At 47.7% G+C, this 50,790-nt stretch overlaps 1 protein-coding gene across 3 annotated transcripts; it reads left to right on the top strand.

Annotated features, from left to right (window-relative positions):
• The first annotated feature begins 452 nt into the window (after positions 1-452).
• Positions 453-37,718, top strand: BRPF3 (bromodomain and PHD finger containing 3). Of its 3 annotated transcripts, XM_004710735.3 has the most exons (13): positions 455-646; positions 3,572-5,045; positions 8,092-8,248; positions 11,016-11,147; positions 12,973-13,101; positions 13,378-13,690; positions 14,386-14,679; positions 16,837-17,346; positions 20,146-20,239; positions 26,419-26,516; positions 29,463-29,560; positions 34,034-34,188; positions 35,418-37,718. In XM_004710735.3, exons 2-13 carry the CDS (start codon positions 3,598-3,600, stop codon positions 35,599-35,601), a joined length of 3,612 nt encoding a protein of 1,203 aa, XP_004710792.1. In that variant the 5' UTR covers positions 455-646; positions 3,572-3,597; the 3' UTR covers positions 35,602-37,718. The 3 variants fall into 3 exon arrangements, with proteins under 3 accessions (XP_045150679.1, XP_004710792.1, XP_045150680.1); XM_045294744.1 differs by lacking the exon at positions 29,463-29,560 and having other exon boundaries at positions 453-646; positions 35,418-35,506; XM_045294745.1 differs by lacking the exon at positions 16,837-17,346.
• Positions 37,719-50,790: the final 13,072 nt, after the last annotated feature.

Below are 50,790 nucleotides of genomic sequence, written 5' to 3'. Positions count from 1 at the left end.
GCCTCCTGCGCGGCCCTTGGTCCCCTGGGGCCGCTTGATTGACAGATGTATTGCCCAATAGGCGCGCTCATCTCTGCCCCGCTTGTTCGCCGGCGCTCGCTTTCTCCGTCTGCGGCTCGGACTCCGCGTCAGGCTGTCGGTAGTGGCGCGCTCACCCCCACGTCTCTGAGGAGATTCGATTACGCTCTTTTCTCTTGCACTGAGGGGTGGGTGAGGGTGGGTGAGATTCTTCTGGAAGAAGTGCCCCTTTAAAGGGGCAGGAGTCTTGGCTGGAGTCTTATCTAGTCTCCTGAGTATCTTGTGGGGTCCAGGGGGGTCGCTCAATTTGCAGAGACGACTCGTTCCTCACGGACCGGGGTGAGTGGGTGCACAGGTCGGGGGCAGGGGCTGCCGAGAAACCCACTGGGGTGGCTGGAATGTTGTTTCGAGGCTTGGATGTGGGAAGCGTTGTGAGGGGAGAGGAAATCCCGCCAAAACCCTTTCTGGACTGTAAGCGCCCTGAGGGACAAGAGTGCTCATAACAGATTCTTCAGCTGTAGCCCTTCTCCCTGCAGAGTTTGCCCCCCAGCGACTCTAGAGGCTTGGGTTGGAAGAACGAGGTCTCCGTAGATGTTGCTTGGCTGAGTGAGACCTGAGCTGCGAAGAGGTACGAGGCGCAGAGTGACTGGAGTGAATGAAGGCGGGGGGTGGGGGAGACCGCCCGGCTCCCACTATAAACTAGTCACACCTTTGGGCTAGTGGTAGACTAGCACGCCACCTAGGGACTCCTTGCCCCTGGGGAGGGAGCAGTAAAGTAGGTCTGTTGGCCATGGCTGCCCCAGGGACTTGGCTTTTGGGAAGACATCTGGTGATCAAGGACTTCTGGAACCCAGACAGGATTGCTGATAATTCTGTTTCCTTTGGCTCAAGTTGGGCTTGTGTTCCTGCCTGGCACTGTACACCCCCAGCCCCGACTCAGGCACACTCTGGGATTGGAAGGGCTTTTGAATAAGAATGTTGATCGTGGCTTACCAGCAAATAGCAATCCTTAAGAGGTAGGCTTTATTTACCCCCATTTTACTAATGGAGGGGAGAGGCACGAGGAAATGAAATGACTTGTCAAGTCAAATAGGGTCGAGATGAGAACTAAGATCTCTTGTACCAGACCATGGCATCTCCCTGGCGGTGCAGTGGTTACTTGTGATCCGCAAGATTGGCAGTTCGAAACCCACAGTGAGGTCGCTATGAGTCCTTATTGACTTTATGGCAGTAAAACAGGGTTGAGTTGAGCTGATCAGAAGATAATGTTACCACCTAACTGCCCTAACAAAAGCTACTAGCTGCTCCCAGGGTGAAAGATGAGGCTGTTTACAGCCATAAAGATATGCAGCCTCAGAAACAGTATATAGGGTTCCTTGAGTCAGAATTGACTGGCAGTGGGTGGTGTAGGGAGATCCTTTGGGTTAGAGACCTGGTGGCATAATCGTTATTTCATAATAGCTATTTAGACTACTAACTGAAAGGTGTAAATCCACTAACTGCACCAGAGGGAAAAAAGACCTGGTTGGTAATCTATTAAAAAGCCTAGGAAACTTAATAGAAGCCCTGGTGATGTAGTATAATGCATTTGAGCAGCCACCCCAAAGGGGGTAGGGGGGGGACACATTACTTTTCCTGTAAAAGTTTACAGTCCCAGAAACCCCTGTGAGGGGGGGGGCAGATCTGCTTTGCCCTTTTAGGGTCACTGAGTCTGACTTGGTCTTTGAGTTTGGTTTTTGTATTTTTCAGGAAACCCTATGGGCAGTTTGACTTTGTCCAATGGGGGTCACTGCGAGTTGGAATTAACGGCATACAATAAACAGCCTTGAGTGGAGTAAAGCCTTCATTTATAAAATGGAGACACACTAACTATGCTAATTCCAAGGCTGGTTAGGAAAGAACTTTGTATGTATATGCTAAATTGTCACCAAGGTGGTAAATTTTGTTTTTCTCCTTGAAATCTCCTCCCAATTCTTAGCATTCCTAGTCTCCTCCCAGGCCTCAGGGCAATACATCCCTGGAGGTCTTTCCTTGCAGTGAGGGCAGCAGTAAGTGCTTCCTATCACAGCCCCTGTGAGCTCCCACAGCATGGTGTGGGAAACCCGAGGGCTTTCTCTCCTTTACAAGGGTGGACTACTTAAATATTTTTAGAAGGAAGAATTTTTGAAGTTACAAAATGCACTGAGACTCAAATACTGTCCTGATCACCTTGAATCTTGAGCCCAGGAAGCCACTTACAACTTCACAGATGTTCTGAGGTCACTCTTAGAACTTCTATTTAGAAATATATAGCCATTGTATGCTGGGTGCACTTTTTGTAGGGAAAACATTGAAGCCCTATGTGATAGATATCTCAGAGATGCCTTTATTCTTGGGCATGGCCAAGGGAAAGGGTAACTGATAGGCCCGTGAGTGTATCTTCTGATGGGAGCCGTTGTTCATGTACAACATTAGATAGATGCTGTTCTCGTGTTCTTCCTTTCTGAAGCCTTCACCACCCCTCTCTTTCCGTAGTTGGTTATTATACAGCTTTATATATATTGTTTTTAGCTGCCACTGATTCAGACCCTGACTCTTAGGGACTTCCTACATAGTGAGATCGGACTGATAAGGTCCATAGATTTTCTTTGATTTTCAGAATTAGGTTGCCAAGTCTTCCTTCAAAACCCATCTTAGTCTAAAAGTGTCTGAAACCTGTTCAGTATCATAGCCACACGAGACTCCATAGGCAGACAAGTGGTAGGCTGCACTTGACGTGCATTGGCTGAGACTCAAACCCCAGTCTAACAAAGAAGGCGAGGATTCTGCCATTGAACCACCACTGCGCCTCCCCCCTAACACACATCATTAGATCTCTCCCCATCACATTATAGTGATCTGTTTACATCTCTTTCCCTACTATTGGATAGCTGGGAAAGACTAACTGCTTTGTCACTACACCTGGCAGAAATCATGTGTTTGATATCTGTTGTTTAATAAGGAGCCGTGGTGGTATAGTAATTATGCGTTGAGCTGTAATTCACATGGTCATCAGTTAGAAACCACCAACAGCTTACTAGAAAAAAGGTTGGGTTTTCTGCTCCCATAAACAGTCTCAGAAACTCAGCAGGGGGTTGCAGTGAGGATGACAGTGAGTTTGGTTGATATTATTTATTAAATATTAGCACTTTTGAGCCGGGCATCTGGGGTACAGCAGTGAACAAGACAGGCAAATATCTGCTCTCACAGAGCTTATGGGTCTAGTGGAAGGACACAGACAGACAATAAATAGGCAAATTACATAGTACGATAGAACTTTGTGTTACAGGGAAAAATAAAGCAGCATGAATGATGAGTTGCTAGTGAGAGGGAGGGATTGTGATTTTAAAATAGAGTAATCAGAAAAGATGTCACTGAGAAATGATGTCTATGGAAATACTTGAAGCAGGTTATGTACATGTCTGCACCGCAGGTTGTTCCGACCAGGATACAGCCAGTTCTCTTGATGGAAGGGTGAATGGGGTGTGTGTAAGCATAACATCTAGCTCACTGTTTCCTGATCTTTTCCTCTTAGGCCTGTTCCCTCAGTTACCAGGTGCAATGAGGAAACCCCGCAAGAAGTCTCGGCAGAATGCCGAGGGCCGGCGCTCCCCGTCCCCCTACAGCCTTAAGTGCTCACCTACCCGTGAGACCCTGACATATGCCCAGGCCCAACGGATCGTTGAGGTGGACATTGATGGACGCCTACATCGCATCAGCATCTATGACCCACTCAAGATCATCACAGAGGATGAGCTGACTGCTCAGGATATCACTGAATGCAACAGTAATAAGGAAAACAGCGAGCAGCCCCAGTTCCCTGGCAAGTCCAAGAAAGCTTCATCCAAAGGCAAGAAAAAAGAGTCCTGCTCCAAGTATGCATCTGGCACCTCCCTTCACCTCCCACAGCCCAGTTTTCGGGTAGTGGACTCATTCATCCAGCCAGAAGCACCTCCTCTGCCTGCTGCTTACTACCGTTACATTGAGAAGCCTCCTGAAGATCTGGATGCAGAAGTAGAGTATGACATGGATGAGGTAGACCTCGCCTGGCTGGACATGGTGAACGAGAAGCGGCAGATGGATGGGTACACTTTGGTGTCAGCAGACACTTTTGAGCTATTGGTGGACCGTCTTGAGAAGGAGTCGTATTTAGAGAGCCGCAGCATTGGAGCCCAGCAGTCACTCATTGATGAAGATGCCTTCTGCTGCGTATGTCTAGATGATGAATGCCACAATAGCAATGTCATTCTATTCTGTGACATCTGCAATCTGGCTGTACACCAGGAGTGCTATGGAGTTCCCTACATCCCTGAGGGCCAGTGGCTTTGCCGCTGTTGCCTACAGTCTCCCTCCCGGCCTGTGGATTGTGTCCTCTGCCCAAACAAGGGTGGCGCCTTCAAACAGACCAGTGATGGACACTGGGCCCATGTGGTGTGTGCCATCTGGATCCCTGAAGTCTGCTTTGCTAACACCGTGTTCCTGGAGCCCATCGAGGGCATTGACAACATCCCACCTGCCCGCTGGAAACTAACCTGCTATATCTGTAAACAGAAGGGTCTGGGTGCAGCCATCCAGTGTCATAAGGTGAACTGCTACACGGCCTTCCATGTGACGTGTGCTCAGCGGGCTGGGCTTTTCATGAAGATTGAGCCCATGCGAGAGACCAGCCTCAATGGTACCATCTTCACAGTGCGCAAGACGGCTTACTGTGAGGCCCACTCACCACCAGGTGCCACCGCTGCCAGGAGAAAGGGTGACTCCCCTGGAGGCCTTGGTGAAGCTGCAGATGAAGAAGGACTAAAGGAGGGTGGTGGGGAAGATGATGAAAAAGAGATGGAGGAGGGGCAGGAGGAAGGCCAAGGTAGGGTGAGTGGCCCCCAAAAGGGAGGAGTGTCCAAGAAAAACAAGATGAGTTTGAAACAAAAGATCAAGAAAGAACCAGAGGAAGCAGGACGGGACACACTCTCAGCTGCCCCAGTGGTCACTGTACCACAGATCCCCTCTTACAGGTAAACCTGCTCAGAAGGGTTTCCCCAGAACTGATGGCTTCTCTTGCTGGCATTGTCCCTGGCCTAACATCCCCAAGTGTGGTTGGTGGAAATCTTTTCTGTGCTCCCAAATTTGAAATCCTTTAGATGGTGAGCTAGCCTGGTGCAGTTACTGGTTTTGTGCCCTCAGAGTAATATATATCCTTTGAATTAAAGTAAGACAAAACACTTAGGCTGCTCAGAAACCAGAGTTACAGGGTATTTAAGGAAGTATTTTTCAAGAAGGTCACCAATGGCATTTTGGACAGGATAATTGTTCATTCTGTTCATGCACTCTTAGATCTTTAGCACTCCTGATCTAGGCCAGTTGCATCTTCTTCCCCAAGGATTGTCTGTAACAAGCTCAGATGCTTTCCACATATTTCAGAAAACCCTTAGAGGGAAAGAACTCCCAATTTACATCCCCTAAAGGAGTCAGTATCTCTAGTTTAAAAAGATCTGGCTTGGGTATGCTGAGAGACACTTTGGTAGCATAGTGGCTATTCATTGGGCTAAGATACACAAGGTCAGCAGTTTAAAACCACCTTTTTACTTCCATTCTATAAAGAGTTACAGTCTTGGAAACTCACAGGGTCAATTAGTTTTACCCTGTCCTATAGAGTTGCTATGAGTTGGCATCAACTTGATGGCAATGAATTTGGGTTTTTTGTTTTTGGATTGGGTATGATGAACATTTTGTGGGTGGGGAGAGCTTAAAATTTTTAATTATCTTTTTTTTTTTTGAGATGCTTGAAGATCACTTCTTAGTCATGTAAGCCACCTAGGCCCCTATCTGTAGAGAAACCACTATACGGGGGTTAAAAGCCATAAGGAAGTAAGGAGCTATTGGAAGAAGTGTATGAGAAGCAAGAGAGAGGGAAGATTTCCCAGTGGAGGCTCATCTTAAGGGTGACACTCATAAAAAGGTATACAGTCTTAGAGCAGGAAAGAATCTTGGAGAATATTCATCTAATGTAGTCCTTGCACCTTCTCCCACACCCCCAGATGAAGAAACCGCGGCCACAGGAGGTAAAGTTGCTCACTCCTTTATTCATTCAATGAGATGTTTATTGAGCACTTGCTATATGCTAAGTCCTGTTCTAAAGGCTGAGGCCAGCTAGAAAGCAACAGACCCTGGACTACTCTGGAACTCACGATGCTGAGTTCTGTTCCTGCTGTTCTCTCTCTGTTGAGAGTGGTAGGGAGAAAGGAGAACTGGAATGGGGAATGAGTTGTGTGAGGCAAATAGGCAACCAGACTTGCTTGGTTGGGGAAAAAAGGCACAAGAGTGGAGACGATCCATGAAACAAGTTAAAATTTTGGGACTTGAAATTTATATCCTAGTCGCAGAGTTTATTCTAGGCTACCCTATTTCCTGAGGGTGGGGTTGGGTGTGGGGTGGCCATGCTTAACTAAGATGGTTATGCCCAAGGGCTAGATTTTTTATTTGTTGTGGAGGGTCTTCCAGATACTTGTCACAAGGGGCAGCATATTATGCTGGCTACAAATCATGCAGGCCTGGGGTTTGAACCCCACTGCTTCTATTCATTAATTAATTATAAACCTTAGGTAACTTACTTACCCTTTAAGTTTAGTTGTAAACTGAGCCTACCTACATAGGGTCGTTGTAAGAAATAAATGAGATAATACAAGTAAAGCACTTAGCACAGTGCCTGGCAAATAGTAAGTGCTCAATAAATGGTGGCTACTGCTGCTGCTGCTATTTTATTATTCTTCTCCCTACCTGCACAAATGCTGTTGGCGCCCTCCATGGGCAAGAGGTTGTAGAAGGAGGTGGCTGCCTGCATCTGGACAGGTGTGCTTGGCATGGATGTTGGTGGGGGAATCTATCCTTTGGGGAAAGGCCTAGACGTGGGCCTTGATTTTGTAAGCTTGGCTTTGGGGCAAGAATGTCTGCCTATGGAGAGGAATAGTTAGCCCATCATGCTCATCTTTCTTAGACTAGGGGAGCAACAGTTAGCCCGTCATGCTCATCTTTCTTAGACTAGGGGAGCAACAGTTAGCCCAACATGCTCATCTTTCTTAGACTAGGGGAGCAACAGTTAGCCCAACATGCTCATCTTTCTTGGGCTTCACCTTGGTTGGCCGTGCTCATCCTCCTTTCAGTGGAATGAGATGAGAAAAGGTAGAGGGACTTTCGTAGGAGCAACGAAGCATCATTTACCCTGTAACTAACCATTTTGGGGAACACAGCATGATAGAGAAACCCTGGATTCAAAGTGTAACCACTCCACCATTGTATGAGCTACATTAGTTAATTTTGATCGTTTTTTTCCAGCCTGTTCCTCAGCTAGCTTTCCATCTTTTGTTTGCTTGGGAATAATGTTACTCACCTTACAATATTAATATGAAGCATAGATATAGTACGTTTTCATTAATTCCCTTCCTACTCCTCTGCTTCTCGTAGTGTTACAACCCTGATAGGGATTCTCTTTGAGGGTCCTGTAATGAGCCATGTTTTCTGATTCTTTTATATCTTCTCATCCAGAGCTTTTCTCATTTGCTTCAGTCATAACTAAACTGATGAGATTTGGGAAAAGAGGCTAGGCAACAGTATCCTATTGCACGCCTACTAACTTTCCTTCCAGTTATGGACTACCTACTGGTCTGGCACCCTCAGCCAGAGGGGGCAGGACACATTGTCCATAGCTTACTCAAGTACCTGTTCCCTTTGACTGCCTTTTTCAAGAGGAGAGTCTGGAGCACTAGACTTGGGACTAAGGAGCCAGGGACCACAGGAAACAGAGATTCTGGGAGACATGCTCCTTTGGAGGATTAGGACTGCAAGGCACAGAAGGTAGAAACGCAAGTGAAATAGCTCATGCTGAATCTGAGCTGCTTAACTTCATTGCCCTTTTCTAGCCTTTTCTCTGAGGCGAAACATTTGGCCACTTTCTTTCTTGCTCTGTATGGTTCAGAGATGAACCAGGGTCTGGATAGGATGCATGGGCTCTAATCTGGGCTACTCACTTACCCTCTCTTTCACTTCCCTGTGCCTCTACTCAAGGTTGAACAAGATCTGTAGTGGTCTCTCCTTTCAGAGGAAAAACCAGTTCATGCAGCGGCTTCACAACTACTGGCTATTGAAGAGACAGGCACGGAACGGCATCCCTCTCATCCGGCGCCTGCACTCCCACCTGCAGTCCCAAAGAAATGCCGAGCAGGTAAGTAGAGTGATGGGTGGGAAGTTGGCAGAGACTTAAGAAGAAGAGGAGGTTGGGCTTGCTGGCTTGTCTCCCAGTGCCCTCCAAGGAGCCTTTCTTTGTCTACAAGTCTTGCTCTCTTAAGTGGTCTACCTCAGGAATGGCTTCTAGCACTGTAGATTGCCTCCCCTTCCTGAGGCTGCTGTGGGAGTTTGTTCAGAGACCTTCACATTAGACAGTAGCCAGTCTGGGAGAGGCACGGCTTTGGGGAAAATTGTAGGGAAGATTGGAGGGTGAGCCCAACTTTCCACTATGTTGGAGGAAGTTCACCCTCCAGATGTGGCAGAGAGAATGGATGGGCTGTGGTGAATTAGAAAAAAGGCACCCTTTCATTAAGCCATTGTACTGCCAGAAAATGTTCCCAAGTAAGTATACAGATTTACAGTCTGAGTTGTAGTACACACACTACACAATTGTGATGGGCTTTGGGGGACTTATGAAGGATATATATAACCAGTCCTTAGCAGCTAGAGTTGCTGAATGTTTGGTGTTTTCCAAGATGATTGAGGCCTCCTGAGAGTTGCTGTCTCCATTTCAGAATTGTTAGCATCTTTAGCTCTCTACCTCTTCACTTGCTCCTTCATTTCTGTCTTTAAATCCCCAAACCACTGGTCCAGACTTGATGCAAGCCTTCCCTTAACTCTGACCCCCTTAGACTTGTGTCTGGTTTTGCTTTTGCCTTTGTAACCAATCTTCTGAAATGCCTATCAATGTTTAGCCTCCCCTTGAACCATTTTGTCCTCTTGCTCCCTTGAGCTCAGCTGTAGAACATCACGTGCCTTCTTCCAGCCCAGCAAGTCTTTTCCCAGACTCTCCCCTAATTGGGGAAATTGGGCTGCATTTGATACCATGGATCATGTTGTCTAAGAGTTCTGTGACATCATTTTCTCCTCCAGTAGCATAGTTGTTACAGGTTGGGCTGCTAACTACAGGGCCAGCAATTCAAAACCACCAGCCATTCCATGAGAGAAAGACTAGGTTTTCTATTCCCTTGAAGAGTTATAGTCTTGGACATACGAGGCAGTTCTCTCCTGCCCTATAGGCTTGATAAGAGTCAGAATGGACTTCATGGTGGTGAGTTTACGTCATCGTTTACCATGTGCTGACCCCGCTTCTCACTTCATAATGATTGGTGTTCCCAGTTACTAGGTGACCTGCCCATTTGCTTAGGAAGCTTGTCCATGCTTCATAGTGTGACATAACAGTATGGCAGCAGTTCCAGGTTTTCTGCATTTTCTCACCCTTTTTTTCTGCCTTCAGTCTCTGGGACACGTCACTGAATGTTGTAATGCAAAAAAGTTGGAAACTGAAATCACCATTTTCCTTTCAGTAAACTATTTCACCATTATTGTCATGGAAGCATCTCCCTCCTGAACTCTTAGGTCCTCACCTGGAGAGTTGATTCTTACAACCATGGGCCAGTTAATCTTACCATGTTTTGGGGGAGATTTATTTCCAAACACTTTAAGGAGCCTAGCTTTTTGTGAAACACCCAGTTCTGAGTTTGAATTGACTTGAGGACACCAGGTTGGGTTTGGGGCTCTATTTCCATTCTACAGCTACCTGCTTATGCTGTGCCCTTAGTCCTAGCAGTAGCTTGCTTTCTAGGAGCCCTGGTGGGATTGTGACTACATGTTAGCCTGCTAACTGCAAGTTGAGCACTTCAAAACCACCAGCCAAGTAGAAAGACAAGACTTTCTACTCCCATAAAGAGTTCGTCTCAAAAACACAGCGGCATTTCCACCCTGTCCTCTAGGATCAGTATGAATCGGACTGAGTGAGTTCTGTCTAGGTGTTCCTCAGCCTCTAATGCTCTCTTATCATAGCTGTGCTCACACACCAGTGTCCTCAATGTCACGTCCTTTTCCAGAATATATGTCCCCTGTCCACTGCTAAAGGAGAGGTTGGCCGTTTGAACCAAGCAGTCTGCACCTGTAAGAATTTAGTCTTGGAAACCGGATGGGGCAGTTCTATTCTGTCAGGTAGAGTCACTAAGAGTTGGAATTAACTAGATGGCAATGAGTTGGTTACCCAGGCCTGTCATTTTAGGTTTTTTGTCAGGTGGATCCTGGACCCACCGTCCTTGGCTTCTATGGCCAGGTGGTCCCATTGGTTCTAGGAAAGCCCTTTCTTATTGCTTTACCCCATCCACCTCCCACTATGGAGCCGAAAGAGGATTGCTCTCCCACCCCAGAAAGGCTTTCCTGGTGCAACCCCACCCATTCAGAATCTGTCTCTATGTCCTGTATCAATTTTTGTTATCTTCAGGCTAATATGAAGTCCTTGTGTTTCAAAACCTGGGTCTCCGCCCCTCAGATACACTAACCTTCTCTAGGACAGAAATAAAGTTTGTTGCTGTTTTACCAGTTCTCTCCAACTACTTAGTACAAGTTGAGAGTAAGAGCCTTCTTTTGTTTTCTAGCCAAGTTGTAGCCCTAGAGTGAAAGTCTTCCCTCCCTCGAGGTGTCTATTAGTTTCTTTCTAACATTCTTTGCAGCCCCAAGGGACGCAGCTGCTTTGTGGGGTCCTCTGGGATGGGGGAGTGATGCAGTTTCTGTTCCAGCCACGGTTTCTGTGTGGCAGTAAAGAAACCTGGTTAGAAGGCAGGAGGGAGGAATGGGGTATGGGGAGAGGGCAGAGTCTCCCAGAAGGTGGGCATTCAAGGAATGGGGTAGGGCTCCTCTTACCTGCCAAGGCCCCAGTTGCTCCTTCCCTGGCTGTCCTACAGCGAGAGCAGGACGAGAAGACAAGTGCAGTGAAGGAGGAGTTGAAGTACTGGCAGAAGCTCCGCCATGACTTGGAGCGGGCGCGGCTGCTGATCGAGCTAATTCGGAAGAGGGAGAAGCTGAAGCGTGAGCAGGTAAGGAGGCCCCCACCTCTGCCCCCCTCCCTTACCTCTTACTTTCTCCCTCTGGGGGTGAGCTTGGAGCCCCTCCCAAGTGTCAGCTTTCACTCCCTCTCCTGTGGGCTTCGAAGCTTGCCTACACTATGTTGGGTGTGATGCTGTTGATAGCTCCCACTTTTTGACATTCCGTTTCTGGTGGCCCCACACACATAATACTAATCTCCTGTGCCTGGGTCCTCTCCAGACTTCTTGATTCAGGGTTGAGCCTGGTCTTAAATATTTTGGAAAACTCCTTCTGCTAAGCATCACCTATAGGTGAGCTTCCTAATGTTCTCACTTCTAAAGGGCCTTACACATTTTTATCTTGGGCGATTTAAAATTTCCACCCTCTGTTCTGAAGGCAGGAAATGTTGGGATAGTTTAACATCAGGGCTGGGAGCACCAGGCTGCTGGCTCTGCCTCTTCCTACTTGTGTGACATGGAACAAGTTACAGCATCTTATACCCAGTTTTGTAACCATAAGACAAGGACAACAATAGAGCCCACATTATGGGGTTGTAGGCTTAGATGGCTTCATATACATTGTAGAGCTTAGAGTAATATCTCACACCTGGCAGGGGCCATTTAAAGGTTATCCTCTATTACTATTATTATTATCATTGATATTCTTTGCCTCCTTGAAGTGTCTACCTTGGCACTCTGCTCATGGCAGAGAGTATTAACTGAATTGATGACAAGCCAAAACTGTTTTTTTTTCTGGTCTCGGAATAGCAGCTGTCATTTCCATATTGGGCTGACAGACTGTTTTTTTCTCTTTGTTGTTCAGCCCCAGCACAAGCCCCTTCCCTGGAAGGCCTATAGCCTGAACTTCCACCTCTGCACCCGGGCAGGTCTCCTCATATTTTTTGGTGTGGGGTGGCCATGGAGGACTTCTTAGGACCTTCATTACAAGTCGAACAAACTCAGTCATCCCAGGTCTAGCCTTGCAGCTGAGCCTCTCTCCTGGCCTCTGGTTCAGAGCACTGAGGAGAAGGCCAAGATCTCCAGAAGTAGGCAGGCCTATTTTGATGTAACCTGGGCCCAGTTCATGGCTTCCCAACCCCAGCCAGTTCACCGTGAGGCACATGGAAAACTACCTGTTCAGCATGCTAATGTAAACCAATGAGGCTGCGTGCTATCTGAGGTGGTAAGCCTAGAAGCTCTAGTCACCCATGCCGGGCCAGCCACCCCAAAGGCTGATTGGATCACTATTTCATTGCACGGAGTGGGAAGTTCTGGGACACAATTTGTCACCACTGGGCTCTTTGGAGCCAGTCATACCTGGGTTTTCAAATTGTGGCTCTGTTCTAGTTGAACGAATGACCTTGAGTTAGTGACTCCTCATAATCTCTAGTCCCTATTGTAAAACAGATAAGAGTTTCTCCTTCAAGGTCATTGTGATGAGTAACCGGAGTAATATAAGTAGGGAGGCAGTAGGGCCTAGTAGTTCACAGCACACACTGAACCCTAACTCTACCTTAGTGGCTGTGTGACCTTGGGCACTTCACTTAAGTCTCTTTATGCCTTGAGTTTTGTTTTTGTTTTTTTTCCCTTCTGTGCAATATTTTACCTCTGCCTCATAGTTGAGGATCAAATTAGTTTGTTATGCATAAAGTGCTGAGAATATAACTGTCAGTACTGTAAATGTGCTAATAAAAGTTGTGGTGTGGTGCTTGATACATAATAAACATTCACAAAATTGTAGCTGTTGGTATTGCTTCACATGTCCTGACCAGACTTAATTGGTAGGTGAGAGCCAAAGGGCTATCTTGACCTTTCCCCACTGCTGCTTCTCCCACAGGTTAAGGTCCAGCAGGCCGCCATGGAGCTGGAACTGATGCCCTTCAATGTTCTGCTGAGGACAACGTTGGACCTGCTGCAGGAAAAGGATCCAGCTCATATCTTCGCTGAACCGGTCAACCTGAGTGAGGCAAGTTCCTCCTCATTTCCTGAGCAGGAAATAGGTTCTGAGTAGACCAGGAGGTGGTTAGGCCACAGAGTGTACACACTTGGGGGGAAGGTTAGGACACCCATGATGAGGGGTTAGAACCCTAGGGAACAGGCTAGGGTGGGCCAGGACCCTGGGACTGTGAGTAAGCCTGATATGATTAAACCAGAAAATGGGGAGGCCAAGAGTGCCGGTGAAGGGTGCGTCCTGTTTGGCTAGTAAATGGTTGTTGTAATTGTACAGGTTTTATATGTTTAGGTTCCAGATTACCTGGAATTCATATCCAAGCCAATGGATTTTTCTACTATGAGGCGGAAGCTGGAATCCCATCTGTATCGCACCTTGGAGGAGTTTGAGGAGGACTTTAACCTTATAGTTACCAACTGCATGAAGTATAATGCTAAAGACACAATTTTCCACCGAGCAGCTGTCCGCCTGCGGGATCTAGGAGGGGCCATCCTGCGGCATGCCCGGAGGCAGGCAGAGAACATCGGCTATGACCCCGAAAGGGGCACCCATCTGCCTGAGTCACCCAAATTGGAGGACTTTTACCGCTTCTCCTGGGAAGACGGTGAGAAGCCCAGAAGGGTGGGGTGTGGGGGGAGGACCAAGAGGAGGCACAGAGGCCAGAGAACCAGGGAGCAGGGTGGGCCTTGGGGCATTGGGCAGACTCCAGGAACAAAGCTGAGCGTATGCCTGCTTGTGGCTGAAGTAGTTCCAGGAGTTAAAGCTTAACTAATGAACTTCACAGGTGTTGAGTAGTAGGAAACGGAGATCAGGTGCTAGTCTGGTTGTAAAGCCTCCACTGGGGTCTTCTTCTCAACCCCTGTGTGGAGTTGGAGCCCAGGGTTGGGGGAGTGCTTTGCTATGCTGGTGTGTCTGGCTTATTCAGAAGAGTGCAGGTCAAGTATCAGAAGCATGGAATTGCCTCTGAGCCCTGTGACTTGCCACTCGCTGCTTCTCGATGGCGGCAGCGCAACAGCCACTCAGGCCAGGGGATTGCCAAGCCACCTCGGGTCTGCTCCGTGGAGCCCGTAACTGTGTCTGTGAACTGCTTCTTGCAGATGGTTCCCACATTCTAACCTTGTCCCCGTGGCTACTCTCTGGGGAGTGGGGTTACCCGTGCCAATGCTAAACAGTGACACTTGAAAGCCACTGGCCCCAGCATTCCTGGAGAATATGTTGCATCTGGAGGACTCGACCCTTCCCTTTGCTCTGGATTGGACAGGTCCTTCAGTCCCTTCTGTCCTCCCTTCTTCCTGGCAGTGGACAACATCCTCATCCCAGAGAACCGGGCCCATTTGTCTTCGGAGGTGCAGCTGAAGGAGCTGCTGGAGAAACTGGACCTGGTGAGCGCCATGCGGTCCAGTGGGGCCCGGACCCGCCGCGTCCGCCTGCTGCACCGGGAAATCAACACCCTCCGACAGAAGTTGGCACAGCCCCCGCCACCAGCAGTGAACAAGACTCTGCTCAACGGAGAGCTGCCAGCAGAGCTCCGGGGAGATGGTGCTGTGCTAGAGCAGACCCTGCGGGAGGAGCCACAAGACAGTGGGGACAGAGGTGAGAGTTATGAGCAGGAAGGAGTGAGGGATTAAGGATCGACTGAAACCCCAGAGTGAGGGCAACTTTTCCCTACTTGATGCTCTGACCTTTGAGGGAAGCACACGTCCTTGGGGGAGGGGAGTCACACTTCTGAATATGCCTAGAGATGATAATTTAAGAGTCTATTGAGGCTAAACACTTGTAGATGCTGGAGAGATGATATTTAAGAGTCTGTTGAGGCTAAACACTTGTAGATGCTGGAGAGATGATATTTAAGAGTCTATTGAGGCTAAACACTTGTAGATGCTGGTTGTGTTGGAGGGGGCAAAGGATGCATCGCGCGGGTGTTTAGTTACTGGGTCGTAGGGAGGCTCCTTGAGCCTTTGGTGCTGGGGGCCAGCAGCTGTTTGTAATTCAGTAAAGCATTGTTTCAATATTTTCGACACCTGGTGGTCTAGTGGGCCACGCACTGAGCTGCAAACCACAACTGCACAAACCTGCCAGTTCCTTGGGAGGAAGATGAGGATTTAAAGCAGGGGTCCTCAAAAGTTTTTAAACAGGGCCAGTTCACTGTCCCTCAGACCCGTTGGAGGGCCGGACTATAGTTTAAAAAAAAACAAAAAACTGAACAAATTCCTATACACACTGAACATATCTTATTTTGAAGTAAAAAAACAAATGGGGCAAAAACACCCAGCGGGCTGGATAAATGTCCTAGGCGGGCCGCAGTTTGAGGACCCCTGAGTGAAGTGTTGGAAACTCAAAGGGGCAGTTCTGCTCTGTCCCATACATTGAGTTGGAATCAACTCATTGGTAGTGAGTTTGGATTTGTTTGCCTTTTTTCCTTGTATGGCTATAGTATACATAATCAGTTAAAAATAAGCCCATTTTATACCATCATGCAGAGCTTTTTTCAATGGCGGGAGTTGTAATCAGTTAAAAATCAGCCCATTTTATACGATCATATAGAAAGACTCAGAGCAGATTATTGGGGGTTAGGAGTAGAGTTGGGGAGAGGGGTGATCAGGGAAGGGTGGTCTGGGCTCTTGAGCTCCTTTGTTGACCTCAGCTGGCTGGGTATATAGGCCAACCCCAAGCAGAAAGGCCAAACTGCAAAAGACATCTGGGGAATGATTCTGCCAGAGACCCAGGGACCCAAGAGCTGAGCTGCTTCCAATTTTCCCACACTTGGTGCGAGAGGGCCTGCCATCTACCCAAGGATAGGCGTTATCTCCAGAGCAAAGAAGCCCAAAACAAAACAACAAAAAGACCCCCCAAAACCATTAGTTTTGTGTTGGCAGAGAACAGGGAAATGTTTAAGAGGTTGCACTTGGCTTGGAGGGCTTTGTGTCCCTTGTGATTTCCCCCTCGGCTTTCTGTGTGGCAGACACCACCCGTCTCCCATGCCTGGACCCTGGTAATGCAGACAAGGGCCCAGTGGACTAGATGCCACATCACCCATGGAGTTACGTGTTCATTTTCTAGGCCTCACCTCCCAGAGATTCAGGCTGTGGTTTGAACTCTGTGTCTGGAGGTCCCAAGGCAGTGCTAGGCAAGCAGACTTGTCTGGGAGCCACCAACTGAACTTATTTATCTTGTTTTCCACATGTGAACATCTTCTTTCTGCCTTCCCCACATGGTCTCACTTGGATGATACGACAAAATCCATGGACAGGTGAAAAAACTCACATTGCTAACCCCAAATCTGCCAAGTGGAGATGTAGCTAATTAGCATTAAGCAGGTGCCTTAGATAGAGGTGGGAGAGAAAGATCAGGCTGTCTGTCCTTATGGAGGGTCACTGTCAGACTTGACTTGATAGCAGTGGGTTTGGCTTTTCTTGGAGGGAGAGTAATGATTTTCAACCATTATTGTATCAGACTTACCTGATGAGCTTAAACTTTTTTTCTCCCATCAAGATTTGGTTTAAATTTTGTCTGGGGTAAGGCCTTGGCATTAGAGTTTTTTTTTAAAAAAAAGCTTCCTAGATGATTCTGAGAGCCGGGTCTGAGAACTGTCAGTACTCTTTAGTCATATGCACTCTTCCCCACGGGCCCCAAACCTCTAAGATACACCTCAAACCTTACGACAGTCCTTGGTTTCTCAGTGTTGGTGTCTGGTTTGTAGGGGCAGACTCTTTCTAAAATGTTCAAGCAGGCTCTCTTTTTCTCTAACAGATGACGCCAAACTCCCTCCCCCACCAACCCTGGAGCCTACTGGGCCTGCACCATCCTTGTCTGAGCAGGAATCTCCCCCAGAGCCCCCTACTTTGAAACCAATCAATGATAGCAAGCCTCCAAGCCGGTGCCTAAAGCCCAGAAAGGTGGAAGAAGATGAGCTCTTGGAAAAATCACCTCTGCAGCTAGGGAGTGAGCCCTTGCAATGTCTGCTCAGTGACAGTGGTCTCAACAGACTGCCCCTCACAGCCCCCGACACCCCACCTGGTGCCCCCCTCAGTGGCGTGGGCCGCCGCACATCAGTCCTCTTCAAGAAGGCCAAGAATGGGACTAAGCTGCAGAGGAGCCCCGACGATGGGGCCCTGGAGAATGGCGAGGACCATAGTGTTGCTGGCTCTCCTGCCTCTCCAGCCAGCATTGAAGATGAGCGGCACTCCCGGAAGCGGCCTCGGAGCGGTAGTTGTAGTGAGAGTGAAGGGGAAAGGTCCCCTCAACAGGAGGAAGAGACAGGTGATCCTGCTGGCAACTTGGCTCACTGCATCTCATCTGCTTTCCTGCTTTGCCTTGCCACCCAGCACCTTCCCCATCGGCCAGCTCCCTCATGGCCCCCTGGACTCCAGTAATATCGTATCTCACAGCTGGGCTTGGTGCATGAGTAGTGACCTGGGAAACAGGCTTTGAGCAAGTATTTTGTGAACACTAGATGTATCTGGGGCTCTCTCTGGCCCTGTAAAGGATATGGGGGTAAAATGGCCCTTATCTTCTAGTTCACTCATCAAATAATTACTGAGCACCCATCATATTATCAGGGATTATTCTAAGCACCTGGGAGGAAATCAATAAATAAAACGGACAAAAGGTTTTTTATAAAGAAGACAGACCGACAGCAAATGAGTAAATTATCTGATTTTGGAAGCTATGGCAAAAGTCAAGCAGTGATGGTGGATAGGAAATGCTGGGGTGGGAGAAGTTATGGTATTAAAGTGACCAGGGAAACCTAAGGAGGTGACGTGTGAGTAAAGATCCACAGAAATTTTAAGGAGTGAGCAATGTGGGAATATGATGGGAGAAATGTTCCGAAAAGATCTAGCAAGGGCCTGGATGTGGGAAAGTACCTGTCTATCTGGGCAACAGTGAAAGGACCAATGTGGCTGCAGCCATGTGAGTCAGCTGGCCGGAGATGTAGAGAAAGCGCTCAATCTCAAGAGTCCTTACCACATGCCCAGCTGGTCATGGGTCTAAAATAAGTCAAATTCAGATCCAGCTCTAGAATCTGCAGTTCAGTAGGCAGTTTGGATGATCTCCCAAAGATGCAGAGAAATCACTGTGCTGAGCAATATATGGTTGTGTCCATTGACAGCCCTGCTGGGGTGTTCAGGGAATACAGCCTGGCAAAGTGGGGAAAGTTTCATGAGATGGCAGCACATTAGGCCGTCCGTGAGGGTGTAGGGAGAATGGAACAGGTGGGACTGAGAATTATAGCCTGGGTCAGTGTAAAGGAAGAGGAAGAATCTCTGGGGGACGGACTTCTCAGAGCCTCTCGAGCCAACACGGCAGGTACTGTGGGCCTGGATTGAAGAAGCTTGATGCCAGGACAGAGTGGTTTAGTCTTGCTACAACAGGGAAGGCCAGCCTACTTGGGCTGTGGGCTGCTCTTGGCTTTTGCTTTTTGCCAATCTCATGTCCATGTATGTGGTGGCTTTGTTTTGTGAGATAAGCATTTGGCATTTCTCACTTTATCTTCCTGCCTAACACTCTCTGACAGTATCTTCCTTCATTCTGGATCAGGTTTCCCGATATTAGGAGAGTGGGTTAGTCGAGCCAAGAGCTTGAGGCCTGGAGTTAGGCAAAGCTATATTCTAGTCTCAACTGTATCCTGAGGCAATTTAGTTAACTGCCATACTTAATTAATATGGACCTAGATCCCTAGTAATACAATACTTAAGTGCTTAGCTGCTAAGTGCAAGGTCAAAAGGTTGGCAGGTTGACCCAACCAGATATTTCATGTGAGAAAGATGCAGACTTCCATAAAGATTACAGCCTTGGAAACCCTGTGGAGCAGTTCCAACTCTGTCCTTGTAAGGTTGCTATGATCTAGGGCGACTGTTGATGCCTCGCAGGTATCTGAGGGTTAGGAATTCCTTCTATAGAGCACTTGACTTAGACAACAGTAAACCAAACACCAAGTCCATTGCCATTTAATGGTTCCAGCGTACAGCCATAGAAGGTTACAGTTGTCATTGTCATCAGTTCTATTAGACTTAGCTACACAGCATGAAGAACACTGCTAAAAATGTTTACAATTTGGGAAATTGCCCTGGACGTTAGGCCCATGCAATGACTTAAATTGAGGTCAGAGCACTAGAGGCAGAATTAGGCCAGAGTCTAGACATCTTTGCTCAGATACAGGTGTGACTTGTCTCAAGTTTTCTGGCCAAAGTGTCCCTGACCGACGGTTCTTGAGTCAAGTGTCTGACACATCTCCACACTCCCTTAGCTCATCTGTCAGACGTGCAGGACTCTGGAGTGTTGTTAGGATTTGGTTAAGTAGAGAAGATGAAGGTCATGTCCCTGGGCTGGCTGGGCTATCTTCCGAAGGGCTCCCTACTGTAAACAGACCTCTCATTTATACTTAATAGCGTGTTCCCTAAATAAGAAGGTGGTACTTTCATTACCTTCATTAGAAGGGGAAGCCAAGGCTTAAAGAAGTGGGCTCTTGCTTATAGGCTGTTTTACAGCTAGGACTGGGGGGATTGTGAGTCCCCAGTCCAGAATGGTTTATGCTGTGTTCATGCTGCTGCAAGTCTATGCACGCTACGCCCTCCCCCCCCCAACACAAGCAATATCCCTTGTAAGATATCTGAGGGTGTAGTTAGCAGCCCTTATCCTGCCCCAACCTCTCCAGACTCCATCTTAAAAGGAGGAATAAGGTGGAGTCAGCTGCGTGATAGGGTGGGTAGGAGTGTTAATCAGAAGAAGCCAGGTGGGTGGACTCTCAGAAGCAGAGGAAACTCCCTGATAATTGAAGCTTGAAATGAAAAGCAGATCCAGGGCAGGAGCCAAAGCAGGGAGGTCTTGGTATTACCCTTTGCCAAATGACAGTAACCCAAGTTTTCCTTAAAGGGCAACTAAAAGAGTGGGAAGGAAAAGACATTTCCCCATCCAACAGTGTCGTGTTTTGCTGCCACACAAGACTAACTGCCCATGGAAGGAACAGCTGTCCTCTGCACCCCAGCCACTGCCCCGCACTGTAGTAGATGTCAGGAAGGGGGATACTGCACTCAGGCTCACTCTGTGTGTCCTTGGCAGGCGTGACCAATGGCTTTGGAAAGCACACCGAAAGCGGGTCTGACTCGGAATGTAGTTTGGGTCTCAGTGGTGGACTGGCATTTGAAGCCTGCAGGTAAGACTGCTCTCCCCAACAGCCTTCTCAGCAACTCTGCCTTCCCTCCTTTTATACTCTGCAAAAAAGTCAGCCTCTTCCTGCTTTCTCCGTTTTTCATTCCCCACTCCTATTTCCCGAGGCCTCTTGTCTGCATCTCTGGGAGATCTCAGGCCTAGTCGGACTAGGAGCAGAGCGGTAACACATACTGCACAGGGGTTATGTAGCTGAATTTGGGTCCTAGAGGGTGGAAACTGCTGAATTGCCTATCAGGTTAACATTAGAGCCAACTGCCCCACCCACCTTCACCCTTTGATGCATATTACAAGTGGTCACCCACCCTCCACCCCCTGCCTTTTTATTGTGAATTACGTCATGATTTTCCAGAGCAGGTTATCCGTTTCATATTCAACAATTCTAACACATTTTGTTTAAACTTCTCTAATATAGTCTCCTCACTGTACCACCGTCTGCCCTATTTCCTCCTTGTGTTTCCTGTTTCCTTTCCTCCTCCTCTTCTAACCCACTGAGCTCTGGCCTTGGGTGAATGGTGTCCTTTTGCTCTTCAGTGGTTGATGATTCTAACAAGGTGAGTTCAGTTCCGGGCCTGAAGGGTGACTAAGGACCATAGTCTTGGGGGTTCACCAGACGCCAGTAAGCCAGGTCATACTTAGAATTTTGGGTCTTGTTCCACATTTTTCGTTCACGCTTTTTGAGGACCTTTCAGGATCCTTTTCGGAGCAAATGGGGGTAGTCAGACAAAACACTCATCCAGTCGATTTCAAAATCCACGCAGACATCAACGTCAACAACCCGATATAGGGCTTAGGGGAGCAGAGATAGTTACCTTTCTCCCGAGGAGCGACTGGTAGTTTTGAACCACAGACCTTGTGGTTTGTCTCAGTCCATCTAGTTCTTTTGGCATTAGAGTTGTGGGAATTGATCCACTGGACTGACTGTTTCCTTGTCTAAGTCTTCATCATCCCTCTGGGTGGGGAGACACCAGTATCGTTGCACCTTAGGTGGTCACAGGCTTTTTAATACTAGACTTCTTTGTGTCGTACAACTCTCATCATCATCCATCCATCCACGGTGTCAAGCACATTTGTACATTTGTTGCCATCATCATTCTCAAAACATTTCCTTTCTACTTTAGCCCTTGCTATCAGCTCATTTTTCCCCTTCTTCCCCTCTCCCCCTTCCTCATGAACCCTTGATAAGTTATAAATTATGATTATTTTGTCATGTCCTACACTGTCTGATGTCTCCCTTCACCCACTTTTCTGTTGTCTGTCCCCCAGGGAGGAGGTTATATGTAGATCCTTGTAATCGCTTCCCCCTTTCCACCCCACCTTCCCTCCAGTCACAAGCTTTTAAGACCCCACTTTCTCCTCACCTAAATAGGATATGCAACCTCTCCTGAGACTATGGCCCTGGGCCCCCCAGGCCTAGGACTCATTTCCGTCAGGGGTTTGATTATGTCTAAGAAGTTTGTATAACTTTGCCCTCCATGTGCTCCCTCACATTCATGAGTGTATTTTAGTAATGGGAAATATCCCAGTACAAATGGCCTCTGTCAAATCAGACTTCATAGGTGCACTCCCACACCTGTTCAGCTTGCATGTCTACCCAGGTATCTACTTAGCGGCATGATGCAAGATTACGAAATGAACATATAAGAAATTTGTAAATGCCTATTATCCAACAGGTCCCCGAGTCTTGCTGCCCTAGGAAGGGATGGGATTTATTTTCTTTTATGTGAAGGGAGGATTTCTGAGACTAACTTTTCCAAGTTCAAGAGTTGTGGAGGCCCCTGCTCTGCATTCTGTGCCCTTGAAGGCAGCAGGGAGTGTAGGGCTCATGGAAGTGGGAGAAAGGACTTGTCCCAGAGGTTGACCCCAGGGTCTGTTCACATGGGCAGCAGAATGGATCCGGTGTTCAGAGTAAGGAAGGAAAGGTCCCAGGGAGTCCTAAGTTTAGGCTTCCACCTCTTTGTCTGATGTGTTTGCCAGAAAGGATGCCTTTCTAATGCCTTTCTAATCTCCGGGGAGTGTTTTGTCAGGTATCACTCTGGACCAACAGAACCTCCTTCAGTTGCTCCCTCAGGCCTGGACTGGCCCCACTGGTAGGATCCAGCTTTCAGTGGTGGCTGAGGGATTTTCCTCCCTTCTTTTGTCTTGAGAACTATAGGAGTAGTGGATAGGGAAAACACCAGGGCTTTAAACCAGTTTATTCCAGTTTGGTTGCCTGAGAATGCATTTCCACACCAGGTATCCTGAATCAAAATCTACGTTTTAACAAGATCCCTTGATTTGTATGTGTTTATATAATTGTTAAAATGCAGATTTCGATTAGTATATTAAGGAGAGGGGAGGTAAGAGTGCAAATTCTCACTGGGAGGTCTTCATTGGAAGCCCTTAAAATAAAAAATTACCACGCATAGAAGAGACAAAAGATTCCAGAATCTTATGTTTCTTTCTTGGTCCTAAGGAGCCCTGGTGGTGGTGTGGGTTATGTGTTGCCAGCAGCTGTTCACAGGAGAAAGATGAGGCTTTCTGCTCTGGGAAAGATTTTATTTACTTACTTAACATAGTATTTATTTATTAAATCATTTTATTGGGGGCTCTTAACAGCTCTTATCATAACCTATCCATACATCCATTGTGTCAAGCACATTTGTGCAAATGTTGCCCTCATCATATTCAAACCATTTCTTTCTGCTTTAGCCCTTGGTATCAGCTCACCCCCCCCCTCCCTCCAGTAAACTCTTGATAATTAAAGGTGTTTTTTTTTCATGTCTTACACTGCTGCCTACCTTCACCCACTTTTCTGTTGCCCACCCCCTGGGAGGGGGTTCTATATAGATCATTGTGATCAGTTCCCCCTTTCACCCCCCACCTTCTCCCTACTGTCCTGGTACTGCTCCTCTCATTATTGGTCCTGAGGGGTTTATCTATCCTGAATTCCCTGCATGCTCTGATCTAACCAGATTTGTAAGGTAGGATTGGGTTCATGATAGTTGGGGGTTGGGGGGAGTAGGGAGGGAGGTGGGGGGAGGAGCATTAAAGAATTAGAGGAAAGTTGTAAGTTCCAGGAAAGAGTTTATGATAAACCCGAAGGATTAATTCTATTCTGTTCAGTTGCGTAGGGTCACTCTGAATCAGTATTGATTTGATGGCAGTCAATTTTTTAGATCTTGGTCATGGTTTGGGATTCTTCACTCTCTTCCAAGATATGGTGCCTGGAAGCCCGGGTTCATTGAGGAGGTGGCAGGCTGGTGTTTTCAAACTGTCCCTCATTACCCTTGACTAAAGACAGATGAAGTTTTACTCCCACTAAGGATGTTTTTCCTCAGCTATGGGCCATAGGAACCAAGTCAAGGCAGACTGATCAGCCTGCTGATTCAGATGGTGTGATTGCATTTCTGCGGAACTTAAGGTCCAGTGCCACCAAATTCTGCTCTGTAGAGGAATAATGCCTTTGGGAAGCATTTCCTCTTTACCTCACTGGAACTTAAGGGTTTGAAACGGGAGATGATGGGAGGGCTTCCAACAGCAGAGTTTCTGTGCTGTTCTACATTGTAGCAATACTTCAAGAAGGAAGATCTTATGTGTTGATTAGACTGGAATTACAGCATCTGAGTTTGAAAGAACCTTGAAAGATCTCTGGTCACTAAGTTTCTCACATCCTTACTAGTTCATCTCTTCTGACTATTTTCTAAGGTTGGGGCTGAACCCCTCTTTCTGTGGCTCATTAAGCTATTAGTAACTGAGCACACCTGTGTTCACTCATGTGGAGGTTATCTTCCGGAGGGCTGGGGTGGACCATAAACCCGTAGTTGAGGTAATTCTAGATTGGCTAACTTGTTAGGCCTGGGCGACTTGCAGGGGCCAGTTGTACCTTTTGCCCATATAAATGTGGAGTACACAGAACTGGTAGTGTTGGATCCTATTTTATTGAGCTCATCATCCTCAGAGTTCATCATGCCATAGAATAGTATTCGTAAAGTTATTTGCACTACTTAATGTGAGACATTAAAATGTACTGCCCTTCATATAATCAGTACTTTTACTGAGTACACCCGCTTCTCACTAACATGGTTAGGTTCCAAAACCAGATCATTATTTGGAAGTCGGCATTATGCAAAAGTGAAGGATGGGGAAAAAATGTGTTTTTAAATGAAGGATGACTAACTACATCATTATATAACTGCCAAGCCACTGGGAGACATGGCCCAGGTGAGTTGACACGTAACTTGTTAGCCATCATAGCCCGCAATATGCTTATCTTGCACCTCAGCATTCATTATTGTCAGGTGTAGGTGGACTTGGTTTGCGCTCTGCTGGGGGCTTTGTGCGCATTAATTCCAGTTCGTTTTCAGCAGCACACAGAACAAACGCCTGAGGGTGGCTAAATGACTGGCCCCAGGCTTCAGGGAACTTGCAGTGTGTGTTCTTGCTCTCTTGAGAATGTCTCCTGAGAAGCTTTTTCCTAATACAAATACTTGTGCAAGACCTCAGAGAATCAAAACCCATGCATAGATTGTTGGAGGGTGTGTGGGAACTGCATCCAGGATGTGAGCTCTATAGACCTTTGGTTTTTATTATTTCCTCAAACCAGTGCTTTGAAATGTCTATACTGATTCACCACCACCACCACCACCCACCTGAGAATTTGCTTCTGATTTCCTGAATCAGAATCTCCATTTCAGTCAGAATCCACATGTTATGTACATGATCCCCTGTAGCTTCTGATTCAGTCTATCCAGGTTGGAAAGGCAAATTCTCAGTAGAATCAGAATGAATTAGTTCGAAGCCCAAGTCCTAATTTTCTCTCACCAAAGCCAAACTTAATTCACTTCTGTTGAGTGGATTCTGACTCAGATGAGAATTTTTACTCCCGTAGGAGTTACAGTCTCAGAAACTCACAGGAGCAGTTCTACCCTGCCATGAGTGATTGTCACTAACAGGATAAAAGCCCCAACCTGACGATTGGTTACAGAAGGGCTATGGTTCACTTGGCCGTGGCTAAGCGAGGTTTTCTGGCTGTGAGCTTGTTGAGGTTTTGGGTTGAGGAGACAGGAATGCCCTACCCTGTGGCCCTAGTATAGGCCTCTTCCTATCCTAAGAGTTTTTTTAATATTGCTCCTCTTCTGTAGTTCGGTCGGTTTGTCTTTTAAGACTTTCTTTTAGTTGAGCTATTACATAATAAAACAAGGAGCCCCAGTGCGAAACTGTTAATTGTTTGACTGCTAATCAAAAGGTTGGGGGTCAAACCCACCCAATGGCTCCCCTAGAGGAAGGCCTGGCCACCCCGTGGGACAGCTCAACCTAGTCACTGGCATCTCTGAGTCTTAACCAACTTGATGGCACAGAACAGCAAAGTTAAAACGCATTTGGTGGGTGTGCATTAGAGTCGTGGGAAAAGGTATGAAAACACTGGATGGGGCCCCGTTTATATTATACCATTGCTTTGCTATAACACCCCCCCCCCAATTTACTTATATCTTCTAGTCTTTGTTCAGTAAACTAAAGGGCTTCACAACTTGTGAAAATTCATTTTTCCATGAATGTTTTGAAGCCCCCTTATATATTTTTACTTCCCTCCATTATTTATATAAAATTTTTTTTAATTAAAAAAAAGGATAGGATTAACCAATTATAGGGATTTCTCCCTAGCCAAGAGAACAGAGGGGACAGAGCAAACTGTTCTCTGAGCTCACCTTGTCTTCAGGAATTATTTGAAAGTAAGGAGTGGGGTTTTTTTTCTCTTCAATATAAAAATGCCTTTTTAAAATAAGGACATAAGATGTGTCCATTTAAACATTTTTGAAAGAAGCACGTTTTTGGAACTAAAAACTAAACGAGTTTCTCAAGAGTGTGCGCCATGGAGTAAAGAAAGGGCAGGTGTGAGAAGGCCTTTTCTGTTCAGGCTCTGGGAGGATTACAAGTCACTGGCTGCCCTTCTATGGGTAAAGTCCACGGTTCCAGGGCAGAGGGCTGGGGCGCTACTGGGCTCCATTGCTCCATGGGGATGAAGACAGTCCTCAAGAACGTGCTGCACTGGAGTGCGTTTTTGGTGGAAGGTGACAAACCACCTTCTTTGCATGGTTTGACTCCTGTGAATAGTGGAAGAAGAGGAGTGAGTATGTCCTTTGTCAGGATTTGCTGATTTCTGTCCTCTCCTTACTCTGCATGCAGTGGACTGACGGCCCCTAAGCGCAGCCGCGGAAAGCCAGCCCTGTCTCGAATGCCCTTCCTGGACAGTGTGAATGGAGATTCTGACTACAATGACTCAGGTGAGGAACTGGTCCAGGCAGAGCTGAGGTAGAGTGGGCCTAGACTCTGCAGGACACTTCGAACGGGCAGCCAGCCCCTGTGCGCCAAATCCTCGGGCACCAGGCGGGAAGGTGGCCCTTCCACCCAGGTCATTCACGCTTTTTTTTAATTGGTGAATTTGAACAGTTCATGCATACGCTTGATAACAGAAACAGGAAAAGCCCAGAAGGACTTAGTACGAAAAGCAGCAGTCCCTTCCCGAGTAACAGTTTCCCCAGCACCTACTTCTAGCAGTCTCTCTAGTTCTTTTCCAAAGTAATCCATACGGACACAGCCAAAGGTCAGCACTGAGAAGCCTCCTACGTGCAGGATGTTCTAAACCAGGCCTTTTATTCACTTAGTTATGGACAAGGGAGCTTCCAAAAGTCCATGGAAAAATGTATCTCTTTGTTCAATTTTACATGAATTTTTTGAAGCCCCATCATCTTCTTCGAGATCCTCCTGGTTTGATCCCCTCAGAGCTGCCTTCCTGCTTTCTATCAGCTGCCCAAGGTTCCACTGCCAGAGGAGTGCCATTACACATTTAGCCCGCCTGCCAACGAGGGACATTGGGATAGTTGTTGCTTATTTGCTTTCGCAATCTCCAGGGAGCATTCTTGTAGGTAGAGCACTTTTTACACACAGGAACTGTGTCTATGGAAGTGAAATTGCTGTATGGAAGGATGCTTTCGTAATTTGGTCGATACAGCCAAGTCTGCCCTCATGAGGGCATGTCTTGCTGAATCTCCTATATAAACCCTGTAATTTCATGTTATCCAATGCTTTCAGCCCTCTCTTCAAAAGATGTTATATAATCCACTGGTCCAAACAGTGTGAGGGGACGTCACAAAGTTCATGGGGGGAAAATGTGATTAAAAGATAATGACATTTTTCCACAAATTCTTTTGAATCCCCCCTCATAAAATACCTGGGCCAAAGGGGTGGGGGTTGGGGCCAAGAGGAAAGGGCCTGGGTGGTGGTCAGGTGAAGCAGGTGCAGAGAGAGCGATTTTTGAGCTCACTGCCCAGCTTTCTAGGAAGCAAATGCATTCTCTGGATGCCCTGTCTTTGAAGCTGCTGCCAGCATAAAAACCTCGGAGCTGCTCTCCCCTCTCTCTTCCTTTTCCAAGCAACTCTATTTTTTCCTTGCATCAGTTCTGTGTGTGTTAATGGATACATGCCTGTATGTCCCATTACTGTCTGTGACTGTCAGCTCCCAGAAGGCAGGGCTCGTGTAGAGACATCCAGCGTCCAGCCTAAGACCAGGAGCAGACTGACACACAGTTGTGCTTCTGGTGGTGACGTCTTATTCTTAAAGTGTACGAAGATACATGTTTATGATGGAAAATGGTGCCAAAGGACATTGGCCTCACATTCCCACCAGCCTAACCCAGTTGTCTTCATTTCTCTGCTTATTTTAGGACCATTTTTAACCAAACACAGACACCTTTGCTGCTTTCCCCCCACCAATGCTATGCTTTTCTCCCCTTTGACGCATAATCGCTCTACTTCTCATTTATTTGAGCAGTGTATCTCCTGATCAGTTCACTATAGATTACGCAATCATTCTTCAGTTGTTAGGCATTTAGGTTATTTCAAATTTGTGACATAATAGGGTGGTCTATATTTTTGCTCAAAATCATTTATCAAGCTATCTTTCTTAACCTAGCTTAAGAATAAATTCCCGGGGAAGGAACTTACTGGAGCAAATGGTTCACACTTGTTTTTAATGGCTCTTGGCACGTGCCACAAAATCGTATTCTGCAAGGGTTGAACTGGTCTGTAGTTGCATCAGCAATGTGTGATGGCCCCAGCTCCCCCTTCGGAGTTTGTGTTTATCTTTCAGTTACTGTGTTCGACTCAATAGGTACCAAAGAAGGCATCATTATTAGCTTAGTCCTTTTTTTTTCCTTTTAAGTCACAAGGGTGGTTATTTCCTTCAAAACATAATTTCCACACTCTGGGGTTTGGCTTTTTTCCACAGTTGAGTGAGGTCACTTCCTTAGGCAAGGACAGAGTTGTTCCCGGGGATTCAGAAGCTTGTTGGAGTGCGTGAGGTGAGTTCAGGAAGCTGAGGAGATGTAAGGCCTGCCCCAGGCTGAACACCCAGGGCCTGGCAAGAGCAAGGAGGTGGAGGACCTGAAAACCCAAGCCTGCTGAGCCTTCTGCATCCAGAGAACTAAGCAGCTGACCAGGGCGATCCCTTTCTGAAGAGAACTCATTTAGCAGGAACGGACTAGGGATTCCTTTCCAGACATCTTTGTCCAGGGAGCTGCCTCCTTCATGGGGACTCCCTGCTAGAGAGGCCCAGAGAGCAATTCAAGGGGGCTTCCAAGAGTTTGTGGGAAATGGAATTATAGGAGAATAGATTTTTCCAGGAATTCTATGAAGCTCTTTGCCCTGTGGCTTTTTCTGAGCTGGAGCTGGATCATTTCCATTGGGCCCTGGTGCTGAAGGAAAGTTGCCCACCTGACCCAACCCATTAGTCCACAGCCTAGAGCCTCACAGCTTGTTTTTGGTAGGCCCTCCAGTGACCCGTGGTTCTGATACTTTTACATGATTGGGGGGAAGGGAAATCCAGGATAAAAGTATTTCGTAAGGGGTGAAAAAAATGCATGAAATTCAGATTTCAGTGCTTGTAAATATTTATTGAGCCACAGCCTCCTTAATTGTTTTTGGCTTGCCCATGGTTGCTTTCATGCTATTGTAGTAGAGTTGAGACACCCTAAGTAAGGCCCATAGACACTGAAAGACTTCCATCTGGCCCTTTACAGGGAAAGCTTTCTTGGACCCAAGGGAGAGGAAGGGTGGAGGGGATGTTGCTGATTCATTTCTGGGCTGCCCCAGTCAAATGGAGGCCACACTCAGGCCTCTGGGCACCATTCCAAGTCCCCTTGGGCACTGTCTCCTCCCCTCCCCCACCCCCAGGCAGAAGCCTCCTGATGCCCTTTGAAGACCGCGGAGACCTGGAACCCCTGGAGCTGGTGTGGGCCAAGTGCCGAGGCTACCCCTCCTACCCCGCCTTGGTGAGTCTGCCCCAGACACCACCTCCCACCCTAACCTCCCACGGGTGGGTCTGGCCCCTGCCTTGCCTCTGGGGCTTATCTGAGTGGATTAAGCCAACAGTGTGTGGTGAGGGTCAGAATGCCTTCAGCTACAGAAGGGAGGGAAGTCTTATCCCAGCCTGGGTGGGTCAGACCAGCAAGGCTCACAGCTAGGGGCTAAAGCTGTGGACAAGAGACTAGGGTTCTTAGGACTTTAATGGCATATGCTTATTTGATCATGCATGAAAGGTATATGAGATTGTGGTAGAGAATTTAAAAAGCTAATAATGTCAGGAAGGGAGGGGTGGCTCTCAACTCTGGCTACTTAGCATGACACCTACCAGAGTAAGGCCTTCAAATACCAAGGAAGGTTCAGCTACTCCATTTTACAAGGAAGAAAACCAAAAGACTGCTTGCTTACCTGTGGTCCTGTCACTACAAGCACCAGGGAGTAAGTGAAATGCGTGATGTCAAGTGCTATGCTCTGAGCCACTAAGTTCAAGATCATCCACAGCCCCATCTGTGCAGAGATAACTTCCGAAAGGTGCCTTCAGCCTTTTTTACTGCAACCTAAAGCATTTATAGGGCAGACCACACTTCATTCTTAACTTCTGTTTCACTTAACAGCATACTATGAGCATGAGCGTCTTAGGTCATTAAACAGTCTTCATAAGCATCACAGTAACGACTACATTGCGCCCAGTTGTTTGCATGCACCATCATTTAACCTAATTGGCCCTTTAGATCATTTTGAATATTCACTATGACAAACAGCATAAGCATTGGGCTAGCTCTACCTTTGTGCACATACATGTCTACAGTCAGTTCTACAGGGTGCCTTCTTGGGAAGGTGGGTGCAGTATTCTGTGGCCTGGCCAGGCTAGCTTTAGAAAGTTGGTTCTTGTTACATTCTTGCAGGCAGTAGCTAACAGTCCATTTCTTCCACGGCTTTACTACCCTGAATGTAATTTCATAGGGCTCTTTCTGTGCTCACAACACTCTGGAATCCCAAACTTTTACAACATAACAGCAGGCCTAGAGACATCTTTGAACAATGCAAATGCTGAGCTCCCAACCTTAATTCCCACCCACCCCCAACCTCCCCCAGATCCAAAGTCACTGCCATTAAGTCAGTTCTGACTCCTATGAACCTACAGGACAGGGTAGAACTGCCCCATAAGACTGCAGTCTTTACTGAAGCTGACTTTGCCCTGTGGAGTGGCCACCTTGTAGTTTGTAGCTGAATCCTTAGGGACTACACCACCAGGACTCCTTTGGTCCCAAACTCTCTGGGGCCAAATAGAGCCATGAGTACTTTTTAAAAGGCTTCCAAGTGACCTATAGCCAGAGCTGATAGCCACCACGTGGCCCTACCAGCTCTGGAATGCCCATTGTGCTCTGGGCTTCTCCCAGCTCCTTCACATCCATGACACATGATACTGACAGCAATCTTTTAAAATGAAGAGACCAGGGATTCTGATCCTCTTTGGGCAGGGTGAGGAAACCATAACCCCTGGAGCTAGTATTGGGGTCCACATGGCTGTCCGCCTCCCTCATTAGCTGGGCCAGGCAGGGATCCCACATGGTGGTCTCTGCAGCTGACAGGTCTAACCCTGGGGGCTGCCTTCACTCCCTATGCTCGGGGTCTGCCGTAGGTGATACTCTGGCAGCTTAGCTCACTGAAGGAATGCTTAAGGCTACGCAGGTTTGGGGTTTGTTCTTTAAAAACTTCCCCAGAAGGAGGAGTTTAAAAAGCGGGGAGCAGTTTAAAGTTGGTTTCATTTCTAGTCTGAATTATTTTCATAATCATTTATTCAGTATTGAAGAAATTCTACCAATGCCTGAACCTAGGTGTATGCTCTCTGTCTTTTCCTCGTGCATACCTAAATATGTACAAAGGGGCACTGCAGAAGGTTCCTGAGAAAAGTCCTTTCTTTCTACCCCATTTTGCCATTTTTTGAAGCTCTCACTTTCATCAATAGTGAAGACGTAGTTTTTAACATGAAAAAAAAATTTTTTTTGGACTGAAAATAATTTATTCAAATGATAGGTCTTTTGGAAAACTCCATGGGGAGGGCAAGTAATGCAAAACCCCACCATCCTAGTGTGTACTGTAAGCATTGTGTATCGTCTCTTTTTTTTTAATAATAGTGTATCCACATTTATTATATATTGAATTGTATCGCAATCTTTATGTTGCTTCACATCTGTATAACATTCCATTGAATGAGTGGACTGTTATTTGGAACAAAATTGCTACCGTCTTTGAAAGGGAGGGAGGAAAGGTCTCCTCAAAAGGCAGACTTACCTTGCTTTTGTCCTTGGGAGAGACTTTTTTGAGAACTCCTAGCGCCAAGGAAGGAGCCTTGGTGGCATAGAGGATTATGCATTGAGTTGCTAGTTACATGGTCAGCGGTTCAAACCCATCAGTTGCACTGTGGGGAAAAATGACAGGTCTCTTCCCTTAAAGATTTGAGAGTCTCAGAAACCTAAAGAGGCAGTTCTACTCAGATATATAGGGTAACTATGGGTCAGAATCAACTCGTTGGCAGTGAGTTTATTCTGGAAGGAGCCTTGTTGGCTCAGTGGGTAGAGCGCTCATTTGCTAACTCAAAAGTTGGTTCAAAACCACCAAGCTGCTCCATGGGAGAAAGATGTGTTGGTCTGCTTTCCTGAAGATTTCATGCCTTGGGAAGCTCTCTCTATAGGGTCCCAGTGAGGCAAGGTGGGCTTGCAGACTTGTTGGTTGGGTTCTCACCCCCGCAGCACCGGGAGGACTCCTCAGAGTAGTTCCTGTAGTTAGTAGTCCAGGAAGCCCAGGATGTGGTGGTTCTTGATAGCACCTTTAGCTTTAGTCTCAGGAGGGACAAACTAACAGATACACCCATACAACCCAACTCTGGGTTGTCTTGTTGAACCCCCTTCTGAGAATTGCATTTCCACCCTAGATAACCAATTGTATTTTAACAACACCCAGGTGATTCTCATAGCCCCAGGAATATACAAGAATCACCTGGGGATCTTGGGAAACTACAAGTTCTGATTCAGTACATTGGGGGTGGGGGGTGTGTGGAAATGTCAGTTCTTAGCAGGGAGTGGAACTGGAGTGAAGTGGTTTGAAGTCCTGGGCTGGCAGGCTAGACAGCCAGGGGGTGGTTCTCCCTTAAAGTCTTAACGGGAGCACCTGCTTTCAGCTGCTATTAAGAGGACCGTGGGGAAGCTGGTAGACATCCAGAAATGAATACTGAGAGCAGGTTAGTGTGAGCAGAGGCCCCCTGGGGAAGGGCACTGAGATGGCTTTGTCTCGGGAGAGGAGGTGGCTGCTGCCTCGGTACAGCTCAGTTCCAAGTCTCTCTGCTTCTGGGTGCAGGGATCATCAGCACTGTTCTGAAGTGCCTGTGTGGGAGGCAGCACAGGCCGGGGCCTTATCCAAGCCACTGGCTTCCACCTGCCCCATCCTCTTTCTGTGCTTGGCACTTTCTTCTGTCTTCGAATCACTGCCTCACAAACTTCCCAGCACTGGCACGAGGTTGGTAGAATGAGATGATCCTGTGCAATCGGGGCGTTAGCTGGAGACGTGTTGCTGTGCCGGTGCTACTCGGCCTTGGGCCCACCATCCTCTAGTGCAGTGGTTCTCAACCTGTGGGTCGAGAACCCTTGCGCGGGGGGTGTTGAACGACCCTTTCACAGGGGTCACCTGATTCATAACTGTAGCAAAATGACAGTGATGAAGTAGCAACGAAAATAATTTTATGGTTGGGCGTCACCACAGCATGAGGAACTGTATGAAAGGGTCGCTGCATGAGGAAGGTTGACAACCCCTGCTCTAGTGGCTCTTGTTTTCCACTCACCATTCCCCCTCTCTAGCAGCCCTCTGCATCCAGCCTTCTTGCTCTACAGTGAGCCTTCTCTCTGATCCTGGTGGGGCCTTTGGGGTGACACGGAGGTGTCACACATGTATGTGGTTGACACACAGGAAGAATTGTAGTCAGACAGGAATGGGTACTGCCATCCTCATAGCCATGATGCCTGGTGGGCCCAAGCTTGGGCATGAGTTGCGAAGATCCCAAGGGAAATTGACAGGCACAAAAGTGACTTCTACTCTTTTCTCCTAAAGGACATTGGGAGGGAAGGGCTTTTCCCATCTGGCCTAGATATCAGTATCCCGCTCAATTCTGACATCCGCTTCCAGCTAGCTCTGCTTCAGACCTGGGGCCCCTACAGTTCATTAAGCAAGTGCCTAGTTCCTGAAAAGACTGGTCAGCCTCAGATTAGACTAGTGAAAGAGTCAAGAGTTCTGTCTTGGGGTCCTGGAAGTGGTCAGCCTCTCCATTCCATGGTTTGGGGCTTAGCAGAGCCCCTGCAAAGCGTTATCATGGGGTGACTCAGCATCTAGTCCTGGCTAGGGTTCCTTTCCTGCCCTTGCTGAGTGCCTCCATCCTTTCCTCCCTCCAGATCATCGATCCCAAGATGCCCCGGGAGGGCCTCCTGCACAATGGTGTCCCCATCCCAGTACCCCCGCTGGATGTGCTGAAGCTGGGAGAGCAGAGACAGGCAGAGGCTGGAGAGAAGCTCTTCCTTGTCCTCTTCTTTGACAACAAGCGTACCTGGTGAGTGGGCAATGCTACCAGGGAGGGTCTGCACCAGTTATGCCCTGTGGGGCCCAGGCTGGGAGGCTGCTGGATGCTGAGGAGCCGTAAAGGTAAACAGAGGGGCTGTGGCCTGTCCCCGGTCTCCCAAAGTGAAGGGTGAGGCACTTTCTGCATGTAGCCAGTCTACTCCGTAGGTTGTGGTAACTGTCACAAATCAGTATTGTACTGGGGATCCATTGGGGAGAACCCTCGAGTCAGGGCCTCTGGGGGTGGGAGACGCAGAGGAAAGAGTTAAACTGTGATGCGCTTAAAACTGAAGCCACAGCTATTCCTGCAGGAACTCTGGAGCTAGGTGGTCATGTGGATGTGTCTGGAATTGGGGCTGTATCTTTGTGTCCCGTCCCCAATCCCCCATCAACTAATCACTGAATGCCAGCTGCCCTGGGGAGGGGCCAGACAGCTCTTTGGATGGAGGGCGATTCCTAGAAAGACTTCACTGGGAACCTGCCAGCTGGCAGCATGAGTGTCTCAGTCCCAATGGGTTTCTGAACAACTCAGGGAAGGCCCTGCAAGGGCTTCCTTGCCCATGGTTTCCCCACAGCTGGATTTCCTGGGCCCGAGTGCTTCTGCCCAATGAGGAGGTAGGTCTAGCTGGCGAAAATAATGATGCTAATTGTGATGATAATAGCAACAGCCACTTATTGAGTGGCAGTCTCCTTATTCAAATGCTTTATATCCATGATCCCATTTAATCCTTATTTAAATCCTCATTAATTCCCTCACAATCCATTTTGCAAATTAGGAAAATGTGCAGAAAGCCAAGACCTCAGAGTCAGAGCTGGGCTATAAACCAACCTTTGGCTCCAGAGACTGTGCACTGACCCACGTGGTAGATTGCCTGGGGAGTGCTCCCAGCTTCCCTCAGAGCCCTCCAGGCTGGCCCAGCCAGTTCAGAGCATGGGACATAGGCCTCTCCCTGCTCCTGGGCCCTGACTGCCCTCCAGGCCTAGTTAGTGCTGGATGCAGGAAAGGACCTGGATGCGGAGCATGACGCATCACGTCACACCACCACACCACACAACGACTTGTTACACCGACTCTTGGCAGTAGCCTGCCTAGCATGTCCCAGCCAATTCTTCATCACTCTCTCTTCCCTGTGGCCTTGCTGGTCTTAGGCCATTGGGTCTCAAGGAGGCCCTTCATGGGACCTGTTCTGACCCAGGCCTCTTGGTGTGCTTCCATTTCAGGCAGTGGCTCCCAAGAGACAAAGTCCTGCCCCTGGGTGTGGAAGACACCGTGGACAAGCTCAAAATGCTGGAAGGCCGCAAGACCAGCATCCGCAAATCTGTGCAGGTGGCCTACGACCGGGCCATGATCCACCTGAGCCGTGTCCGGGGGCCACACTCTTTCGTCACCTCCAGCTACCTGTGAAGGCAGGGTCTGGCCTGTGGCTGCCAGCCCTGCCTCCGTCCCATGGGGCACAGAGATGTCTTCCTGCCCCAGCCAGATGTTTGGCTGGAAGTTTCCCCCTTTCATGGCAGGCCAGGGGCTGGGATCGTGTTTCCCCAAGAGCCAGGCCCCAGCTTTGACCAACTGCATGGCTCTCCTGGCAGGCCTGCTATGTGCCAAAAACTCCCACAAGGTCCCTTCGGGGATAGTCCACTGAAGAGCCAGCTAGAAGTAGAAATTGCTGAGGAGCCCCGGGCCCAGTGTTCCTGGCCCAGTGTACGAGGGTCCTGTGCTCCTCGAAATGCTGCCTGGCTCCTCCACCCCACTTCCAGTTAACTCCACCTCAGGGTGGCGAGGCTCTGACGTTAATCCCAGAGGTGCTGTGGATACACTAGGGCCCTACTCAGAACCTCACCAAACTCCCCCTTAAACCTACCTTCTCACCCTTTACTGTTCTCATGTTCTGCTCTCAGTCACTCCCCCGCCCCCCTCCCCCCCAATTCCTCCCCATGTTCCTTTCCTTCCTCTTTCGTGCCAAACTGACAGAAACCATCCCAAAGTGATCTTTTTCTTAAATGTCTTTACTGCCTCAGTCTCCTGAGGCCAGCTGCCGAGCTTGGGTGGGTGCCCCCACCTGGCTCCTAACCTTAAGTTCGCATCTGCCACAGACCCACCGCTGTGAGCACCTTCCCCCTCAGACTGCACGCAAGGCCCCTCCTGCTCCTGGCCTTGCTGAAGGGTGGGCTGAGGCTAAGTAGACAGGTTTACCAGGCTAGGCTCTGCTTGTGGTGGTGGGGTGTCCATCTGTCCACTGGATGTTGAGGGCTATCTGAAGTAGAGCTGCTTCGTGCCCTTCAGCTGGGTGTACCCCTGACCATCCTGTCCTTTCCTCTCTGCATGGACTTTTATTGATCTGAATCCACACCCTCAGTATCACTTCGCCACCTGGGGCTGGCCTGGGGCTTCAGTCACCATCGTCCTGTCCTGCCCAGCCTCTGCTGCTCCCACCCTCAAACTCCAGGGAATGCCACATTTGGATTTCAAACCTTCCCTACCGTTTTCCCTTCCCTCTTTCCCTTCAGGGCCCCTCCCTCCCCATACCGGCTCAAAATGGAAGGAAAAAAAAAACTGTGAATGGGGAACGTTGACTGACAAACCACCGCCGCTCTCAGCGCTTCCGTGCTGGGTTGCAGGCCACTGGTCGCCATGTTGCTTTCTAACCTGACCGGGTTTGGTGGTGGTGGTGGTGTTTATCATGAGTTTACATTTTGTTGCAGGGAAGTTTTGGATACAATGAAGTCGCTAGGGCGATCACTGCCATTTTTACACACTCGGCTTTTTAAAGAAATAGAACCAACCACGCGGCAACTTCTTACCCATTTGGGACACGAGCCAGAGTTTAAAAACAAATCCAACAAAACTATCTGTGACTAGAGGATGGGGTTTGGGATTTTGTACAATATTAAAACTGCAATACAGCCCGTGGCTAGGGAAGGCCATGGTGTGTACATAGATCACTGTAAAATACTGTTCTAAGTTATTCCAGCCTGTCGGTGCCATGACTGGAGTCCCCCATTGTGTGGCTGAGTGTTTGGAATGCACACAGTGTCGTTATTTAAAGGAGCCAACATGTCCCCTCTCCCCAGGTAGTTGGTCAGCTGTGGACTTTGTGACCTGTGTCTCAACCTGTGTTTAAACTCTTGGGGTTTTTGCCCTCACTCTGTCTCTCTACACCTTTCTTCCCTGACACACTCGCCCTCTATTCCACCCCCACCCCCAACTCTTGTCTCTGAATCTTCCAGTCTCTGAGTCTCATTTTTTTAAATACTCTTTTAGAACGAGAAACGGCTCAGATCCTGCTTTGGCATGGGGCCTGCGGGTCTCTGCCGCGTCTGCTGTGAAGCACATGATGCTCTATTTATTGTAGAAAGTGACTTTATTTGCTTTCTAGAATTGTTTATAACAGATGGTATAAGAGGTAATAAACAGAAAAAAAAATCTATGCTTGTAAAGAATACAAAAGTTAATTTTACCTACTATAATATGACTGTCTACAACTTATTTTCTCTCTGAGAAATAAATGTTCTAATGGGCAGCAATTGCTGTGGCTGTGCTTGGTGTAATCAGTGGGGGGCTGTCCCACTTTAATTCTTAGCCTATTCCCTCCTCAGAAAGCCTTATTGTCTGGTGCCACAAAGTCTGTCTGACTCATCACAACCCTGTGCACAACAGGGAAATGAGCAGGCCGGGCTGTGAAAAGGGGCTGGCCAGCTTTTGCACGCTGTTAGGTTGAGTAGGGTGAGAAGTCTCTTGGATGCCTAGGAAAGGCATGTAGATGGCTCTGACTTTTGTTTCCCTCCCGAGTACAGGTGGCTCCTTCCCTTCTGGAAGCTGTGGAAGGTCTGGACCAATCCCCACATTCATTTCTCTGGCCACGCTCCTTGGGAGCATCTGTTCTCCATTCGGGTGAAGGAAATGGGATGGCCCCTGGGCACTTCTGGTTCCTGTTGATCATGCTAGCTGAATTCTAGATGCAAGATGCTCCAGCCTCCTCCATCGCTGGGATCTCATTCTGTGGGTGGGTAGCTGGGACAGAGCATGAGCTGCGCTTTGTGAACCGGAGAGGTCCCTGGAGCTTGTCTTGTCTTCATTTTACACCTGAAGAAGCACATCCAGCAGCAGTGGGGCTGGAAAACTGGCCCAAGGCCAGCCAGCTAATCCATGCCCTCAGAATCCCAGAGCAAGGACCTGGCCAAGGCTTGCTTCCTGTGCCCCACAGCATCTCAAGGCTGCAGTTCCCTGTCCAGTGCTATGCTTCCCTCGGTGGCCAGGGCTTCAACCTTTTCAGAAAGGGGCATTACACTTTGAAAGAGGTCCTACCGTTTCTAAGACCAGTTTCTCTGGCAGGTGGGACTTGGACCTGTATTTCGAGAGGAAGGGAGGAGCAGGTGACAGGTCACTGGAGGTGATCACTGATGGCCAACCGGGCAATTGGAAGGATGTCTGAGGAGGCTAAGGTGAAGAATAGACCTGAAGAAAAGCCGCCTACAGGAGAACCCTGGTACTCGACCGCATCAATACTCGACATCATCGGGTTTTGACGTGAAATGTCGAGAAAATTTTGCATTGAAGCACAAACAAAACATCAGAATCCGACCCGACACACGTGGTGTTTGTGAACAGAAGCAATTTGTGCTTTGGTCTTGGCGTTAGTATGCATTGTTTAAACCTTTTGCGGCTGTGTTCCAAGCGTTTTGCTTTAATTTTCTTGGGTTTTGTGGCTTTCTATATACTGTTTCTAGATTAAAAACGGGTCCTTAGAGTTTTCTGAAAAGAATCGAGATAAGGAACTAGTTAACGGTGTCGTTGACACTGTTGATGGTCATTTGGTAAATCCTTTTAGAAAACAGTTCAGGAAATGGCAACAGCAGACCACATAGATTTTTTTAAGAGAAAGCCACCCAGGTCCTCGTGAAAAAAGGCAAAGAAGGGAAATAACTCCTGAAAAGCAGCTACCGGTTCATTTTACGGAAGGGGGAGTCCCCTTCCAAACAGTGGCTCTCTCTCCATCCCTCGTCTCCACATCCGTGTCCACAGACCCAGATCCTCATCAGTCTCAAGGTATGGGCCATACTGTAGTTGTTAAACACTTTTAATGTTGTGTTTCTTATTTAAATTATATTATTTAACTCTGAACTTATTTTCTCTTAATGTTTTGTATGAAAAGGCAAGGTCAGGATAAAAACTTGGTGGCCGAGAACGGATTATTCTGTTTTCAGTTAATTCTTATGGGAAAAATTGATTCGGAACCCGACTGCATCGCATTTCGATGCTCCTTTTAGAACGGATTGGCGTTGAGGGGGCGGGGATGGGGGTGAGGCTGGAGACAGTACCATCAGAGGAATTGGGGCCCCAGAGAAGGCTCTTCCAGAGAGAAAGCCCTGTGGCTCTTCATGGCCCCACTGGCTCATTTCACAGACGTAGTAAAAGGAAGGAAAGGTCTGTTGGGTGCTCAGCATCTGCAAACAGAAGATCAGTTTCTACCTACCACTTTCAGAACCTTCTAGAGCAATGGCTCTCAACCTTCCTAATGCCACACGACCCTGTCACTCAGTCCCTCATGTGGTGACCTCCCCCAACCATAACATTATTTTTGTTGCTACTTTATAACTGTAATTTTGCTACTGTTATGAATCGGGCGATCCCTGTGAAAGGGTCGCTTGACCCCCTAAGGGGTTGCAACCCACAGGTTGATAACCACTGTTCTAGATTCATGTGGAAAGTGTCCTTAGGAATTTTACCAAAGCTGTGGTTAAAAATCTATGGACTCAAAAAAACAATCCATGGACTCAAGTCAAAAATGGTCAAGTATGGGAGCATGTGAGGGCACTCTGACTAGCAATAGTCCAAGTTTTGTTTTGTTTTTCTTAAATGCACATCTCTGTCTCTTTAAATCATTTTATTGGGAGTTCTTACAGATAGAACAATCCATAATTCATTTAGATCAAGCATAATTGTATAATTTCTACCACCATCATTTTCAAAACATTTTCTTGAACTCTGATATCAACTCCCCCTTATCCCCTCCCTCTACCACCTGCGGGAGTCCTTATTATATATTTTTTTTGCTGCATCTTGCACCACCCAATGTATCCGTTCACCTACAATTCTGTTATTCGTTTCCCTCGAGTGGGGTTTTCCAGTCATTGTATCAGTAGTCTCCCCCACTCTCTTCCCATACTCTCAGGGAATCGTTACTTCCTTTACTATTTCTGCAGGGTTTATCTATCATGCATGGAATGATCTTAATTATGCAAATGAACATATGCAAATCTAACAAGATTAAAGAGGTAAAACTAAGACCATAATAGTAAAAGGAGGAAATATTAAAGAACTAGAGCAGAGTTATGTGTTCCATCACTGCTATACTGCACCCTGGATATATCATCCTTTCCCTGTGGCCCTTCTGTGAGGGACTGTCCAGTTATATTACTAGGTGGATTTGTGGCCTCTACTATGCCTACGTTCCTTCGTCAATTTGATTACTTGTATTTGAACTTGTGATACCTATACCCATCAATACCTCATGATCACAGGCTGGTGTGCTTCTTGCATGCAGGCTTTGTTGCTTCCCTGCTAGATGGCTTCTTGTTTAACTTCAGACCTTTAAGACCCCAGGTGCTCTATCTTTTAATAGCCAGGCACCATCAGCGTTTTTCACCACATTTGCTTATGCAACCATTTTGTCTTCAGCAATTGTGTTGGGAAGGTGCGTATCATTATTGCCACATTATTAAAACAAACTGTTCTTTTACCAAGGTAAGATTTAAGTAAAGGCCCAAAGTCCATCTGCTTCCTTATTGTGTGTGTGTGTGTGTATACATATACACACACAAATCTATATATTTACATATATGCATATTTATACCAATACATATAGTTTTTACTTTCTTGTTCTTTCATCTTTTTCTTCTTTCTTTCCTCCTGCCCCACTATAATGTTTACCCATCATTCACCTCTTAGTAATTCCTCTTGGGTACATTTCAATTGATCAAACACAACCAGGAACGTACACACTCCTCACCGTGATTTTAGATACTTGCTGTAATAGTCCCATTTTTCTACCAACTTTAAAATATTAAAAACATTCACCTCTTAGTAATTCCTCTTGGGTACATTTCAATTGATCAAACACAACCAGGAACGTACACACTCCTCACCGCGATTTTAGATACTTGCTGTAATAGTCCCATTTTTCTACCAACTTTAAAATATTAAAAACATTTACTAACATCTCGGAAGTGTTGGGCTGGATTCTTCAGAGAAGCAAAACTAATGCCATAGGTGACAATCGACAGAAACGTACATCAAAATGGTCCTCACAGGTGTAAAAGCAGCTAAGTCTGATTTCAAGTCAGTGTGTCAGAGTAGCTTCAGGGGCCGATGAGCCCAGGGTGGCAGGAACACCACAGGCTGCAGAGGCGGATGAGTCCAAGGTCGGCAGGTGAGGCTTGTCCCTGGAGAGGTGAGTGTATCCAAGGTTGGTCAGAAAGCAGGCCACTGATGATTCCCAGGATCAGCAGGAAGTTAGCTCCAGGACCCTATATGAGCCAGATACAGGGTCCAGATCCCGCAAAATGAAAAAAAGCAAGCTTCCCACAGCATCTTTTGGCTCCGGAGGCTCAGAATCATGGTCTTGGGGGACACCAAAGTCAATTGGCAGAGTACGATGTTCTGCATCCTATTTAGGTAATCAGTGACAAGTCTTAAAAGCTTGTGAGTTGCCATCCATGAAGCAACTATTGTTCTTTCCCCATCTAGGAAAACGAGTGAAACAAATTGAGGACACATGCAAATAATTAGTGGAATGGATTAAAGGGCCATGTAGACATCAGGCACTGTACCCCCAGAGGAGAACTGGATGGTGCCCAGATCTGCAAGGGATCCCGTTAGGAGGTCCTAGACCGATGGGAGAAAAACGTGAAGTGCAGTCATTTAACAACACATACACTTACTGATGAGATAGAGGCCAGTGCAACCTCTGAGCCTAGCCCTGAATGGTCCTCATCTAGAACTGACCTCATGCCAGTGGTGCCGTTTCCAGCCAAATCAGAGGTCTATACAGCGGGAAATCCTGTTACCTAGGAACAGGTATATTTTTGTCAAGGCAAGTCCTCAGTACTACTTTCCTGGCCTTTTTCTCACCAATGCAGTTCTTAATGTTCTGTTTTTCAAAGCCGTTTTATTGGGAGCTAATTCAGGTATCATATTCCACAGTTCAGTCACACCACACCACGATCAGTGTCCAGACACTTCTTTCTTGAACTGCTTGATAGCAGTTCCCTTTCACCTACCCCCACCCCTTCTGTACCCCCAGGAAACCGGATTCTACGTGTTGTCTCTAAAGGGTCATCAATCCTGGCTTTCATATACCGGAAGACAGCAGAATTCAAGAGGGCTCCCTACAATGTCAAAATACATCAGAAATAAATCCCAATATATATATTTAAAAAAATTTTTAATGTTGAAAAACAGGTCAGGCCCAATGAGTGACAAGATTTTAATGTTTCATTATAAGCCCTTGTGCTTTGAAAAGAATGCATTAAAAGGTCATGGGTACAGTAGAACAATATATCAAAACCCCAAATCATGAAAGAGATCAGGCTTAATGGTTGATAAGAGACGGTGAAAACCCGAGACGTCCCATAGTCACTGTTCAAGTCTGGAACTGAATTCATCCCAGTGTTAGAAGGCTCAGCCATTTCAGATAGAAAAGGCAGCAATTACCCACAAAGTACAGAGGTTAGGAAAGAAAGAGGAACGGAAACAGGGTGGAAATGGGGCAAGTGATGATATTCTTTAAGGAGATTGCAGTGGATGACAACACAAAATAGGTATGAAGTGTTAATGTGAGACTGATGATCTGCTCTGTAAACCTCTGCGTTCACAGTAATAAGTTGGTGGGGGGGGGGGGCGGAGCCCTCATGATCATCTTGTGCCCTTCATGGAAATGTATCAAGATGATTTCTTTGGAATCCCAGAAATCAGTCACTGTATCCTTTTGAGAAGCTTTGGTGGCACAGTGGGTTAAGCACTTGGCTGGTAATCAAATATTGGCCGTTCAAATCCACCAGCCACTCCTTGGGACAAAGATAATGCCATTTGTTTCCATAAAGACTCACAGTCTCAGAAACTCTTTGGAGCAGTTCTTTAAGAACCCTTGTAGGGTTGCTGAGCGAATGAAGGGGCTGAATGGCAGTTGATTTGTTTTGTGACTTTCTGAGGGGACCGTGAATGTAACAGTCCCAGCAGATGTCCTTGAAAGGAACTTATTTGGATTGGATGCTCCCCTCCCCGCCGCCTTTTCAAGGCACCCTAATGAGACCAAGACAGGGGTCTTACTGAGAGAACTTGTTAGAGCCATCCACTGATCACAGAGAACTGTGTGCTTTGGAACGAGCCCTTGTGTGTGTGAACTGGACCTCCTAGAAGCTGTACTTTAAAATGTTTTTCATTGTGACTCAGGTGAAGGTTTACAGGACAGATCATCAGTCTGCATCCAGCAGTTCATTCACATTCTGTTTCAACTCATCCACTGCTCGCCCTTCAATGCACCCTCACGGATCCCACTTTCTTCCGGCCCCTCCTTCCCAACCCTCTGGACTTTGTCCTTGGGCAAATGCTGCCCCTTTGATCTTCAATGCTTGATTCTTTTTCCCACCACACCATTGGGTGGAAGAAATAGTTTTGCCTGAACCCTCATGGACACACACACACATACAATGGAACTTCAAAAGACTCAGGGAGGCTTTCAGGATCTTATCATTCCGATTTCCCATGAACTTTCTGAAGCTCCCTTGTGTGTGTATACATACATGCATATATAGTAACCTCTGCAAGTTCAATAGCCTTAAAAAGTGCAGGACTCACACAGAGAAGAAAAGCTAATTATCCCCAAATTCTAAAAAGATCCTTGTTGTGTTGTGATTTTGAAAGACTATGGGTCCTTCCTAGGCACCTATAAGGGCCGTTGGAAGAGACTGGTTTCAATTGGCCGCCCCTTCCTTTCGGAGGTCAACAGTATCTGACATCTGCGGCTTCCTGCCTGTTGGCAACCACCCTTTCTAGGACGTAGAAGGTCAACTGTGGAAACCCTCGGCAGCAGTGAAGATGTAGAAGGTTGGTCCTTCTGGGGTCCTGCCTAGTGGGAGCCATACACAATGCCCTTTCAGAGCAATGTGCTGGTGGGCAGGGGCTGCAGGAGGCACCGGGTCTCAGCGGAAGACCCCTTAGCCCAATTTCAGAGGAGAAAGCGCCGAAGGAAATTTGGCCTAAGCTGATCATTAAAGATGATAAAAGTTGTACTTGGCTGTTTAATTTGGGGAATTAAAAACAAGGAGAAAGTAAGATCCCCTCTTAGGAATAACTATCTCCAACCTTTGTGCATGGGTGCTTAGAGTTTCTCAGTTTGTTGTGCTTTCTTGCTAGGGAGCAGGTATTTCTCATCTGTGTCATGGGGAACTGAGAAGGCAGCTGCTCTGAGAGCCTGTTAGTTGTCTGACATCACTGCAGGCCAGAGACGTGGCGAAAACCATGGGAAATCATTCACTACAGATTAGTAAATAAACACAGTCAGCCTGTGCTTGCTTTGTTTGTTGGGCAATCTGGCCCTCGTGAAGGTCTGAGATAAGAGAGCGGGGGTCGGTGTGCCTTGTTTGGAAGCAAAGCTCTGGAAAGAAAAGATTGCAGAACCAGGGTCAATGGGGCAAGTGTTTGAAGCTGGACTGGCCTGAGAGAAGAGAGTGTGATCTGACCTTGGGCCCGAGCGAGTGTAGGAGACACAGTCATTCCTGGGCAGGCCGGTGGCATCTGCCTCCCACGGTAATTCTGCCACATCCAGAAGGCTGGGGTGGCCAGAGCCTGGCCAGTCGCCCTCTGCCTGCTGCATTCCTGAGACTAGAACCTAGGCCCTTGTCCTCCCTTCTCTCTCTCCTTTCCATCTCTTTAAATTTTGTCTCTTTATAAATCCCAATGGATTGAAGTGATTCAAAATTTAAAAACACAAAGTGGCCTCCCTTCTTGTCCTCAGACTCCCATTCCCTTCCCCAGAGGCCCTGGGTGTCACCAACTGCGGACATAGAACTCTGCAGAGACGTGTGCGTGCGTGTGAGAGAGAAAGGGGCCTGGGCCGCTAAAGTGGTTTGTCACTGGCTGATAAAGGAGCACTGGTGGCGTAGTGTTTATGCGTTAGGCCAGGGGTCCTCAAACTTTAAACGGGGCCAGTTCACTGTCCCTCAGACCCATTGGAGGGCCAAACTATAGTTTAAAAAAAAACCAAATACTACCAACAAATTCCTATGCACACTGCGCATATCTTATTTGAAGTAAAAAAACACCAGGCAGACCGGATAAATGTCCTCGGCCGGCCGCATGTGGCCCGTGGGCCGTAGTTTGAGGACCACTGCATTAGGCTGTGATCTGCATAGTCTACAGTTCGAAACCACCAACAGCCCTGAGGTAGAAAGACTGAGTGTCTACTTCCATAAACAGTTACAGCCTTGGAAACCCACCAGGAAGTCACTACGAGTCAGCATGGACTCACTGGCAGCGAGTTTGGTTTCGGATAACGTAAAGGTTACAGGGTTGAAACCACTCAGCAGCTCGAGGGAGCAAGGCCTGGTGAATTGTTTCTGTAAAGATGACAACCATTGTGTGGTGTCAGGGGTTATGCATTGGGCTGATCCATGCAAAGTCAGCAGTTCAAACCCCCCAGCAGCTAGGTGGGAGAAAGATGAGGCGTTCTACTCCTCTAAAGAGGTACAGCCTTGGCAAACCCACAGGGGCAGTTCTACTGTCCTACAGGGTTGCTGTGAGTCAGAATTGACTTGGGGACAGTAGGTTGGGTGTGGTTTTTGAGTCAAAATCAACTCAACAGCCCTGTGTTTGTATATCTTAAGTATCTGTCTCTATCTGCTCTTTTAAAATACAGATTGCAAGGTTCCATTCATACTGTTCTGGGAGCCCTGGTGGCACAGTGGCTATGCATAGGACTGAGATCTGCAAGGTCAGCAGCTCGAAACCACGAGCTGCTCCAAGGGAGAAAGACGGTGCTTTCTGCTCCCCAAAAGAGTGACGGCCTCGGAGCATACAGGGGTGGTTCTCCCCTGTCCTAGAGGGTCGCCATGAGTCAGCATCAACTGAGTGAGAATTCATACTGTTGTAGGCCTCATTTTAAAAGTGTTTTTCCTAAATATGACGGTAAGTAAAATTTGAAAGACCAGTACCAGTCTGTCGTCAAGGTGATTCCAACTTACGGTGCCCTCATACGTTTCAGAGGAGAGCTGTGTTCTCTAGGGCTTTCCATGGCTGATTTTTGTAGAATTTTGATGGCTGATTTTTTCAGATCACTAGGACGTTCTTCCCCAGTGCCTCTGGATGGACTTTGACTTGAGCACATGAACCATTTGTCACACTCAGGGGTTCCATTAAACCCAAACCAAGCCCGCTGTGGTGACGTTGATTCCGATTCACAGTGATCCTCTACGACAGAATAGATCTGCCCCTGTGGGTTTCCAAGGCTGTTCATCTCGACAGAAACACCTCTGAACATGGACCCAGGGGTACCCGAGACAGAGTGCATTGGGAAGGGCGTTCCCTCCACTGGCCTGACCAGTCCAGGCAGCTTGCCTGGGCGTGTCCTTGATGGAGATTGCCATATAGGGGTGGCGTAGTGATGAGTCACACCCCGGCAACCTTAGTGTGAGGCCCCTGGACCAATCTTGTAAGCTCCTCTGTCCACCCCAACGGAGGTATCCCAATCCGGTAAGTTCACCTGTACCTACGATGGACTGATCTGCAGACAACTGCTCCTTTATGGCCGTGTTCCTTGGCCCGCCAGGTAGGGCCCTTTTCCAGTTCTGTCTATCAGCAGGTCCTTGGACATGATTTTGACTTCGTGCTAAGGGTCCCCCTCGTCTGGATAACAATTCTTTGTCTTGTCGTTGTCGTACTTCAAACTTTGATAAATGTTCTCTTAAATAAACAATAATTAATTTTTAAGGAAAAACAACGTTGTACACAAACAAAACCTTAATGGAAATAGACTGCTACAACAGCTTTCTGCAGAGTACCCCGTTTCCTCGAAAATAAGACAGTGTCTTATATTAATTTTTGCTCCCAAAGATGCACTAGGTCTTATTTTCAGGGGATATCTTATTTTTCCATGAAGAAGAATACGGTATACATTTATTGTTGAACCAAAAAAAAGGAAATTTATTACCTGTATACAGTACGGTAGTAGTTGTCATCACAAACCAGCATAACCAGACAAACCGAATCCTACAGTATCAAGAATGTCTTGTTACTACCATTATTTCCATGTACAACAATCTATGATACATTTACTCACAATCTATGATACATTTACTCACAATCTATGGTACATTTACTCGCACTTCCTATCTGCTCGCAGTGCCTGCTGCTACGGTCCAGAGTCTAGAGTTACAGTAGCTTCGGGGGGCCTTATTACCGGGGAGGCCTTATGTTCAGGGAGGTCTTATTTTCGGGGCGATGCCTTATATTTCAGCGAGAGGCAAAACTGTAAGTAGGTATTATTTTCGGGGGATGTCTTACTTTCGGGGAAACACGGTAGCTGGTGAATTTGAACCAACGACCTTTGGGTTAGTAGTCTAACATTAACCACTGTGCAGCCGGGCAGGGCGCCTTGATGCAAAAATAGTAGTTATAAAATACACCTAAACTTAAAAAGCAAAACCCCACGATACAATGAACCACCACGGATCTGCCAGGTGTCCCGGATTCAGAAGGGCTTTTACAGTCCTCTGTGTCCCTTCCTCCCCCATCCCACCCCCTCCTCCCCCAAGGACTGTCCAGAGTGTTAGGCTCCCCATGTACTTACCCCATGTGCTTTATAATCTGCCCTCTGTTTCTACTACACTGTTGCTGTTAGGTGCCTGGGTTAGTGGGGGCTTTCAACTTACAGCAGAGTAGAATTGCCCCACGGGGGTTGCCACATCGGGTGTAATCACAAGGTGTTTCTCCCAAGGAGACACTGGGTGTGTTCCAGCCTCCAGCTGTCCTTCGCTGCTGAGCACTTACCCCTGGAGTCACCAGGGCTCCTTTATATCCCAGTGCAATCGGTCTTGTTTTCTTCCTGGCCTCTGGGGGCTTGAAGAGAAGAAGCTGCAGCATATGGAGTGTTCTGCAGCCTTGGTACCGTTTGTTATTTTCGCTCTCGTATGGAACGCAGACACCGCAATTCATCTTTTTTCACACTCGTGAAGGACTTTTGGGTTACTTGCTGTTGGGGGCTTCTAGGAGCAGCACAAGGGAGAGACTGAGCAACCGTGTCACCTGTGTGCAGGTGAGCAGGGCGGGTGGTGGTGAGAGGGCCCCTGCAGGCCCAGTCGGTCCAGCCGAGCTATTTCCCAGAGATTGCATTGCTCCACCCCCTGCCCAGCACAGCTTGCAAATTCCTCTTTCTCCACTTCCTCAACATCCCTTGGCATTATCAGTGCTTCAATCATCTACACTGAGAATATACGAAACTGGAACTTACTGTGGCTTTACTTTTCCACTTCTCTGGCCATTCCCGTAGCGACGGCTCACTCTCTGTTTTGGAAATTGTTGCGTTTTCAGAACCCAGCATTTTCTCCTCCTTTCTGGGCTGGGATGTCCCATGATAGGAAAAAGTTCATGGGTCTAATGCACTCCTTGGTGATGGGTATTGAGATGATGCCCATCTTCTCCTAGGTCCACTGGGCAACGAATGACCTTGTCACTGTTGTTGATAGGTATCCGCAGTCCAACTCGGTAGTCTCTTTGGTGACCGAGTGACCGCTCCCCGTATGGTTGCGAGGCTGCGGTCTCCACAGAAGCAAGTCCCCAGATCTTCAGCCCAGCCGCTTGGTAGGTTTGAACCGTCAAACTTGGCTAGCAGCCTCATGCTTAACTGCTGTGTCACGGGGCCCCTTGTTGTATAGGGATGCATACACGAGGACGTGTATATGGAGATTCCCTGCACGAGACCCTCCTGCGACCTTTAGGTGAACATAGAACACTATTAATTTTGTCCCACTCTGGCCCTATTTTGAATTATAACCGCTCCCTAACCTTCAAAATTCCCCCAAGGGGAAGCCTTACTGCCCTGTCCTAGCTAGATAGACCCCCTGTCCTATCTTCATCATCCTAACTCTTCTCACATCTCGTCTCCCCTCCTCCCCACTTACTTAGATCTCCACCCCGCCTCCACGAAGACCCTCAGAATTGCCCCTACTCTTCTTCTGAATGTCCCCATCTCAATGATTCAAATCAGGGCTCGCTGAAGGGCTGGGATTTGAAGGAGAGAAAACGAAACTGAGAGGGATCCAGCCATTCAAGCCCGCTGCCTGTGAGCCCACTCTGACGCCTCAGGACCGCACAGGCTTCTGAGACTGTAACTCGTTCCAGGGAGCAGACAGCTTCATCTTCCTCCAGAGGAGCTGCTCGAAGCCCCACTCAACGCACGGCCCTCGAGGGGATGCTGACTCAGTGACCCCATAGGGCAGGGTAGAACTTCTCCTGTGGGTTCCCAGACAGTAACTCTTTAGGGGGCTAGAAAGCCCCATCTTCCAGAGGAACAGCCGCTGGTTGCAAACTGCTGGCCTTCAGTTGGTGGTCCAATGCGTATGTGACAGCGCCACCATGAGGCAACCAAGAAACCCTGCTGCCATGTGGCATAGTACAGTACTGCTCTCTGGTTTCCGAGTCCTTATGGAAGCAGACTGCCTCAGCTTTCTCCTGCTGAGCCGGTGGTTTCTAATTGTTGACCTTTGGGTTCGCGGTCCAATACATAGCTCAGTGGGCCATCAGGGCTCCTTATAATTCAAAGAAACCAAGCCAAAGGCACCACCAGCAAGTCTTTTCTGACTCATCGTGTCCCTAACAGAACCGCCCCTCTGGATGTCTGCGGTTGCACATCTTCATGGAAGCAGAAAGCCTCATCTTTCTCCCAGGGAGTGGTTGCTGGGTTCCAACAGCTGACCTCGTGCTAAGCAGCCCACCACGTTCCCCAGCACACCAGGAGGGCTCCCTCTGAGTAAGCTCAAGCTCATGAGAACTGAAGACCAGGCCCGAGGATGGGAGGCAAGTTCACACTGCGCTTCCTGGTGGAGGGGACAGCTGTCGCTTAGATAAGTGGGAAATGTGCATAGGAGAGATTGGTAGCCTGGGGAGTGTGGCGGGTGCAGGAGTTGGAGATGCTAGAGGATCGGGGTGTAATTTAGGAAGAGGCCTGACTCGAAAAGAGCTAGAGCTCCATGTGGGGGGCCTTCGGTGGGCCCAGGGGTCTGCCTTCCACCCATGGTTCGGATGTGTGCTTGCATCCGAGAGGGGCTGTTTCATCGGGGGCGCTCTCCGGAAGAGTCATCTCCATTGTGCAGGCGGCCAAGTTGAGGCACCCTGACTTGTCTGGCCGTCCTCAGGTGTGCTTCAGAGGCGGAGCAGGAGGCGGAGCCCTGGGCGCCAGGGAAGTCCAAGGAATAACTTGGGCTGCTGTTTCACACACATAAATACTAATGTCATGGGGTCTTCAGATACAGGCCTGTCCCATGTATGGCACGTAACCTGGACACCACTGAGCAGTTTCTATTGACCCAGTACAGCCTGGTGTCC

The sequence above is a fragment of the Echinops telfairi genome, unplaced genomic scaffold (assembly GCF_000313985.2).
Source record: "Echinops telfairi isolate 266 unplaced genomic scaffold, ASM31398v2 ScPeMD7_3533;HRSCAF=4204_1, whole genome shotgun sequence".
Taxonomy (NCBI): domain Eukaryota; kingdom Metazoa; phylum Chordata; class Mammalia; order Afrosoricida; family Tenrecidae; genus Echinops; species Echinops telfairi.
This window is presented reverse-complemented; position numbering and strand designations above follow the sequence as displayed.

What these genes read in the sequence shown, in the direction of transcription:
- BRPF3 (XM_004710735.3), top strand. Translation starts at nt 3,598, where the DNA reads ATGAGGAAACCCCGCAAGAAGTCTCGGCAGAATGCCGAGGGCCGGCGC. An exon ending in AACCGGTCAACCTGAGTGAG is followed by an intron (nt 13,102 to 13,377) that starts GCAAGTTCCTCC and finishes TTATATGTTTAG; the next exon opens with GTTCCAGATTACCTGGAATT. An exon ending in ACCCCTCCTACCCCGCCTTG is followed by an intron (nt 29,561 to 34,033) that starts GTGAGTCTGCCC and finishes TCCTCCCTCCAG; the next exon opens with ATCATCGATCCCAAGATGCC.